Source organism: Miscanthus floridulus, chromosome 19 (assembly GCF_019320115.1).
Source record: "Miscanthus floridulus cultivar M001 chromosome 19, ASM1932011v1, whole genome shotgun sequence".
NCBI lineage: Eukaryota > Viridiplantae > Streptophyta > Magnoliopsida > Poales > Poaceae > Miscanthus > Miscanthus floridulus.
In genome coordinates this window covers 16,210,414-16,281,781 of record NC_089598.1, presented here as the reverse complement: position 1 = coordinate 16,281,781, position 71,368 = coordinate 16,210,414, and the positions used below count along the sequence as shown (strand labels likewise).

Sequence of the window (71,368 nt, the reverse complement as noted above, 5' to 3'; positions counted from 1 at the left end):
AGGTGGGGTGACAGATTCTCTCGCTCCCACTGGCCCCACGGATGGGCCGATGGTTTGGCCCACCTCCACCAATCTCACGAACTTGCTTCCCTCCTATGGAATGGGAAGGGTCCCTGCATGGGTCGGTGGGTGTCTGTCAGCATATCCTCATCCGCCAGGACATCCCAATCCACTCCGGCGGCTACCTCGTTGTCGTTGTCGTCGTCATCACTGTCTGTCTCCTCTCCTCGATCATGCGCTTGCCGCTTTTGAAGGGACCTGATTTCCACAAAGGGAAATCCACAGAGTTGAAGTATAATAAGACCATTGTAGATCATATTACCCAAATTTCTAGTCGAATACCACATCCATACAACGATAATATCAGAGTACAAATAGTGTGGAATTACATAATTTATTACAACGCCGCATTGGCGGAATCAAAAGTAGCATTCATTCAGAATAGCTTGAAGATAAGATCGCCAAACTCGAGCGTAGGAACGAATCCCTCAACCGTCAAACTCCTCGGAGCTATACTCATCAGCAGAACCTGTGTGCCAAAATTTATCAGTACGATTTGTACTGGCCACTCCCACCCTATGAGCATTGCTTTGTGGAAATTGGATGCAAGTGGGATATAATCAAAAGGAACCTATAAGGCTAGGGTTTCCTATGTTTTAGCATATTAAGTATATAATAATAGTTGGTCAAGTTTTAACACCATTCCCACACTCATTCCACCCTATTTCCGTCCAGAGCCAGGTTTCGATCCTGAGATCGATATACCACCATCACCATACCATCACTCAGTTGATAGGCCAACTCCCTCTCAGCACTGTCTCAAGGCCCATAGCCCCTGGCTACGACCGACTCTCTCTCTCGGGGAAAGAAGAGAAGGACTTATCTCACTATCTAGTTTAAGTGAAACCCAGGAAAGGTCCATAGCTGACAAGTCGGCACATGTATCGATCGATCAACCATACACTCTGCAGAGGTTTTACATAACCACAAGATCTGCCTTCTTCGCTGACCGTCCTCAACTGGGCTGATTCCAGCCGCTTGCTAGCCTAGGATAATGCCACTCTACCATTCAGACCTGGTACACCCCAAGTCTAGTCTGGGGTGGCTGAAACTATGAGTCATGAGATGGGTCCACAAGGTCTCCATGAAGTCTTAGAAGGGTGTGGGGGAATCCTTTGCGCCCCATACCTCCTTACACTATCTGCTATCAACCTAGCAGTAGTGGCAAATATCCTACCAAGTAGTCCGGCCGTCCCGCACCATATAGGGCGAGTGGTACGTAAGGCTTCCTGGTGAATCTGAGTACTAGTAAGTCCTTAGGGATGACCAAGCCAGAATGTCTTCATCAGGGTTTCCATTTACCATGCCACCACAGCACCTCCATCCCGGGCTCCTCCCATCACAGGTTCACACTCAGGACCACCTTATATACCATTTACCCACCACAGGTAACCAATCCAGGGGTGCCCAGGTAGCACCACACGGCAAGACTTGCCCAAGGCTCGTCATATACTCCAACTTGGTCGACACAACCATCACCCTCCATACACCCAAGTCACACACGCAGCACTCTCCCCATAGCCCAAATAACACCAGTTTCCACCACGCATTAATATAGTATAAGCGTAGTAGAAGTATAAGCAATGAAATATAGCAGTAAGCGTGTGTCTAGCCTAATAGCAGGGTATGCAGGGGTAAGGTTGCGTCAAGGTAAAGGCCATCAAGTAAGCATACTACCATGCAAGTCCTATCTTAGTATGATTATAACAGTAAAGTAAAGCAATAGTAGTTCTATATTAGCCATGCGTAATAGGTGCTACGAGATTGGGTGGGATGTGGCACCTTCAGTGTAGTCTTCTCCGTACTCCTCATGGTACTCACGATCCTCGTCCATCTAGTTCTCCTCCGAGTCTGCATACGATCGAATTATAGTCGCGTTAGCGACGTCTATAGAATAGCACAAAAAGCAATGAGAATTCGAAAAGAGCCAAATGCACTCAAACATGGGTTCATTGCGTAGAGCTCGATTTTAGATGAATTTTGGTCCTAGTCTTGTATTTTTCTGAGTTTGTATGAATTAGTTATGAATTTCTGAAGTTTCAATCATTTCTGGAAAATGGGAAAAGGCTGAATTGATATCGTGCTGACACGTGTCATGCTACTATTGGTCCATGTGGCATGCTGATGTCAGCATGACGTCAGCTTGTCGTCATCGTCTTAGTTCTGGTACTGACAGGTGGGGTCCCGCTTGGCGGTGTCACTAACATGTGGCCCCAGTCAATAGTCAACGTTGACCGGTCAATGGTCAATACAGGCTGGGTCCAAACTAGGCCAGTTGGGCCTAGATACGGGCTAGGCTTTGGCCCGCCACGTGGTGCATGCTGGTGCGGCCACATCGTCATACTAGGCCACTAACGGGCCATGATCCATGGGTGCAGGTGAGGCGTTGTTCAGGGTGAACCCGCCTGCGTTGGTCCATAGACTGCAGAGCCAATCTATGAAGGACTTGGTCCACTTACTCCTTCCCAGGGTTTTGTTCACGTGCACGACATGGTTGTGGTCGGAGCTCGGCGGAGCTGCTCGGGATGTGGTCGGCACGGTCGTGGTCGGAGCTCCACGGAGCTGCTCGGGATGTGGTCAGTGAGGTCATGGTCGGTGCTTGGCAGAGCTGCTCGGGACATGGTCGACATGGTCGGTGAGGGGAAAAATCCCCTTTCCCTTCCCCGACGGGGCTCCCACCGGCGGTGAGGTCACCGACGAGCACCCACGGCAGCGCTAGCGTCCGATTAGGGTAGGCAATAGTTTCCCCATGCCTCGGTGAGTGCAGCGGTGGGGTCAAGGTGGCAGCTGGGGCTTCATAGGGTCCCAGCCACGGTGAACGGCGGCGTGGGTTTGTCGGTGTGCATGGACAAGGCTGCAGTGGTAGCGAGAGCCTAGTTGGAGGAGCGTGTGAGCTCCACGGTGCTTCTACGGCCATGGTGGGCATGTTGACGGAGCCCCTGGTGCTCCCAGTGGCTCTGGCCATGGTGGTGGGGGCAAAACAGAGGCGGTGGCACTCCAATGAGGTGCGATGCGGCAACGCAGGGCTCCGGTGGGCTTCTTCTTCAGCTAAGGTGAGCGCGGTGTGTCTCTCGTCATGGCGGAACCAGTCGGGTGTCAACATTGCCTTTACCAAGACATAGAAGACGCGGTGGTTTTGCCATGGTTGTGCTCTCGGCCATGGTGAGCGTGTCCGTGCATGTGCGCTCCTGCTCTGATGTACAACGTCATGGCTAGGGTCCTCCTTTTGGCTGATGGCAGCACGCACAGTGCGTCCTGGGTCTCGACAAGCATGGCCATGGCGGTCTCCCTAGCTAACCAGTTGGCCAAGGTCAGAGCTCAAAGCTTCAGCAAGGTTTCGATCATGGCGGTGCACGTTCCATTTGGCTAGGGAGGTGGTCTCAGCAAGATAGCTCACCGTAGGGTTCATGGCGGTAGGATGGCGGTGTGGTGGTGAGGCGAGGCCATGATGAGGTGATGCAGTGCCGTGCCAAGTAGCTACGTTGCTGTAGCCAATCGGGGCGGTGGTCCTGGCTCCGGCGAGGTCCTCCCCACAGTGGCTTCCTTCTCCTCCTTGCTTCTCCCTCCTCCCTCTCTCTTGGCTTGACACAGCGGGGTGCTGTGCCACCAACGGCGGCGGTGAATGGCTGAGGGTTAGGGCTCACGGACGTTGGCTTTTATAGTTGAGCTCCAAGGGCTCCAATGGCGGATGGCGATCGGGCGGTGGTGATACGTGCGGCGCATCCGACGGCTTGCGTGCGGTAGCGTAGGCGCGGCGCAAGGGGGGAACAAGGTCATGCGATTTGCATGACCCTGGGCCCACGCCTGCCACACTAGTCGGCCCCCGGTCGTGTGGTGGAGAATGCTTGGGCGAGGGGAAGAAGACGCTACTGTACTGGGCGGATGACAAAGGGGGCCTGTTTGTCAGGTTGTCCTGATGCGGCGGTGGCGTGCAGTGCATGATAGCTGACAAGCGGGGTTGGCTAGTCAGCGGCTGTGCGCGTGCGGGCAGCGATGCTGGGCTGGCTTCGTGGGCTACGCGCGTGAAAGGGTAGGCGATGCTGGTTCGCAAGGCCGAGCAGGCCTGGCTGCTGCTGCTCCCTCTTCTTTCCTTTCTCTTTTATTTGTTGCCAATTTGGTTAGGGTTTATCATAAATATTAAGTAAGTTAGTTAAACATCACATAAGGCAAAAGAATCCAAATCACATGTGGGTCTAAGAATGCATGCATGATTTATTTATTTAGGAATTTAATTACACATGTGGCATAAAACCAAACTATGCTTATGATTTTTAACCTAGTTGGGTCACATCCAATCCAAAACTAGGGTTGGGCTTCTACATGTGTCACTCAACATCACATAAGGCTAACACAAAAATTTTGTGATTTTTGGCGTGTGGATTTTTGGGTTGTTACAGTCCTACCCCTTAACAGAATCTCGTCCCCAAGATTAAAGCGTAATGTACTCTTCAAAGAGGTAAGGGTATCATAGCCGGAGGTCAAACTCTTTCTCCCATGTTGCTTCTCTCTCAGTGTGATTGCTCCATTGGATCTTGCCCATAAGAATAGTTTTGCTTTGGGTCTCTTTGGTATCTCTACCCAGAATTCTGATAGGATGTTCTTTATACTCAAGTGTATCTTGAATGTCAAGTGTATCAGTTGGAACTACTTCGTTGGGCACTCTCAAACACTTGCGTAGCTGTGAGACATGGAATACCGGATGTACACCCACCAATTCCTCAGGTAGCTCAAGTTTGTAGGCGAGCTATCCAATCCTTTTGCGGATCTTGTATGGCCCAACAAATCTAGGGGCTAGCTTTCCTTTCACATGGAATCTGATAGTTCCATGTAGCGGGGATACCTTGAGATAGACGAAGTCTCCCACATTGAACTCAAGTTCTCTTCTTCTTTTGTCAGCATAGCTCTTGTATCGACTTTGGGCAATTCTCAAATTCTCCTTTACTTGGGCAACTCCTTCTTTGGCATCTTGAATCTTAGCAGAATCAAAGAACGATCTTTCACCCGGTTGAGACCACATCAAAGGTGTCTTACAAGGCCTGCCATACAGAGCTTCAAATGGCGACATCTTGATGCTGGCTTGGTAGCTGTTGTTGTAAGAGAACTCTGCATAGGGTAGGCATTTCTCCCAATCAGAGCCATAATTCAGTATACTAGCATAAAGCATGTCTTCTAAGATCTGGTTTACTCGTTCAGTCTGTCCATCGGTCTGTGGGTGGTAAGCGGTACTGAAATCAAGTTTGGTTCCAATAGACTTGTGCAGGGCTTCCCAGAATCGGGACACAAACTAAGGACCACGATCAGATACAATACTAGAGGGACCTCCATGCAGTCTGAGAATATGCTCAACATATAGATCTGCTAATTTTTCGGCATCGGTCTTGGTCTTAACAGGTACAAAGTGAGCAATCTTGGTCAAACGATCAACAATCACCTAGATGGAATCAATGCCTTTCTATGAACGGGGCAATCCAACTATGAAATCCATGGATATGCTCTCCTATTTCCCCTCAGGAATGTCAAGAGGCTTCAGTAATCCTGCAGGCCTTTGATGTTCTGCCTTGACTCTATTATAGGTGTCACATCGCGCCACATGTCCCGCAATGTCTGTCTTCATGCCTTTCCACCAAAAGTGTTTCTTCAAGTCTTGATACATCTTTGAACCCCTAGGGTGAATACAGTACTTGGAATTGTGAGCTTCTGACAGAATTTCCTCTCGTAGTGCTGGATCAGATGGAACACAGATTCTGTTCTTGAACCAGATGGTTCCTTGTTCATCTTCCTGGTGGTTGGTCTTGTAGCCTAGTTTCATCAGACCACAGAGATATTCGATCTCTTCGCAACTTTTTTGAGCTTGACGAATGTGATCTATGAGATCATACTGTATGCGGAGCTCATTCAATAAGTCATGCGGTAGTATCTCAAGTTGGAAATCTTCAATCTCTTCCTTGAGCTCAGGTCGTACAGACTCAGTGATCAAAGTGTGACAGTAACTCTTGCGACTAAGAGCATCTGCGACTACATTAGCTTTTCCTAGATGATAGTGAATTTCCAAGTCATAGTCCTTGATCAACTCTAGCCATCGGCGTTGCCTCATATTTAGATCTTCCAGAGTGAAAAAGTACTTCAAGCTCTTGTGATCCGTATAGATATCATACTTATTGTTTATCAAGTAGTGTCTCCAGATCTTCAAGGCATGCACCACTGCTACTAACTCAAGATCATGGGTTGGGTAACGGTTCTCGTGTTCTTTCAACTGTCGAAATGCATATGCTATCACTCTTCCATCTTGCATCAGTACACAACCAAGTCCTTAACGGGATGCATCACAATAGACCACGAAATCTTCGCTGATATCAGGCAATGCTAGTATAGGAGTTGTGGTAAGCTTATGTTTCAATTCCTGGAAGCTTTGTTCACACGTGGGTGTCCATTCAAACTCCTTAGTCTTTTTTAGAAGGTTGGTCATTGGACGGGCTATCTTGAAGAAGTTTTCAATAAATCGGTGATAATATCCAGCCAATCCCAAGAAACTTTTGACTTCTGTCACATTACGGGGTTGATCCCACTCTTTCACAGCTTCAATCTTGGCTGGGTCAACTACGACACCTTCAGCTGATAGTACATGGCCTAGGAAGGCAACTTTCTATAGCCAAAATTCGCATTTGCTGAACTTTACGTAGAGCTGATGTTGGGCTAGTTTCTCAAGCACTGTTCTCAGATGATGTTCGTGTTCTTCAGTGGTGGGTGAATAGACAAGGATGTCATCAATGAATACTACCATGAACTTATCCAGTTCATTCATGAAAACCTTATTCATCATGTTCATGAAGTATGTAGGAGCATTCATGAGTCCAAAGGACACCACGGTGAACTCAAACTGCCCATACCTAGTCACAAAAGTTATCTTCGAGATGTCACTCTCTTGAATCTTCATCTGATGATAGCTAGATCTGAGATCAATCTTGGAGAAATACTTGGCACCTCGAAGCTGATCAAGCAGATCATCGATTCTTGGCAGAGGGTACTTATTCTTGATGGTGACTGTGTTCAAGTTCTAGTAATCAATGCACATTCTCATTGAGCCATCCTTCTTCTTAACAAACAGAACAGGGGATCCCCAAGGTGAAGCACTGGGTCTGATATATCCCTTCGAGATGAGCTCATCAAGCTGTTTCTTGAGCTCAGCTAGTTCATCAACTGACATGCGATAGGGTCTCTTGGCAATAGGTCCTGTTCCCGACAAAAGATCAATGATGAACTCTACATCATGGTCTGGTGGCACACCCAGTAATTCTTCAGGGAATACATCGGGATAGTCTCTGACCACAGGCACATCATGAACTATCTTCTCCTCTTTTTGTGATTCTGAACTGGCTTTAAGGGCACATAGGATAGAAGTGGACTTTCTAGACTGAGGTTCACATCTAATAACTTGGCCCGATGGGTGGGTCACTTGGACGTATCTAGGTGAACATGATATGATACCTCAGTGAATGGTCAGCCAATCCATACCTAAGATAACATCTAGGCTAGTGGAAGGTAATAGGGTTAGGTCAGCTTTAAAGGTAAGACCCTCAATGGTAAGACTCACTCCCTTATAGATGTGGGTGCACTTTAGGTCTCCTAAAGGGGAACTGGTGATGATAGGCTTCCCACGTGGGGTTATAGGCAGGTCATGCTCTCATGCAAACTTGGATGATATGTAAGAACAAGTTGCTCCAGAGTCAAATAGAACTGATGCAGTATTACCGTTAACTAAAAACATACCGTACACAACGTCAGGGGCAGCCTATGCTTCCTTGGCGTCCAGATGGTTGAGACACCCACGGGTAGCAGATCCCTTGAACTGAGACTTCTGAGCGGTAGAGTTCTGAGGGCACTCAGCGGCTTTGTGACCCAATTGGCCACAAGCGAAGCAGGTGAAAGGCGCTCCGCCTGTAGGGGTTGGCGTGGGTGCCTTCCAGTTTCTAGTGCTTGGTGTAGAGCGGTTCTGTGCTGGGTGTTCATTCACAGAGCGGAAACGGTTGAAACGGTCCTAAGTGTTGTGGTCCTGAGCATAATGGTCCTGGGTGTAATGATCCTAAGCAGGGTGGGAGTATTTGGTGGTGTAGCCTCCACTACCCCTACTCGATCTAGGGTTGTCATCCCTGTCATGGCGAGAGCATTCCCTGGATGGTGCATCTCTGCAGAATCTCTTGCGATCACGTCCATGGAAGGACTCCTCAGGCTTATGCTTCCTCTCCCTATACTCCTCTCTAGCTTCAGCATGGTCCTTCTCAATCTGGATGCAGTGATCCACTAGCGCACGCAGCATGCTACTCTCAATACCGCCAAACTTCAGCTTGATGTGCGGGTTAAGTCCCTTGCGGTAATAGTACAGCTTCTCCTTCTCAGAGTTCACAACATAGGAAGGTGCATGGCATAGAAGATTGGTGAAATGAGTAGTGTACTCAGTCACCCTATCCTTTCCCATCTTGATATTGCAAAACTCCTCGGCTTTGGCCTCCATGATACCCTTGGGAATGTGATGCTCAGTGAATGCTTCGGCGAACTCTTCCCACAAGATGTTGGTAGGGTCCTCATGGGAATCACTGAAACTGTCCCACCAGGCATGTGCTGCACCTATGAGCTGGTGTGTGGCAGCTCCAACACACTCATCGTCGGTGAAAGTGGTGAGGTCAAGCTTCTTCTCCATCTCCTTGAGCCAGTCATCGGCCACAAGTGGGTCAGGGTCGGTGCCATCATAGGTAGGTGGCCTTAGCTTCAGAAATCCTTCTAGCTTCCTTTGGAAGTCATTCTGCTGGCCTCCCTAGCGATGGCTTGCTCCATTAACAAGAGCTGTAAGAAGTTGAGTCTGTTGTGCCATCACCTCTGCCAAGTTCGGTGGTGGTGGTGGCGGAAGGTTCTCCTCAGGCGGTGGGGTATTCTCTAGGTTGAAGGGTATCCCTCCACGTCCACGGCCACAGCCACAGCCATGGTTGTTGCCACCATGCCCCCCATTTGGTTCAACTGGTTCGAGGGTGGGCGCACGTCCATGGTTCATTAGGCGATTAGATCGGCGGTTCGGCATCTGCAACACGAATCATAGGAATTTTAGTGTTTGTGCAATAAGTGCTTATAATTTAGTATGATTACATGATTTTGATGATTTAAAGAAAAACCTTTATTCTATCCAACAATCATTACAAGGAAGCAATAAGGTCCATAAAATGCAATAAGATCCAAAACATTCATTACATGGGTTTTATTACATAGCATCATCTCCAGTAGCTACACTTAAAGACTTGCGGGAATCGTACTACGCATAGTGTCTCATATTACATCTCATAAGGGGTACATCATGGGGTACAACTTATGGAAGCCACTGACATGACTCATGACCATGCAGGGTCATCTACTCTAACTCATACACCGCAGCTAGGATACAACTGTTCTCGATCTCGATCTCCTCGTCAGACTTGTGAAGTCGAGACACGTACTTCAAGGCCTCGGCAAGCTCCTCAGTAGGCTTGGCTCTAGGTAGGGTAGGGTAGGTGTCTAGGTTGAGGCGAGTCAGTGCTAACTCAAACTCCTCTATCCTAGGCTTTGTCTTGCTACGAATCTCCTTGGGTAGCTGATCCCACATACCCTTCATCTCCCTGAGGCGCTTCTTATTAGACTTCTGCCAAGCCTGCCAGGTCCTCTCACACTTGTCCTATAGGTACTTGTTCTGCCAGAGTGCCTCGATCAGGTGACCCTGGTTGTGAACGGCCTTCTTCCTGAACTCCTCTAGATCCTGAGTCATGGTCTTGTTCTGAGATTGGATTTTCAGCATATCAATTCCATTGGACCTCTCTATGTCTCCTCTGTGGTTGAACCCGGCCTTCTTATCATCCAACTCTCTCTGTAACTCCAAGACCTTGCTGTCGAGGTAGTAGTTCCTGTTGCCTAGGTTAGTGGCTTTGTCCTGTAAGTCTGCGACCTTAGTTCTGTGGACTTCTTCACGACGGTTGAGCTCATCCTGTAGCTTGGCAACTATCTCAAGCAGACTAGCTCGCTCCTGTGCTCCCTGCGAGTCTCGCTCCTAGTACTCCCACAGAAGGGCCTAGTCCTGACGTCTCCTCTACTCTAGCTAGGTCACATACCTGTCCTGCTCTAGTAGGTGGACAGCCGAGACACGAAGGCATATGTACTCCTCGGCAAAGATAACTCTGCCGGCTGCGAAACTCTGCTCACTCAGGGTAAGGCTGAGGTTGAGGGCCTAGGGAAGTAGACGGAACTCTGTCATCTTCAAATGCTCATAGTGGTCCCTCATCACTCTGTGAAGTGTCTTGTGTGAGATAGCTTGCAGTCCCTCCTCGACTGTGTCCTCTATAGTCAACTCGGTGAAAGCTGGGACAGAAGGTAAGGTAGTGCTAGCTGGGAACTCGACTGAGGTGACAATTGGTCCTTCGATTCCTCCTTCCTGAGCTGGCTTCCTAGTGCAGGTGACCTTGACAAGCTCGTTAGGGACTCCTAACGTGACGAGAACTCGGTAGAGGGTTTGTGCAAAACCCCCGAGCTCACGTAGGTCGAAGGTAAGCTTGGCGTGGTCCAGAGGTAACAGTCCTAGAGGTGGCCAGTCGACGTTCGTTGCCATCTGCATGTTTTAAGGAACATGTGTTAGCAGGTCAATAATAGAGAAGCCTTGCATAAAAGTAAATGCAGGGTCGGTATATAACTAAAAGAAGGGTTGTTCACGTCCTATTCTATCATCCATTTCTAAGGGTTTCGTCCTATGGTCAAGTATGGCTCTGATACCAACTGAAGCAACCTGATTTCCACGAAGGGAAATCCATAGAGTCGAAGTGTAATAAGACTGTTGTAGATCATATTACCCAAATTTCTAGTCGAATACCACATCCATACAACGATAATATCAGAGTACAAATAGTGTGGAATTACATAATTTATTACAACGCCGCATTGGCGGAATCAAAAGTAGCATTCATTCAGAACAGCTTGAAGATAAGATCACCAAACTCGAGCGTAGGAACGAATCCCTCAACCGTCAAACTCCTTGGAGCTATACTCATCAGCAGAACCTGTGTGCCAAAATTTATCAGTACGATTTATACTGGCCACTCCCACCCTATGAGCATTGCTTTGTGGAAATTGGATGCAAGTGGGATATAATAAAAAGGAACCTATAAGGCTGGGGTTTCCTATGTTTTAGCATATTAAGTATATAATAATAGTTGGTCAAGTTTTAACACCATTCCCACACTCATTCCACCCTATTTCCGTCCAGAGCCAGGTTTCGATCCGGAGATCGATATACCACCATCACCATACCATCACTCAGTTGACAGGCCAACTCCCTCTCGGCACTATCTCAAGGCCCGTAGCCCCTGGCTACGACTGACTCTCTCTCCCGAGGAAAGAATAGAAGGACTCATCTCACTATCTAGTTTAAGCGAAACCCAGGAAAGGTCCATAGCCGACAAGTCGGCACATGTATCAATCGATCAACCATACACTCTGCAGAGGTTTTACATAACCACAAGATCTGCCTTCTTCGCTGACCGTCGTCAACTGGGCTGATTCCAGCCGCTTGCTAGCCTAGGATAATGCCACTCTACCATTCAGCCCTGGTACACCCCAAGTCTAGTCTGGGGTGGCTAAAACTATGAGTCATGAGATGGGTCCACAAGGTCTCCATGAAGTCTCGGAAGGGTGTGGGGGAATCCTCCGCGCCCCGTACCTCCTTACACTGTCCGCTATCAACCTAGCAGTAGTGGCAAATATCCTACCAAGTAGTCCGGCCGTCCCGCACCATATAGGGCGAGTGGTACGTAAGGCTTCCTGGTGAATCTGAGTACTAGTAAGTCCTTAGGGATGACCAAGCCAGAATGTCTTCATTAGGGTTTCCATTTACCGTGCCACCACAGCACCTCCATCCCGGGCTCCTCCCATCATAGGTTCACACCTAGGACCACCTTATATACCATTTACCCACCACAGGTAACCAATCCAAGGGTGCCCAGGTAGCACCACACGGCAAGACTTGCCCAAGGCTTGTCGTATACTCCAACTTGGTCGACACAACCATCACCCTCCACACACCCAAGTCACACACACAGCACTCTCCCCATAGCCCAAATAACACCAGTTTCCACCACGCATTAATGTAGTATAAGCATAGTAGAAGTATAAGCAATGAAATATAGCAGTAAGCGTGTGTCTAGCCTAATAGCAGGGTATGCAGCGGTAAGGTTGCGTCAAGGTAAAGGCCATCAAGTAAGCATACTACCATGCAAGTCCTATCTTAGTATGATTATAACAGTAAAGTAAAGCAATAGCAGTTCTATATTAGCCATGCGTAATAGGTGCTACGAGATTGGGTGGGATGTGGCACCTTTAGTGTAGTCGTCTTCGTACTCCTCACGATACTAACGATCCTCGTCCGTCTGGTTCTCCTCCGAGTCTGCATACGATCGAATTATAGTCACGTTAGCGACGTCTATAGAATAGCACAAAAAGCAATGAGAATTCGAAAAGAGCCAAATGCACTCAAACATGGGTTCATTGCGTAGAGCTCGATTTTAGATGAATTTTGGTCCTGGTCTTGTATTTTTCTGAGTTTGTATGAATTAGTTTTGAATTTCTGAAGTTTCAATCATTTTTGGAAAATGGGAAACGGCTGAATTGATATCGTGCTGACACGTGTCACGCTCCTGTTGGTCCATGTGGCATGCTGATGTGAGCATGACGTCGGCTTGTCGTCGTCGTCTTGGTTCTAGTACTGATAGGTGGGGTCCCGCATGGCGGTGTCACTGACATGTGGCCCCAGTCAACGGTCAACGTTGACCGGTCAATGGTCAATATAGGCCGGGTCCAAACTGGGCTGGTTGGGCCTGGATATGGGCTGGGCTTTGGCCTGCCATGTGGCGCGCGCTGGTGCGGCCACGTCGTCATACTAGGCCACTAACAGGCCATGATCCATGGGTGCAGGTGAGGCGTTGTTCAGGGTGAACCCGCCTGCGTTGGTCCATAGACCGCAGAGTCGGTCTATGAAGGACTTGGTCCACTTACTCCTTCCCAGGGTTTTGTTCACGTGCACGATGTGGTTGTGGTCGGAGCTCAGTGGAGCTGCTCAGGATGTGGTCGGCACGGTCGTGGTCGGAGCTCGACGGAGCTGCTTGGGACGTGGTCGGTGAGGTCATGGTCGATGCTCGGTGGAGCAACTCGGGACATGGTCGACGTGGTCGACGAGGGGGAAATCCCCTTTCCCTTCCTCGACAGGGCTCCCGCCGGCGGTGAGGTCACCGGCGAGCACCCACGGCAGCGCTAGCATCCGATTAGGGTAGTCAATAGTTTCCCCATGCCTCAGTGAGTGCAGCGGTGGGGTCAAGGTGGTGGCTGGGGCTTCATAGGGTCCCGGCCATGGTGAACGGTGGCATGGGTTCATCGGTGTGCATGGACAGGGCTGCAGTGGTAGCGAGAGCCTAGTTGGAGGAGCATGTGAGCTCCACGGTGCTTCTACTGCCATGGTGGGCATGTTGACGGAGCTCCTGGTGCTCCCAGTGGCTCTGGCCACGGTGGTGGGGGCAAAATAGAGGCGGTGGCGCTCCGATGAGGTGCGGTGCGGCAACGCAGGGCTCCGGTGGGCTTCTTCTTTGGCTAAGGTGAGCGCGGTGTGTCTCTCGTCATGGTGGAACCAGTCAGGTGTCAACGTTGCCTTTACCGCGACATAGAAGACGCGGTGGTTTCGCCATGGTTGTGCTCTCGGCCACGGTGAGCGTGTCCGTGCATGTGCGCACCTGCTCCAATGTACAACGTCATGGCTGGGGTCCTCCTTTTGGCTGATGGCAGCACGCACGACGCATCCTGGGTCTCGGCAAGCGTGGCCATGGCGGTCTCCCTAGCTAACCAGTTGGGCTAGGCCGGAGCTCAAAGCTTCAGCAAGGTTTCGATCATGGCAGTGCACGTTCCATTTGGCTAGGGAGGTGGTCTCAGCAAGATAGCTCACCGTAGGGTTCATGGAAGTAGGATGGCGGTGCGGTGGCGAGGCGAGGCCGTGATGAGGCGATGCAGTGCTGTGCCGAGCAGCTACATCGCTGTAGCCGATCGGGGCGGTGCTCCTAGCTCCGGCGAGGTCCTTCCCGCAGTGGCTTCCTTCTCCTCCTTGCTTCTCCCTCCTCCCTCTCTCTCGGCTTGACGCGGTGGGGTGCTATGCCACCAGCAGCGGCAGCGGACGGCTGAGGGTTAGGGCTCACGGATGTTGGCTTTTATAGTCGAGCTCCAAGGGCTCCAATGGCGGACAGTGATCGGGCGGTGGTGATACGTGCGGCACATTCGACGGCTTGCATGCGGTAGCGTAGGCGTGGCGCAAGGGGGGAACAAGGTCATGCGATTTGCATGACCCTGGGCCCACGCCTGCCACACTGGTCGGCCCCCGATCGCGTGGTGGAGAATGCGTGGGCGAGGGGAAGAAGACGCTACTGTACTAGGCGGCTGACAGAGGGGGCCCATTTGTCAGCTTGTCCTGATGCGGCGGCGGCGTGTAGTGCATGATAGCTGACAAGTGGGGTCGGCTTGTCAGCCGTTGTGCACGTGCGGGCGACGATGCTGGGCCAGCTTCGTGGGCTACGCGCGTGAAAGGGCAGGCGAGGCTGGTTCGCAAGGCCGAGTAGGCCTGGCTGCTGCTGCTCCCTCTTCTTTCCTTTCCCTTTTATTTGTTGCCAATTTGGTTAGGGTTTATCATAAATATTAAGTAAGTTAGTTAAACATCACATAAGGCAAAAGAATCCAAATCACATGTGGGTCTAAGGATGCATGCATGATTTATTTATTTAGGAATTTAATTACACATGTGGCATAAAACCAAACTATGCTTATGATTTTTAACCTAGTTGGGTCACATCCAATCCAAAACTAGGGTTGGGCTTCTACATGTGTCACTCAACATCACATAAGGCTAACACAAAAATTTTGTAGTTGTGATTTTTGGTGTGTGGATTTTTGGGTTGTTACATGTCGGATACCGTGAGAAGGGGTACCCTAAGCAAAATCCAAAAAACGACTGCTTAGACTTCGTAAAGATCAAAACCAGCTAAACGCTGTTGGCCTCGGCCGATTCTCCGACTCGCCCGAGGCTCCAAGGGCCTCGGCCGATTCTCCGACTCGCCCGAGGCTCCAAGGGCCTCGGCCGATTCCCCGACTCGCCCGAGGCCCATCGCCGTAGGCCTCGGCCGATTCTCCGATTCGCCCGAGGCCCCCTCGCTACCGACCCCGAGCGATTCCCCGCCAAAGGCCACGGCCGGGCCACCGACCCTCCGTCTCGCGCAAGGCAGGCTCGGCAGCACTCCGCCGCCTCTTCCTTCTCCCGTCCCTCTGACAAAACGTCGTGTCACATCAGCTCAGCCGACTGTTGCCTCTGGCGACAACCGCACGCCCGGCACCGTACAGCAGAATGGCCGATGGGACAGGAGGCAGGACTGGGCAGGGGTTACCCGCCACTGTACTAACCACCGTGACGCCCATGCCTCACTATGCTGCCAACTCCTGCACCGAGGACAATGCAGCGTGGGGAGCCACATCTGGGCTACTGTAGCCTCGGAATCGGTACCCAAGGCCAATAACTCCCCCCAAGAACCTCGACAGTTTGCTTCACGGGCTCGGTAGCCTAAGGGTCCATGACCACCGAGCCCCCCGCGATGGCTCGGCCTCGGCATAGCCGCTGCCCCCTACGACGTCATTACACGGCAACCCGCACGTCGCCCGCCATGTCCTGCATCAAGCCGTACTGGAGCCCCACGACGCACAAGACCGAGTACGACCCGCATATCACTTCCGCACGTCCTGTCGAGGCGCTCAACCACTCCAACAAATCACACGGCGGCGCAGTGCAGCGACGTGGCAGACCAGACGTCCGTCACGTCAGCACCCTGCCATCCACGACGGGACTGTGCAAGGGTTACCGGCTACTGTGCTGCCTAAACTCCTGCACCAAGGACGGACACGACGTGGGGAGTCAGAACCGGGTTCCTGTGACCTCGGGGCCAGCGAACCGACCGCTCCGCCCCGCTCGAGACCCCCGATGAGCCTCGGATTCCGCCTCGCCCGAGACTCCCGGTAGGGCCTCGGGCGAACTGGCCATGCTCCGCCTCGCCCGAGGCTGGGCTCGTCCCGCAATCTCGTCACCTCCACCTCAAAAGTCACTCCGGCAGGCTATCGCATCCAATTAATGCACCCAGCTGCCCACACTACGGAAGTCACGATCGGCAGCATGCCGCGGCAGGACAACGGTCAAATCGCCTTTTTACCATCCCTTACTGACGATACAGGGCACCGTATCCTGTAGACGCGTGTTCGGCACTGTTCCGCCCAAATCAACTATCGGCGATGGCCGCCCAGACCTCACATTGCCACCCGCTAAAGGCCTCGGCACAGCAGGCCTCGGCACAGTGGGTCTCGGCCTCAGCGCGACAGGTCTCGACGCAGCCTACTACAGCAGCCACCAGGCCTCGGCATTTCACCAAGTCAACAAAAGTACAAGAGCGCAGCATGTCGTCAGCCTTGAAGACCATACCGACTAGACATCGACTGGAACTCCCACGACGCCATACTGCTTCAGGGAGCGGAATACGTCAGCAAATAGTAGCCTTCTCATGTACCTCTCGCTTCCTCCTTGTAACTATAAAAGGAGGTAGCCAGGGCCATTTCTAGGGGGCGGGAGGAAAAACACACCGATAGAATCACGCACTTCCACGCTGCTTGGGAGCAACGTCCCAAGCCGTTCGCACCACCCTCGCCGAGACCTGGGGCTAGCTCCCTCTCTCACTCAGCTTGTAACCCCCTACCACGAGCACTCCGGTGCAAGGAATACAAGATCAATCTCTCAGACTGGACGTAGGGCCTCGACTGCCCGAACCAGTATAAACCTTGTGTCTCTTTGCATCACCATCCGGGATTAGGGACACGCAGTACAAATTCACTCGTTGGTTGAGGGACCCCCGGTTCCAAAACACCGACAGTTGGCGCGCCAGGTAGGGGCCGCTGCGTGTCAGCTTCGTCATCCTAGCAAGTTCCGGATGGCAGACCACATACGACCATTGCGCCTCGGCACCATAGTTTGGTTCGGGAGCCTAGAGTTCATGTCTCTAGGGCATGAGTACGACATGGTGCTCCTCGCTCCTCGAACCCCACCGTCCGACGACGAAGTCACGCCCCGGCAGCCCAGGCGTAGGCGGCGTCCGGGCGGCCGCTCTCGCCACGCTCGCCGGGCACGGCGCGAGCAAGGCCACCCCGACGCTACGCGAGCCCGGGGCAGCACGACACTCCCCGCCGATATCCTGCGACCAGCTGTTGGTACGGGGTCCCTGACTGGGGACCTGTCTGACCTGAGCCTGGACAAAGGAAAATCGCCAGGGGCTTACGACGATGCCCAGTCATCTAACCCCGCTCCGCCACTCCCTGAAGAACCGACCCCGGCGGGGCAGAATCTGGAGACGGCCCCGTTCCCATACCCCTTTGGGTTAAGAAATGCCGCCACCTCCTACGCCTACGCTTACGCTGCCGCTCACGAGCACCCCTCGGAACGCCGCCAGCGCTTCGCTCTCGACCTAAGCACCCACTCCGACCCCTCGGACGAGGACGAGGCGTGGCCCGGGGTGGATTTCTCCGAACTCCACAACCCTGGGGCTTTACGCCAATTCTTGGCCGCAAGCGACTACTGCCTCGGCTATTCCGACTCCGACGACGAAGGGACTTACGATCCATCCCGTGAGTGCTTCCACGTCGGGCTTGGGATGCCAACGGTGGGCGAAGAGGAAGAAGGGACAGGCACTCGTTCACCGCCCCGGGCGGGGACGGGTGGTGCCACGCCTCCTCGTCTCGCAGCCCCGGCAGCACGGAACGAGAATCTCGTCCACGGGGGGCATCGTCGCCCAGACCTGGAGCAGCTCCGCGAGCTTCAGGCCAAGGTCGAACAGGACCGACTCCTTCTGCAACAGCTCCGGGACACTCTCGAGCAGGAGCAGCGAGGGCGCGGTGAGGGCAGAGGAGCCCGAGCGCGGGCCCGCGACGTTCATCACCGCATCAACGACAACGAGGGCGGAGAGCCACCCCCAATCTTTAACCGCGCTAGCCAGAATGTCGCAGCTGCTGCGATGCTGATCCGAGCGATGCCCGAGCCCTCCACCACCGAAGGGCGACGGGTCCACGGAGAGCTCCACGACCTCCTCGAGACCGCAGCAGTACAGCAGGCCGAAAGTTCCGCCTCCCGCCGGCGCGGAGGCACTTCGGAGCAACCCACGGCACGACCTCGCCAAGGTCAGGATGCCTCGGTCCGTCCCGAGCCCGCTCGCGCGCCGACGGTCAACAGGGCCCCCTCGGTGCGCGACCAACCTGGACACCAACGCGAGGTACAAGGCGACCACGAGGTAGTTGGCAGGCGACGGCGCCACGACGACGGAGCCGCCCGAGGCTACCACCCGCACCGAGGCGGTCGCTACGACAGTGGTGAGGACCGCAGCCCCTCCCCTGAGCCGCCAGGACCTCGGGTCTTCAGCAGGGCCATCCGCGTTGCTCCTTTCCCCGCCCGGTTCCGACAGCCAGCCAACCTCACCAAGTATAGCGGCGAGACGAACCCTGAGCTTTGGCTAGCCGATTATCGCCTGGCTTGTCAGCTGGGTGGCGCGGACGATGATCTGCTCATCATCCGCAATCTCCCTTTGCTCTTGACGGACTCGGCGCGAGCCTGGCTTGAGCATCTCCCCCCCTCGCAAATCCACGACTGGCGCGACTTGGTTAGGATCTTCGTCGGGAACTTCCAGGGCACTTACGTGCGCCCTGGGAATTCCTGGGATCTCAAGAACTGCCGCCAGAAGCCGGACGAGTCTCTCCGAGACTTCATCCGGCGCTTCTCCAAACAGTGCACCGAGCTACCCAGCGTCGGTGACTCGGAGATCGTCCAGGCTTTCCTCTCCGGCACCACTTGTCGGGACTTGGTCCGAGAGTTAGGGCGCAACGTCCCGCGCTCTGCCGCCGCGCTCCTCGACATCGCCACCAACTTCGCCTCGGGCGAAGAGGCGGTGGGGGCCATCTTCCCCAACAACGACGCCAAGGGGAAGCAAAAGGACGAGGCCCCCGAGGCCTCGCCCACCCGCGTCCCTAAGAGAAAGAAGAAGGGCCGCCCGGGGAAGCAGGAGGTCCTCGAGGCCGTTCACGTCGCCACAACAGATCACAGGAATCCCCGAGGCCCCCGCGGCCCCGAGCTATTTGATGACATGCTAAAAAAGCCCTGTCCTTACCATCAAGGCCCGGTGAAGCATGCCCTCGAGGAATGCACCATGCTCCGGCGTTACTACGCCAGGCTCGGGCTCCCCGACGACGATGAGGCCAGGAAAAGGGGCGCCGGCGAAAGGGACGGTGATAAAGATGATGGGTTTCCCGAGGTACGCAACGCTTTCATGATCTTTGGCGGACCCTCGGCATGCCTCACGGCGCGCCAGCGAAAGAGGGAATGCCGGGAGGTCTTCTCGGTCAGGGTAGCCACCCCCCGGTACCTCGATTGGTCTCGGGAAGCAATCACCTTTGACCGAGATGACCACCCTGATTACGTTCCAAACCCCGGGCAGTACCCACTAGTCGTCGACCCGATCATCGGCAACACCCGGCTCACCAAAGTGCTCATGGACGGAGGCAGCGGCCTCAACATCCTCTACGTCAACACTCTGGAGCTCCTGGAGCTCGACCGATCACGGCTCCAAGGCGGTTCCGCGCCCTTCCACGGCATCGTACCAGGAAAGCGCACGCGACCCCTCGGACGCATCGATTTACCCGTCTGTTTCGGCACTCCCTCCAACTACCGCAAGGAGGTCCTCACCTTCGAAGTGGTAGAATTCAAGGGGGCATACCACGCCATCTTGGGGCGCCCGTGCTACGCCAAGTTCATGGCGATCCCCAACTACACCTACCTCAAGCTCAAGATGCCAGGCCCCAACGGCGTCATCACCATCGAGTCCACGTACGAACATGCATACGACTGCGACGTCGAGTGCATCGAGTACGCCGAGGCCATCGTGGAGGCCGAGACCCTCATCGCCGATCTCGTCCAGCTTGGTGGCGAGGTTCCCGACGCCAAGCGGCGCGCCGGGGCCTTCGAGCCCGCGGAGGCTGTCAAGCACGTCCCCGTCGACCCCGCCGTCCCCGACGGCCGAGGACTGAAGATCAGCGCCACCCTCGACAGCAAATAGGAGGCCGTGCTCGTCGACTTTCTCCGTGCGAACGTCGATATGTTCGCATGGAGTCCCTCGGACATGCCAGGCATACCAAGGGAGGTCGCCGAGCACGCCTTAGATATCCGGCCAGGCTCCAGGCCGGCAAAGCAGCGCCTGCGCCGGTTTGACGAGGACAAGCGCAGGGCCATCGGCGAAGAAGTACAGAAGCTCGTGGCAGCCGGGTTCATCAAGGAAGTATCCCATCCAGAGTGGTTGGCTAACCCTGTTCTAGTCAGGAAGAAAAGTGGCAAGTGGAGGATGTGCGTGGACTACACTGGTCTAAATAAAGCATGCCCGAAAGTCCCATTCCCACTACCACGAATTGACCAAATCGTCGACTCCACTGCAGGATGCGAAACCCTCTCCTTCCTTGACGCGTATTCCGGTTACCACCAAATCAAGATGAAAGAGTCCGACCAGCTCGCGACCTCTTTCATCACTCCATTCGGCATGTACTGCTACGTAACCATGCCGTTTGGCCTCAGAAACGCAGGGGCCACTTACCAACGGTGCATGATCCAAGTCTTTGGCGAACATATCGGACGAACCGTTGAGGCCTATGTGGATGACATCGTAGTCAAGTCCAGGAAGGCCGGCGATCTCGTTGACGACCTGGAGGTTGCCTTCACATGTCTCAGAAAGAAGGACATCAAGCTCAACCCCGAGAAGTGTGTCTTTGGGGTCCCCCGAGGCATGCTCTTAGGATTCATAGTCTCGGAACGTGGGATCGAGGCCAACCCGGAGAAGGTCTCGGCTGTGACCAACATGGGCCCGATCTGAGACCTCAAAGGCGTGCAGAGGGTCATGGGATGCCTTGCGGCCCTGAGCCGCTTCATCTCCCACCTCGGCGAAAAAGGCCTGCCCCTGTACCGCCTTTTGAGAAAGGCCGAGCGCTTTTCTTGGACCGCCGAGGCCGAGGAAGCCCTCGCCAGGCTCAAAGCACTGCTCACCAACCCCCCCGTCCTGGTTCCGCCCACCGAGGGCGAACGCCTCTTACTCTACGTCGCCGCGACGACCCAAGTGGTCAGCGCGGCCGTAGTCGTCGAGAGGCAGGAGAAGGGACACGCTCTGCCCATCCAGCGACCTGTCTACTTCATCAGCGAAGTGCTCTCCGAGACTAAGACACGTTACCCGCACATCCAGAAGTTAGTTTACGCCATAGTCTTGGCTCGACGCAAGCTGCGTCACTACTTCGAGTCCCACCCGGTGACTGTGGTGTCGTCTTTTCCTCTGGGAGAGATAATCCAAAACCGGGAGGCCTCGGGTAGAATAGCCAAATGGGCTGTCGAACTCATGGGGGAGACCTTGTCTTTCGCGCCTCGGAAAGCGATCAAATCACAGGTCCTGGCCGACTTTGTAGCCGAGTGGACCGACACACAGCTGCCACCCGTTCAAATCCAATCAGAATGCTGGACCATGTACTTCGACGGGTCTCTGATGAAGACTGGGGCCGGCGCGGGCCTGCTCCTGGTCTCGCCCCTCGGAATACACATGCGCTACATGATCCGGCTTCACTTCGCCGCCTCCAACAATGTCGCCGAATACGAGGCCCTCGTCAACGGCCTGCAAATCGCCATCGAACTTGGAGTACGACGTCTCGACGTACGGGGTGATTCGCAGCTCGTCGTCGATCAGGTGATGAAAGAGTCAAGCTGCCACGACCCCAAAATGAAGGCGTACTGCGCGATGGTACGTCGTCTGGAGAACAAGTTCGACGGTCTCGAACTCAACCACGTTGCACGAAAGTTCAACGAGGCCGCGGACGAACTGGCAAAGATGGCGTCGGCACGGACCCCGGCCCCTCCGAACGTCTTCGCCAGAGACCTCCACCAGCCGTCCGTCGACTACGCCTCGGCGACGGAAGAGGACCCATCGACCGAGCCCACCGCAGGGCTCGAGGCCCCCTCTGCCGTCGAGACCCCGCCAGCCGAGCCCGAGGCGATGGCGATTGACGAAGAGCCTCCCAAGACCGACCAAGGAACGGACTGGCGAGTCCCTCTCCTTGATCGCCTCGTCCGAGGAGAGCTTCCTGCTGACAGAACCGAAGCCCGACGGCTTGCGCGACGCGCCAAGACTTACGTCCTCTGCGACGGCGAGTTATATAGGCGCAGCCCATCTGGTATTCTCCAACGATGCATCACCACCGAGACTGGCCAATCCTTACTTCAGGACTTACACGCGGGAGTCTGCGGGCACCACGCGGCGCCTCGGGCGCTCGTAGGTAACGCCTTCCGCCAAGGTTTCTATTGGCCAACGGCGGTGGCCGACGCCACAAAGCTAGTACGCACCTGCGAGGGATGCCAGTACTATGCTCGACAGACGCACCTCCCGGCCCAAGCCCTCCAAACCATCCCCATCACATGGCCATTCGCTGTGTGGGGACTGGACATGGTTGGGCCTCTGCAGAAGGCACCCGGGGGCTATACCCATCTGCTGGTAGCTATCGACAAATTCTCTAAATGGATCGAGGCTCGTCCGATCGCTCAGATCAAATCCGAGCAAGCGGTGCTATTCTTTACGGATATCATCCACAGGTTCGGGGTTCCGACTCGTCCCCCGAACAACCGCCGTCGCCGGGCCATTAGCGGCAACACCCTCCGGCGGTGAAAGGCCGCCACGACCACGGCCGCCGAAAGGCCGCAGTCACGCAGCTTCCCCAAGGCCCTCAAGAGCGGTTCCAGCCTAGGCTGGTCGACCTTGATGACGCCGTACCCCCATTTCTCCGGTTGACTCTCTACAACCCGCCCGGTATAAGGGGGAAGTCCTCCGCCGTCGTTGCGGAGGTAGAACCAGCCGTCATACCAACGACGGTTGGACGTCGACAGCTGGGCCGGGATGTAGAGGGACTGCCGGTCTTGGCGCACGTGGAGGGTGCAGCCGCCGGCCCTCTGCGCCTTCCGAGCCCCCCTCGTTCCCCCCGGCTTGGAGGTGAACGTCGCTCGGAACAAATGGAGCCACAACTCCCAGTGGGGAGCGATCCCTAGATACCCCTCGCAGACAGCGACGAAGATGGCCGCCTGCGCGATGGAGTTGGGGCTGAAATTGTGCAGCTCCACGCCATAGTAGTGCGGGAGTGCCCGCATGAAGCTATCCGCCGGCGACCCGAAGCCTCGCTCGTGGAAGACGACGAAGCTCACCACGTAACCGTCGCGCGGCCTCGGCTCTGACTCGTCCCCCGGAGCAATCCACTCCGGCTCGTCGGGGTCGGTGATCGAGCGAAGAAGACCGGCCTCCACGAGCGACTGCAGCTTCTCCTCGGTGACGTCGGACCGCTCCCAGGGATCCGCCGGGAGGATGACGGGACCACCAGCCATTGCGCGGCGGAGGACGCTGCTACAGCGGTAATCTCTCCCCCTCTCTCTTTCGATCTCTCGCCCTCGCACTTCTCTTCCCCGGCGCTCTATGCTCTCAGCGACGGCACGGAGGCAGCAAAGGCGAACGCGGAAAAGGTAAGGAGGGAGAGGGCGAGGCTGTTTGTGTATTTATGCAGGGACGAATCGAAACCACCGGGCGACGAAATCGGGGAAGTTTCCCCCAGGAAATCCGGTGCGGTTATCCAGATCCGGTCTTACCGCCCACTCCCTCCTCATTAATTGTGCGTGCAGTTACGTCCCGTCGACTGACGCCACGTCACGCCCAACCGCAGCAGCTACAGGCGCCGTCCCACCTCCCCGAAAAAGCTGCCTCAAAAGGCGCGCCTGCCGTTGCTAACCGCAGGGAGAGAGGTAACCCCCACCCGATTCCTTTCAGGCAAAGGGACCAGGCACCGAGCCCGTTACGGTCCAGGGGTTCGAAGGCTGGGCCCTCAGGGGTTTCGACAGCCGCCCCAGGACAACAGAGTCAGGGGCGACTACGGGCGAGCCTATACGAGGCCGAGGCCCAAGCAAGCGAAACGCTTGGGATGCCCTGTGTCGTGTCCAAGACCGGCAGGGAAGTCTCCGAATGGGATCCCACCGTAGGGAGGCACCGAGCCACCGAGGCCCAGCGAACGGCCTCGGCACCCACTAGAGAAACCCTCCGGTACTCTTGGAGCGCGTCTCCGGACCGCTAGCCGACCCCCAGCGAACGGGGTACGGGCCTCCACTCGGACTTACCCGATAACAGCTCACCGGAAATGCCGTCGCTCGCGCCCACCGAGGGTAGCGTGGCATCTTCCACCCCTCCTTCCGAGCGAAAAGGAAGCGCGAGGGTCGAACAAAAAGTCAGGAGAATCCCTGACGGCCCTCTCGCTCCGCGCAGAGGCTAAGGGACTCTTCCTGCGAAACGTTGCCACGTCCCAGCGACCTGGGCTCGCACACGAGGGGACTCGGCAACACAAACCCTCCTTCCGAGCGAAAAGGAAGCGCGAGGGTCGAACAAAAAGTCAGGAGAATCCCTGACGGCCCTCTTGCTCCGTGTGGAGGCTAAGGGACTCTTCCTGCGACACATTGCCGAATCCCAGCGACTTGGGCTCGCACACGAGGGGGCTCGGCAATACAAACCCTCCTTCCAAGCGAAAAGGAAGCGCGAGGGTCGTTCAAAAAGCCGGAAGAACTCCTGACGGCCCTCTTGCTCCGTGCAGAGGCTAGGGAGCTCCTTCTGCAAAAAGACGCCGAGACCCCGCGACCTAAGCTCGCACCCGAGGGGGGCTCGGCAGTCAGACCCTCACACGCGAGGGGCGAACCAAAAGCCAGGGGACCTCTGACCGCTCTCTCGCTCCGCGCGAGAGACTCGGGGGCCCTCCTGCAACTTTGCCGAGACCCAGCAGCTCAGGCTCGCACACGAGTGGGCTCGGCAAACAGCCCCCCCCCGTCCGAGCGAAAAGGACGGGCGGGGGACGGGCAAAAAAGACGGAAGGACCCCTGACTGCCCTCTCGCTCCGTGCGGAGGCTCGGGGGCTCTTCCTGCACCCGAGATAAAGACAAGCGACCCAAGCCCGTTACGGTCCAGGGGTTCGAAGGCTGGGCCCCCAGGGGTTTCGACAGCCGCCCCAGGACAATAGAGTCAGGGGCGACTACGGGCGAGCCTATGCGAGGCCGAGGCCCAAGCAAGCGAGACGCTTGGGATGCCCTGTGTCGTGTCCGAGACCGGCAGGGAAGTCTCCGAATGGGATCCCACCGTAGGGAGGCACCGAGCCACCGAGGCCCAGCGAACGGCCTCGGCACCCACTAGAGAAACCCTCCGGTACTCTTGGAGCGCGTCTCAGGACCGCTAGCCGACCCCCAGCGAACGGGGTACGGGCCTCCACTCGGACTTACCCGATAACAGCTCACCGGAAATGCCGTCGCTCGCGCCCACCGAGGGTAGCGTGGTATCTTCCACCCCTCCTTCTGAGCGAAAAGGAAGCGCGAGGGTCGAACAAAAAGTCAGGAGAATCCCTGACGGCCCTCTTGCTCCGCACAGAGGCTAAGGGACTCTTCCTGCGACACTTTGCCGAGACCCAGCGGCTCAGACTCGCACACGAGGGGTCTCGGCAAAACAAACCCTCCTTCCGAGCGAAAAGGAAGCGCGAGGGTCGAATAAAAAGTCGGGTGAACCCCTGACGGCCCTCTCGCTCCAGGCGGAGGCTAAGGGGCTCTTCCCGCAGCATCGTCGAGGCCCTGCGATCCGAACTCGCACCCACGGGCCCAGCAAACACAATGTAACTCCCCACTCGAAAGAGAGAAAAGCCCCTGGAGAAGTGAAATCACTCCTCCAGGGCCTCGGGGGCTACACCCGGCGGGTGCGCTCGCGCGCACCCACCGAAACCCCGAAAACAAAACAACATCCCGACAGGAACTATGAAGAGCCAATTCTCGTCAGAACCTCAGGGGGAGTGCCTCCACTCCCCCCAAGGCTCGGGGGCTACTGTCGGATACCGTGAGAAGGGGTACCCTAAGCAAAATCCAAAAAACGACTGCTTAGACTTCGTAAAGATCGAAACCAGCTAAACGCTGTTGGCCTCGGCCGATTCTCCGACTCGCCCGAGGCTCCAAGGGCCTCGGCCGATTCTCCGACTCGCCCGAGGCTCCAAGGGCCTCGGCCGATTCCCCGACTCGCCCGAGGCCCATCACCGCAGGCCTCGGCCGATTCTCCGATTCGCCCGAGGCCCCCTCGCTACCGACCCCGAGCGATTCCCCGCCAAAGGCCACGGCCGGGCCACCGACCCTCCGTCTCGCGCAAGGCAGGCTCGGCAGCACTCCGCCGCCTCTTCCTTCTCCCGTCCCTCTGACAAAACGTCGTGTCACATCAGCTCAGCCGACTGTTGCCTCTGGCGACAACCGCACGCCCGGCACCGTACAGCAGAATGGCCGATGGGACAGGAGGCAGGACTGGGCAGGGGTTACCCGCCACTGTACTAACCACCGTGACGCCCATGCCTCACTATGCTGCCAACTCCTGCACCGAGGACAATGCAGCGTGGGGAGCCACATCTGGGCTACTGTAGCCTCGGAATCGGTACCCAAGGCCAATAACTCCCCCCAAGAACCTCGACAGTTTGCTTCACGGGCTCGGCAGCCTGAGGGTCCATGACCACCGAGCCCCCCGCGATGGCTCGGCCTCGGCATAGCCGCTGCCCCCTACGACGTCATTACACGGCAACCCGCACGTCGCCCGCCATGTCCTGCATCAAGCCGTACTGGAGCCCCACGACGCACAAGACCGAGTACGACCCGCATATCACTTCCGCACGTCCTGTCGAGGCGCTCAACCACTCCAACAAATCACACGGCGGCGCAGTGCAGCGACGTGGCAGACCAGACGTCCGTCACGTCAGCACCCTGCCATCCACGACGGGACTGTGCAAGGGTTACCGGCTACTGTGCTGCCTAAACTCCTGCACCAAGGACGGACACGACGTGGGGAGTCAGAACCGGGTTCCTGTGACCTCGGGGCCAGCGAACCGACCGCTCCGCCCCGCTCGAGACCCCCGATGAGCCTCGGATTCCGCCTCGCCCGAGACTCCCGGTAGGGCCTCGGGCGAACTGGCCATGCTCCGCCTCGCCCGAGGCTGGGCTCGTCCCGCAATCTCGTCACCTCCACCTCAAAAGTCACTCCGGCAGGCTATCGCATCCAATTAATGCACCCAGCTGCCCGCACTACGGAAGTCACGATCGGCAGCATGCCGCGGCAGGACAACGGTCAAATCGCCTTTTTACCATCCCTTACTGACGATACAGGGCACCGTATCCTGTAGACGCGTGTTCGGCACTGTTCCGCCCAAATCAACTATCGGCGATGGCCGCCCAGACCTCACATTGCCACCCGCTAAAGGCCTCGGCACAGCAGGCCTCGGCACAGTGGGTCTCGGCCTCAGCGCGACAGGTCTCGACGCAGCCTACTACAGCAGCCACCAGGCCTCGGCATTTCACCAAGTCAACAAAAGTACAAGAGCGCAGCATGTCGTCAGCCTTGAAGACCATACCGACTAGACATCGACTGGAACTCCCACGACGCCATACTGCTTCAGGGAGCGGAATACGTCAGCAAATAGTAGCCTTCTCATGTACCTCTCGCTTCCTCCTTGTAACTATAAAAGGAGGTAGCCAGGGCCATTTCTAGGGGGCGGGAGGAAAAACACACCGATAGAATCACGCACTTCCACGCTGCTTGGGAGCAACGTCCCAAGCCGTTCGCACCACCCTCGCCGAGACCTGGGGCTAGCTCCCTCTCTCACTCAGCTTGTAACCCCCTACCACGAGCACTCCGGTGCAAGGAATACAAGATCAATCTCTCAGACTGGACGTAGGGCCTCGACTGCCCGAACCAGTATAAACCTTGTGTCTCTTTGCATCACCATCCGGGATTAGGGACACGCAGTACAAATTCACTCGTTGGTTGAGGGACCCCCGGTTCCAAAACACCGACATTACAGCTTTCGTAACAGCTTCTTCTTCCTGAGCTCCCTCATCTTTTTGTCCCACTCGGCCGTGATACGGTTCGCTTTCGCCAGGGTCCGATCCTTCTGCAATGGAGCCAGGCTATCCTTGAAGAATAGTCCCCCCGGCTAGTCCCGCCATCCCCAGGGTCAGCTTCAAGGGGTCAGAAATTCAAGTGAAAAAGGAGTACGGAGAAAGAAAACTTACGAAGTCAATAAACCTTGGTTCTGACCACATTGGGGGATGTCCCAGCACCGAGAACATGAAATCAAGGACGATGCCAGCGATGTCCTTCGAAGGCTCCATCACCTCCTTGATGCGCTGTGCTACCTCGGACGGAGGCAGCGCCTCATCGATAAGCACCGTCCCTTCGGACGGCGCTCCGGGCACCATCTGGTGCAGGGGAAGCATGCGCGCCATCAGTGGCGCCACCCTCCTCGCATGGTAGGCACCGATGATCCCTAAACCCTTCACGCCCCTGTTCTTCAAAGTCTAGAGGGCAGCGAGAAGGTCGTCGATGTTCTTCCTCTCCTTGATCGGGATGCCCCACCTCCACGCCCCCGGGGCCTCCTTGATGATGCACCTAGAGAAGACTGGCAAGGGGGCGACGTCGTCATCCTTGACATAGAACCATTGTGAATGCCACCCCTTGTTGGAGGTGGACAGACGCATTAATGGGTACGCATCTGCCCTGTTGTTGCGGAGGTGAATGCCGGCGCATCCCACCGGCGTGGGCAGCTCCTGCTTCCCGACCTGCCTCTTCAGAAGGTTGACGGCGAAGATATGCCACCATAGGTTGAAGTGGGGATCAATCCCCAAGAACCCCTCACATAAGGCGACGAACGCCGCAATGTGCTAGATCCCATTGGGGGTAAGGTGTTGTAGCTCCACCAGGTAGTAATCCAATAGCCCCCGAAGGAATGGGTGAGCAGGTATGGCGACTCCCCGCTCATGGAAGTGAGCGAAGGACACGACATACCCTTCGGGTGGCAATGACTCATCCTCATCACCGGGCAGCCGCCACTCCTCGGCGGCAGTCAGCGAGCGAAGGAGGCCACGATGAACAAGGCCCTCCAGGCGCTGAGGGGTGATGCTGGATCTGCCCCATGGCTCCATTGAAACGATTGGGAGGGGGGTGGGCGCGAGTTCAACGGTGGCTACGATGCGGATGCGAGCTTGACGCGGCCGCGATGCGAGTACGGAAGGCTCTGGCGATTGGCGGCGGAGGTTGACGATGCGAAGGCAAAAAGGCGAAGTACATAACCCTAGGGGCAAACCCTATGGTTTTATAGGGGCAATGGATGCGAGAAGGGCAACCGTCCGCCTCGATCTTCGAGCCTGCCATGACACACCGCCGTGTCACACCATGGGATACGCGCCAGCGATCCCTATCCCTTCCCACCAAAATCGCGTCGGACGGTTCGTCTTCCCGAGCGGATCGAACTCTTTTCCCATAGAGGGGACATGGGTTAGAAGATTTCCCCTTCGGCCTGTATGGGCCCAGAAAGCCCAAGGGTCGGCCCAACAGTCTCGATGGCCATCCCAACGAGGGACAGGACCACAAGCGACTAAGACGTAGGTACGCGAGCATCAGTAGGGCCTCGTTCCACGGTCGAGCCCCAGCCAGGCAGACCCTGGACAAAATCCCCACGAATGGGATACCAGGGTTCCCTTGAAACTTTCCAGTTGACAAAAACCAAATCTCATAGCCTTACCAATGAAGGGTCTGAAATTACCCCCCGGGCGATTCTATCTGAATCGTCCAGGGGCTCGGGGGCTACTGTTGGGGACCTAATACCAGGGTACCCAATGAGGTGGGACTAATGACCATTGAATGTTGACACTTCTAGTCAGGCAAAGAGGACTACTACGCTTCTTGCCCAAACGACGGAAGACTGGTTCCGCCTCGCCCGACGTCTGAGAGCAGGCTCCGCCTCGCCCGACCCCTGAGGGGTGGGCTCCGCCTCGCCCAACCTCCAAGGGTGGGCTCCAGCTCGCCCGACCCCCGAGGGCCGGCTCCTCCTCGCCCGACGTCCAAGGGCGGGCTCCGCCTTGCCCGATGGCTAAGGGCTGGCTTCGCCTCGCTCGACGATCGCACCCTACTCCTTCATGAGGACGAGCACAGGATACGACAGGACATTTGAGTCAACCATGATATCGAGGGCCATGCCCTGTGCGCCTGCGGGAAGGTACCGTCAGGATACAATGGGACGGGCGCTTTAGGTCCTTTCCAACGTAACAGTGCCTAAATAGTGTTGTAGGTGCCGACTTTTGTCCCACAGTGTAGTAGGCGCCGCCTTCAGTCCTCGGGCGCGGATACTAACACAGACATACGACAACCATTACGGTCCAAGACAGAAATCACATCATCCACAGTGACGGACGTATGGTCACTTCCCCTGTTACTCCCCGAGGGTTCACAACGTGGCTCTCCGGCACGCCGCACCATCCATCGGCGTAGGATGGGACGCACCCACTTACTAAATAAGGCCAGGGCATGGCCTACGAAGATCAGCGAACACGCCACCTCTGACACGGTCTGCCATGTTAAGCAGGGTAGGCACAGGGAAAAAGGAAGACCCGACTCCCTCGAAGGACCTTCGATACCTTTGGTATTTTTCTCTTTCTCCGATCTGTAACCCCTGCTCCCCCCTTGGTCTATAAAAGGGAGGGCAGGGTCCCCCACCAAAGGGACTGACTCTGGACGGATAAGTTTAACACACACGACACTTCACACATGACTGAGCAGCGACTTTTTCGATCATTCCGTCAGAGACTTGAGACTCGTCCCTCTCTCGACCGTTTGTACCTCCTACTACGAACCATTTTCGGTACTAATAACACGAGCAGCAGCAGACTAGACGTAAGGACGTTCAGCCCGAACCAGTATAAACCTCGTGTCTTTTAGTGCACCATCTAGGTCTAACGCGCAACAATCATAAATTTAGTAGCCGGTGTTTGTTCGAAACACCGACAATATAGTAGTGCACTGTGCTCAAGTTTTCTCCTGAGTTGTAAATGGCAGCCATCTTAAAATATATGAAACATTTTGTTTGCAGGGTTATCTGGACTTCAACTAAAAAGGTTATTCTTTATGAAATGATGTCTCTGAAGGGAAACGAGAAAAATATCCATCTTAAAACACCAAGCAGAGTGAAAAATAATTCATGTTTGACCAAGTATCTGGTGAACAATATTCACATTTATGGTTTTAAATTAATTTATTATGAAAATATATTTCGTAATTAATTTAATAATATTTATTTGGTATCATAAACATGGATATTTTTTCATCTATAATTGGTCAACTTAAGGTACTAAAACGTGATACTGTGCTAGAATTGCATTCTTTTAGGGACGAAAGTAGTACTAGTTAAACTTTAATTAAGTCTACAAAAATTAATAAGATTTAACTATTCAAATAAATCTGTTATTAAAATATATTCAATGACTTTTGTAATGATATTAATTATATATCATAAATATTAATATTAATACATCATTTAGTTAAAGTTAAAATATTTAACTTTTATGGAGTTGAGAATGACACTGTCTACGAGAGAAAGAGAGTACCAATCTTCTCCGCCCATGCAAGGCCGCAAGGCGCCTCAGCATCATGTTCAGCGTTTTCTCTCACGATAAATCAACTTTAACCAGTTTATCAGCCGCAGAATTCATCGGGCTAGCAGCCGGCTGGTATCTAGTAGTACTACTCTAGTAGAGTAGTAGACGACAAAAGTCCTACCTCAAGCTGGTCTACTTCGAAGCACAAATTATGCGTGCCTATATTTTTTTACATTTAATAGTGCAAATGCTGGAAGTGCACGTACTACGCGTCACTAACATCTGAAGCGCCGGCATGCAGCTAATAATCCACCAGACCACCACAGTATACAAAACGCATGGTCTTTTTTTTATACTATTAACTCGCAATTAACTACGAGTTCATGATCGCATGTGATGATGTGATTAGAGTCCAACATATATATGCTCAAATATTAGACGTAGTAGCATGCATGCACGTACCTAATTATAATTAATTAACCCTCACATTTGGTCTATGTCACCCGCATGCATCCCGCGTGTTCGGCTGACATTAATGGGGCACTGTAGCAGTTGGGTTTTACTGTAGCGGTTGGAAAATAGTGGGAGAAAACGCCGTTTCGGCTGGAAAACAAGTGCATCCATGCATGCAACCCGCCGCTCGCTCTCGGAGGACACGGCAGATGCCTCTGCCTGCCTGACACAAGCACGCAGACGCAGCAGTAGGGATACGCGAAAAAAGCGGAAACACAACAAACTCCGTCTGGCGCTCACATCGCTCGTCTAGCCTGCAGGTGCGCGGGGTAGTAGCGCCACGCCGGCTAGCCAGCCAGAAAAATAAAATCCTGGAGTGGAGAGGCTAGTGGGCAGTGGTCATCCAAAACCCCCGATCGATGAGCCTGTTCGGCAGGGCTAAAAAATAAATCAAAATACTGTTCTAGCTGATTATTGTGAGAGAAAAATATTATTCTATTTGAAAACACTGTTCACGTGAACAGTTGTTTCGCGAGTGGGCTGGCCAGCCAGCCATCTAGCCACCCGCCAGCCGAACACCCTCAATGTCTCGTCAGGGACTGGCTCATTCCCAAAACCGCCAGTGGCAGGCCCAAGATTTTGAACTTGGGTATTCAAAATTGTGAAGACGAATCAATTTTTTTTTACAATGTAAAATCCAATGATGGATCGAGAATTTTGTAGGTATGCAATAGTAAAATTTTCATACGTAAGTTGGTAAAATCAATTTAGCAACTCAGTAAGCAATAGTAAAATTTGATGTGAAATTTGGTATTTTAAATCAAGTACAAACAAACCCAAGTTTGTGTTGTATATGTACCAAAAAATTAGCGTGAATTTTGTTGTCGTCGCCTCGTGCCAACGTGCCTCGCCACTACCCGAGTCCGTTGCTTTGCCACCGCCATCGGTAGGCGCTAGGGTTTGGGGTTGGGGAAGAAAACAGGAGAGAAAAGGAGCGCCTGAGCGAGCACGAGCAAGTGATGTGCCGATGTCTCTGATTTGTGGAGTTGCGATGCGCCTGTGTGCTGCCGGCAGGGGTGTTAGGCCACAGGCTTCTGGGCCTATTTGGGCCATCGAGTGGGGTGGAAAAGCAGTAGTAGAATACAAGTTTTTGGCTGAATTCTTGACATGATATTTATTTTGGATTTATTTTCTTTTTTTCCTACACCTATATATATATATATATATATATATATATATATATATACACACACTATATATATAGGCCCGCCCCTGAAAACCCAGAAGTCTTCTCATAGCCCCTGCTAGGCGAGTAGAGAGCAGTCGATCAGGGCACCCGCAACAGTAAGAGGCAGTTGCTAGCTCTATGCCAACTTCTCCAATAGTGCTAGCTTTTAACAATGACTCATAGTATAATTAGACTCATATGACACTCTCACATGTTTTTATAATGTGTGTATGAGCCTAGCTCTTGATTAAGAGCTAGTTTTTCTCTCTTCTATTGAAATATGAAAAAGATGCTTAGAGCTAGCTTATGAGTCACCCATTGCTAGTGCCCTCAGTGCGCTCCTGCCGCAGCGTCGGCCGCCTAGACCGCTGGAGATCTAGGGGGTGATTGGTTGCTCTGGAGTTGGTGATCTGGGATGGGGGGATTGTGCAGGCTGTTCCCAGCCATGATGGAAGCATGCAAGTGGTTGTGTTTGGTTGCCACTTTGTACATGATACTGGATGACGTACATCTTGTTTGGTTCCCCGCTTGCATCGTTTTGGTGCATGAACTGGTGATTCCAGTTCTTCTTTGGTTACCGCATGGCACCTGGTCCGATTACCCACGAATGAGATTGGTGACCTTACCACTGTTTGTAGCACAACTAGAAAAAGCACATTGCAGCCTCAGATAAAATTGCCTAGTCATTGCACTCGACCTTGGAGCATCAGTGAAAATAAAAACAACACAACAGTTCAAGCCCCTAGGTGTTTATCCCAAAGTTCTGCAGTACCTCATAAGGTCAAGAACATCAGTCGAATACATGGCAATTGGGAGTCATCACATGCATTTCTTCCCACTGAAAACGATGAAGAAGAGGAGCAACACCAACACAATATACTGAACAATTCAAAGAGCAAATAACCAAGATGTTTTGTTAACGACCGGTGCAGGAGCCTTCACATGAACTTTTCCATCTTCACAACCCTTGAACTCCATGTATGATGCTACTGCCTCTTCTTCGGTAGGGAAGCTCTTATAGCAGCAATTTTTAAAACCAGTTACCTAGGCATTGCATACACCCTAGGCTCCCTGCCGCAGTACACAACATACCAAGCTATTCCCCCTTTGAAACAACAAAGACAAACGCGTATAAGATGGTTTTCAAATGAAACAACATACCAACAATCAAATCAAAGTTCTAGTACCCTTAGTCTTTCTTACAACTAGAAACAACAATAAATCACTACTATTGACATCACAGGGTAAAGATACCGAGGCCTCATCTTATTGCAATGTTTCTTTAATGGACAAACACTCAATCATAGCCTTGCAACAAAAGACAATGACAGCCATGAAGCCTTGTGATACCCATTCCCAGCCATCAGCTCAAGGCTACTCAAGTGTTGCTTGGAAATGGATGTGTCACATGGGCTCAATGATAGTCATCAAAAACATCAACTAGACACAGCAACAATAGTACAACCACCTCATAGTTGTGTAATCAGATTGCATCATTGGCCAAATAAAACTAGCAAATGAATTTCATAGCTCAGGTGGTGGCCAAATAAACCAGAAAAGATGATAGCACATAGAGAAGTCAAATAATATTGCAAATAAGACTTAGTCCTGATGAATATGCAAATGTTTTGGTGCTGTTGTTCATCTGAGCACCATCAGATCCATCAGAGCTCTCAACCATACACATCACATAGCCTTATAGCTAATCAAATCCATCACCATACCTCCTATGCTATACAAAAATTCCAGCAGCCTATCAATGTCATCAGGCTCCACCAACAGTTTAGGTTAGTGCTACAACCCCCAAAAAAGAAACCACAGCATAAGATAGTTAGCATGGCACATTTGCAAAAGTAGGAAGGCTAGCTGATATGCATCTATGCAAAGCCGGATGCGCTCAGGTATGTGCTGAGCCACAGGATCCTGTGGGCCTCAGTCATCTAGACAAAGCAAAGCCCTTCTGCTTTGTTCCTGAGTAGATAGACCAAAGCATACATGAGTGCTAGCTGTGTGTATCTAGGGCAACTCATGACACAGCCATACAGATCCTCATGGACCTCATTATGCTGGGGGGCTTTGAGGGCTTCACCAACTGACCTAACAGCCTCAGTCATCCCAACCATGAGGTCTACCTCCTCTTGACAAAGCTTCCTCCTCTTCCCTCCTTGTCCTTGTCATCTGAACCTTTAGAGCTCTCCACACTAGGCTCTGGGCCCTTACTAGGTTCAGCCTCAACACCACCTGACTTAGTTATGTCATCCCTACCATCTAAACCACCCAGCCCAAGGTCAGTTGGTGTACCTAAAGGCTCATTGGATCCCATTGCAAACCTACCTATAGCCTGGCTACCACCAAATATAGCCTCCATCTGAACATAGTTCTTAATATGTGCGTTCAAGAATTTTGCATCACCTGGGTGATCCTAGGTAGTCAAACAGGTACAAACTATTAGTTATAGGAAGGACAAGTTATGAAGGGAATGCATATCAGCAGGGCTTAGCCAAGTTGGTCCTAACCTTGGTGTGACCATTGAGGTGCTCATCATCAAGAACTATCATGTGGTGCTCCTCACTCCAAAGAGTTCCACTTAAATCCTTTAGCCTAACAATCTTAACCCACCTCTACCTCCATTTGCGCAAGTGGCTATAAATCTACTGGGTGCTCACATTCACCCCAGCAAATTCAGACACCATGCTAGCAACCTGCCTCACATGAACCTCCTTGAACCCCTTGTCAGTTTTGACCCCTTGCCCAACCAGATCATGGAACCTCCTTAGCATGACCTAGACTGAACAGGGGTCCAGTGCATAGGGCCATTAGGCAAAGGTGCTGCTGGATTATCATCAGCATGGCCAGCAAGTGCCCCACCCTGATTCCCCACCACATTGTCAACAACATGAGCAGCAGGCACCCACCCTGATTCCTCACCACATTGTTAACAAGAACAGCATTGTGCTCAACATGGTCCATTTCCTATCGACAGCCAACATATGATTGAACAAAGGAAGCATACAAAGCCAACAATAAACCAGATAACATATGAAAAGTGCATACAGACATCATAGCGAAGTGCCTTAGGTCTCAGTTGTTATTACAAGTTCTCATCAAAGCTACTAATCAGTACACAAATACCACAAGTGGCAGCAAATTCAGACAAATGTTTTACACTCTAGAAGAGCACCTATTTTGCTACATCTAGGCAGCCCATGCATCCCTCTGTTTTGCCCAGGTTCCATTGTCAGGAACATGATCTGGCTGTGAGGCATTGTCATTGGTGTTGGATGTCCATGTAGATTCAGCAGGCACATGTTCATCCAGGCCATGCTTGAGGGTCCAATTGTGAAGAATACAGCATGCCAGAACAAGCTTTACTTGGGTGTTTGTATGGGTGGAAGGGTTTGTTGTTCAGGATCCTGAACTTATTTTTCAAAGCACCAAAAGCCCTCTCTACTGTAACTCTAAGAGAGGAGTGCCTTAGGTTGAAGAGCTCCCTTTGGTTTTGTGGTCTGTTTGAACCAAACTCCCTAAGTGATACCTTGTGGCACGATATGGTTGCAGGAACCTAGGCCTCACTGCATATCCAGCATCAACGAGATATAATTTTCCTAAAAGTTGGACAAAGGGACATTTTCAGTATTTTTCTTTCCCAAATTATAACTAGACAGGCTTAGTGTTCATGGTAGGATACCTGGTGGGACTCTAAGTCCATCAGCTCTTTCTAGAGCATCAGACAAAATTAGAGCATCATGTGCAGATCCCTCCCAACCAGCAAGAACATAGGTAAATCTGAGGTCAAAGTCCACTGCTGCCAAGACATTTTGAGTAATGGTGTGCAAGGCAGGTTGCATCTTCACAGGCCCTCTAGCTAACATATGTGTCCCATCAGTAGCTCATATGCAATCCTAGATCAAGAAAATAATGTTGGTAGTGAAAAAATAGGCACCAACATATGGCCTAAGTAATGAAGTTAAATGAATTGGGCACCAACATTGAAGTAAGGGTACCACCTTCTGCTCCCAAGGATCCTAGGATGGACACTAGTAGCAGGGAGAACAATCATCTCATTCCTCAATTCACCTACTGCATACAAGACCCTCTGGAAGAACCTACTGATTATCTCTCCTGACCTTCTAAATGTCAGGTCCACAACCCTAAACCTCTCAATGTGACCAAGTGCTACTTGTTCCTCAATAGATGCATGGATGATGTCAGTAACCAAGCCTCTAGTTCAAAATAGGTCACATAATTGGAAAAATGGGGCCCTCTTCATTCTAAGCAGGTTTACACAATGCACATCATCAGATTCATAAATGTATTTGAGGTTGCTAATCCTTTGTTGGTCCCTATCTACCACTGATCGGGCTTCTTCAGCTCTTCTTCTAAACCACATGAAAAACCACGCAGCGACTGCCACTACGATGGCAGTGGTAGCACGGCACCTAGCTTGCAAATCCATGGCTACCAACAGGAAATAGTGGAAATTAGAAAGAGATGATGCACTGTGGGTGTACTGATTAGCAAGCAAAAATTGCAGACCGACAATCTTAAGCAAGGCATGGCCGCCACACCAAAAGGTGCCCCTCCAATGCCTACAAATCTAACATCATTGACCTAGGCACTTCGCTCAGTTCGAATCAAAATGGTTGCTCTAACATCATGTGCAAGATCTAAAGCAAGACCACATATGTACAGTTAAAAAAAGGAGTGCATCGCACAGATCCAATGACGTAAGAAGAGGATAACAAGTATACAGATGTAAATCAGCAATACCATCGCACAGATCTGAGTACATAACATCAAGAACCCTAAAGTTCTTGGGTGCACGGCAAACAAAATCTACAAAGAATCAACAAAATCATCGCACAGGAGAGCAGGGGAGGGTGGCGCAGGTGAGATATACCGTCGGACCACCGGAGGACCAGCACGGAGTCAGTGGAGGAGGTCGACTTGGTCGATGAACCGAGGTCGACGGGGATGAAGAGGAGAGGGCGCACCAAAGCTAAGGACTAAGGAGAGGTGAGGAAATGGGGGCGGTAACCCTAGCCACACACCCGCACGCGCCTTTTATCGCTAGGATGGCGTCATCTCCCGCACTCCCCGAAACCCTTCCCGCCAAGCACCGCGTCGTCCCAGCTCACAAGGGAAGCAGAAAATTGGGAAGATGGAGGCGTGCAGGATGGCGGAGGGGAAAAGTATGAAGGGGAGCAGGCATATGGTGCGAGCCGGGATACCAATCACACCCTCGCTGCACCAACTCATGCCGGATGGGCCTTAGGACTGCCCTGTGGGGGCAACCAATCACCCCCCCCCTATAGTACGCGACGAGTTCTGTCGGTACGGTCTCCTCCTGGCGTAGTCCGGCCGCCCGTGTCACTAAGATCGAGGCGAGGAGAGAAATCATTGGCCTACCCCCACTACCGCGCCGCTCTCTGGCTCTGCATCCAAAAGCTTACCGGTGCGGGCTCCGACGCCAATCCACACAACCAATGTTTTCAAGGTGGTAAGGCGAGGCGTGGCAACTAACTACCGCCTTACGCTTAAGAAAAATTTAAAACAGCAGCTCAGAGCAGTAGATGGTGAAGAGAAAAAAAGGAAAAAGAAAGGAGGAGGAGTAAGAAGTGGTCTGGCCCAACCCATCAGGCAGCCCATGTGCACCTAACCCTCCAAGTATGTCTTCATCTCTCTGCTCCCAAATTCCTAATCCTCTCTAGACTCCAGCGCCACCACAACTCTCCTTCTGACTTCTAACTTCGGCCTCCACTCCTCTCTCTGTCTCATCCCTCCCTCTCTCTTCCAGATGCGGGCGCAGCTGCATGGCTTCCTGAGAGGGAAGAGAGCATGGCTGCATGGCTCGGCTACGGACGGTCGAGCGGCAACTTCCCCCGGCACCAGCAGCGAGGGTGAAGGCGGCAGCGCGGGTGAGCTACGACTTCCTCTTCCTCTCCTGCTCACTAGGGTGCCACACGCCTGCTCTCTCTGCGCTCTGTTTCTCCCGCGTGCCATCTCTCTCTCTCTCTCTCTCTCTCTGCATGTGCCTATTTCTTTCGTGCGCTCACGCTCTCTCTTTCCTTTTTTCGCGCCGATTCTCCCGCGTTTTCCCACTGCCGAGAGCAGAGGCTTCCTCATATGGCGCCCGCCATGTGCGATTTGGCGTGATTTGGACGCCAAAGCGATGTTTTTTGGATGCCTCGACAGCAAGGCGGACGCCACACGAATCTAAGGCAAGTCGTCTGCTAAGGCGTCGTGCCTGCAATGCCTTGGCGCTTAAGCGATGCCTAAGCGACGCCTTAAAAACATTGTACACAACTCCTCACGCTGTCTGTCGTAACCAGGTACGTGCCAGATTTCTCACCTTTTCTCTCGCACTTGTTTTGGCAATGAAGTGCTACTGACCGGTGGTGAATTGTGTTTGGCTAGGAGGACCGGTACTGGTGGTGGGCAGTGTTTGCGATGAGGCAGTATTAATTCATCACCACTATCCCTGGATTTACCATGTGCAACCTCTTGCATGAACAGGGTATTATAGATCATATGCTTCTCGTGGATCTACACTCAGAATATGCTTTATTACTTATTCTAACTTATTTGCTTTATGTCTGGTTATGAAATTTTCGCATGCAAGTATATTAAGATCAGGTTGTTATGGGTAATCAAATTTCAACTGTCAATTTGAAAAGGGTGCCCAAATGTATGCATATAGATGGTACCAGTTGTTGATGATACCAGTTGTCGATGAATTGGTAACGGAGAACTACCACCAAGAGACAACCCTATGCTAGTCACAAAGGTGTATCCCTTTTCCACATAACATTGCTGCTTGTTGGCTAGTCACAACGAAGAATTGCTGCTTGCTTATTTCACAACCCAAAAGAAAATTAAAATAGTATATCATCATTAATTTTCTTCTAAAGTTAGCCATGGCATGGACTTTGGTTCCTAATAGAAACAATAGTTTAAATGTGTGTACTAAGAAATAACTGTGTTAGTGGCATTTGTGTTGTCTAGTTCATGAATATTTGGAGAAGAATTTCATAACAATGGAATCTATTATAAAAGTAATTGGAAGATAGATTGCAGCTTATGTTTTTATAAACTAAATTTATAGGAATTTATACCTTACTAAAACATTGTTATACAGTCGAGAGGGCATATATATTATGGCAACATATCCATATCATGGGCTCACTAGTTAGCCGATGCTCTTCGTCACTATCCTTAATAGCGTTGCTTTAAACTATCAAACTTATAGGGCAATAGTTTCATGTCTAGCTCCTCAACTGGCCCAAGGTGATCGCCAAGGTCCTGCATAAAACAATGATTTTCAACTTTGTTTCTTTTGCCATCTCCTGAGTTTTGCAACGTCGTAAACGCTAGCATTCGTGATCTACTCCATCACATCGTCACTGCTTCTGTGGACCATGCCCATCATCAACTACAGATGACTCCCTACTACATAAGACTTCCTGCTAAATCGCAAGGCAGTCATATAATGCTAATTCATTTCCTTCAGGCCTTGCTTGTTCCGACAAGTTCCAATGGAATGACGGCCAATTTGAAAACCGCAGAAATTGCAAACTAAATATATGTTAATTATAAATCTATTGATACTCAAATCAAGTGACAATGTTTTTTTTTGTTAAAAATGTGTAGCTTCATAATTTGTAATTATTCCTTTTTGTATATACATATACACTTGTCTACAAAAAAATATACACGTATATGTCTGAGTATTGATCTAACTTGTGGTATGTTTGCACAGAATCCAATGTTTACATTAGAGCAATTGAAACATCAAACATCTGTACCCGTGGTGACAATTGATATATCCAAGCTATTACCCTGTTTAAAACTCAATGTTTTCACGTAAAGATTACTAAAAGGCTAAGAGGGAGGCTACTCAATGTATCCAAGGCAGAAAGCTCATCCTATCACAAAAGAACTCATTGGCGTGCATAGGTCTTCGTGGCTTTCTTGATTCAAATGATCGTCGCTCAGTGTGCTTTGAGATGAATTCTCTCTACAGGATAATTGTGGAAGGGAGATTCTATGATCTAAGGAAGTTAAAGGAAGACGGGTCCAGAGACGATCTCATGTTAACTAATTCTCTTTATAGGTGGTTATGAAATTTTTACATGCAGGTATATTAGATTAGGCTGTTATGGGCAATCAGATTTCAACTGCCAATTTGAAAAAGGTGCCCAAATGTATGCATATTCATGGTGTTATGTGCTTGAATTCTAGAAAGAGTAGGACTAAATGAAGTTGATGCCCTTAGCAACATGAACATCTATATTTTTACTTTGTGCTGTGAATATGCCACAAACCTCGAAAAGAAGAAGAACGTCTTCCTTTAGTATGAGATGCCCAGAAAGATTAGATAAAGTTGAAAAAAACCTGAAGCACAACCAAGTTAAAAGAACTGAGATGTAAACTCAGGCACACAACTAATAGCAGCTTACTTCCATTAAAATCAACAGACAGGTTTGCAATTTTGTAAATCTGCTCAAATACCTGATTGTGACCTGGTGCTGTCCAGCTGGATTTCCTTTGAAATGAAAACTTGACAACCTCATAAACCTGCATATCATAAAAAGCTTATAGATTACTGAAACAGACTGAGGTCATCCTTATGGTAGGCAGGATAGATACAGGTGTTCCATTTAGAAGTGTAAGTCAACAAACCTATTAGCAAGCTTGAACCAATTCAAGAAAAGTTTAGGTTGTTTGTACACAAAAGAATCTTCACTTGTTTCCTTCACCTCTTGGTTAGCAGAGGTCAACATTTGATCATTCTGTAACAGTCCAATAACTATTTCACCAAGGGCAGAAAGGATACTAGCATTTTCGAACTTCTCTGACAAATGCTCAAGGTTGGCTTGGAACAATGCCATGTTTTCGTCAATAGTGCAAACCAAGTATTTGTAAAAACCATCAAAGAAAACCTTGGAAGAAAACTTCGAATTACAGGAGTTTGTAGAGAGGGATCTATAAACTTCAATTGTTGATTCCATCTCCAGGTCTTGCAGGACAGAAACATTTGACTCAGAGCTGTTTTCAGCATTCAAAAGAATGGATATCCCCTTGGGGTATAAAAAATAAAGGATTGGATAACAGAAGAACTGATGGAGAACATCATGGTAACTTAATCCAGAATTGGTTTCCAAATAAGAGATAATTTGACTGTTCAATTGTTTTGCAAACGAGTTCCAAACCATCAACCATTTTAATCTTTCCCTATTACATGTCGGGCGCCCGATCTGCATATACATAAAAGAGACAGCAATACGAAAACTCTCCAGGACATCTGATGAAGCCAGAATTAAAACCAACTTCTCTGCATCTCTACGAGACAGCTCTCCAGTATACTGAGATATCATGGACAGAGACAGTGCAGCCACATAAACTGCTGGAGAAACCATCTCCATGTAAGAGAGTGATCTGATTCTTGGTAAAGACACCTTTGGACTGTATTCTGCATGTTGGTTCTCCTTTATGTGCTCGATGTCTAGGCATACCTCAATGTTTTCAGACGCTAACAGAGAATGATCTAGTTCGTCCACAATAACTTTCACAAACCGAAGACCAAATTCCAGTAATGTTGCACACTTGTTAACACTATTCTTTCTTATATGATCCAGCAACAACTTCTTTGCAAACATGCACACATTAGTAATGCATTCGCTGACTTGTTCATAAGCATGCTGCTCTCTAAGTTCGATTTGAATACCTTGAAGAAGAAATCTGAAAATCTCTGTTGCAGAATCCATAACAATCACCAGTGTTTCAGGAATCATGTCCTGGAATAGTTCTGGCTTAAGAATTATGCCAAGAATATCAAGCTGGAAATGAAAGCATCTAATATCCCATGGTAACCATTTGATATGTTGAACACCCAATAAGGCCTTGATATGCATGCACGATTGAGCTAGCAAGTTCTGATTCACTGGAGCACACAAATCCTCTCTGCCCCTATTTTTGGATGAAACAAAATCATGAAAAAGATTCAAGCAAAATGACCACAGCGGCTTGTTCTGATCATTGATCCCAAAAGAGAAAACTATTTTGAGTATTGGCCCAAAAGCAGCCTCCAGAATGGGTAAATGATTGATCAGATTACCAAGTCTATGTAGAAGGTAATGCCATGTACTCAAACAAGAAAGGCCAAGTACAATATTGCGACTTCTTGATAGAACTCGACATAAAGGCACCATAATTAATCTTATCCTTTTCACCTGTGCACTTGCCTGTTCAATGGGTTTTAATGGGGGAATCACAGTTTGTTGGACCACAATCTTGGTTGCCTGAGAAGGAAAAAATGCATCCACCAATTTTTTCCAGGAAACCTGTAAATATGTAAAGATTATCATAATGTAATACAGACATTCATAATACTAGAAAATAAATTGTAGTCCGGAAAAAGGATAAATAGTTTAACTCACCATTGTAGCAACCTGAACTTGTGGGTTTAGATCAGTAAACATCTGCTCAGGAACCTTTAGGAGTTTATTAAGCAGCGGTCTATTGTTCACTGCATCTGGACCAAGCAAAGATATGATCCATCCCCATGACTTCACAGTTTGAACTTTCTTCGAAGGATCATCAAGCATATTTACCATGCAGGAGAGTAACTTCTGCTCAAGGTCTGAAGCAACAGCCTATACAGCATGCATCAAAATAAATTGGGAAACAATCGATAGATAAGCTCATTGAGGATAGGAAAGCAGATCACCACAGCAAGTAAAATATGCGGAAAATATGCAAAGTTGCAGGAGAAACACTGAACCATTTAATAAGCCAACTCCAGGAAATAGTAAACACACAGAAAAAGATTCAGATATCAAATGCAACACAAAAATTGGTATAACCAAAAACCTGCATCACGTGCACGTTTGCCTATATTAATCTATTAATAATTCAAGAGTTAAATACACCGGCGGCCCTTAAACTTGTAGCTCTGTACCACTTAGGTCCACGAACTCTTAAAATCGAAATCTAACTCCCTTTACTTGTTAAGTCGTGCACTGCAGGTCCATACCCCCTCATGTGGCTGCTGACTAGGATAAAAATTTATGAAAAACACCTCCAGCAATGCCCAGCTTATCCTCCGAGTCCCGGACTCCCGGTTCACCTGCTCCAGCTGTGACGTGATCTCCTGCGCGTTGAAGGGGCTCTGGCACTTCTCCACGAACACATGCAGGGCGCTCACAGCGTCAGCCACGCGGTCGTCGTATGCCAGCATGTTGGTCACCCTGGCCAGCGCATACGCCGCGGAGCGGAGGCAGTCCTTGTACAGCGCCGTGCAACTCATCACCAGGCGGTCCGCCGGCGTCCCTCACGCCCCGTAGCTAAGGTTGAACGCGTGCAGCCTCGCTGATCTCCTGGCGGCAGTCAGCGCGACGATGATGAGCTCCCGGATCGTCGTGGCGCGCTGCAACTCCGGTTGCTGGACTCTCGAGCAGGGAGACTCAGAGGCGCTGGTTGGACGTCCTGCCGCAGGTCTGGGCGACCAGGGACGTTATTCGATGCTCATTATTCGAGTGAAAATTTTCATGATGGAAAACCTGTTAGTTTTAGTAGATGAATGATCAGTCTTTGGAGAAGGCGGAGGCTGGCATCATACGCGCCAAGCTGGACGCGGACTCCACGTGGCCTATCCTACGAGGTGGCGGCGTCGGTCGCGTCCTACGTCCGCGCGCGCGGGGCCTACTCTCGTTCGGTGCGCGGCGGCCGCCGCAGCAGGCGCGTCAGGGCAGGCTGTACAACTCGGGCGTGGCCACGGACATGGCCGCCTCGACGGTGACGGCGGTGGTGGCCGCCAAGGATGAGGCGCGGTAGGAGGCGGCCCGCGACCCGCGGTCGCCGTGCGAGTGGTTCTTCTGCGACGAGGCGGACGCGCGGACCCGGTGCCTTGGCATCCAAGGCTCCGACTCGCTGGCGTCGTTGCAGGCCAACCTCCTGTTCGAGCCCACCGAGTTCGAGGGCACGGGGGTGCTGGTGCACCGGGCATATCTACGAGGCGGCCAAGGGCATCTACGAGCAGGTGATGCCGGAGATCGAGGCTCACGGGCCACTCGCTCGACGGCAGCCTCGCGGTGCTCGTCAGCCTGATGCTGCTGGCGCGCGGCGTGGTGACGGCCGACGCGCTACACCCGGTGGTCACGTTCGGGGCGCCCTCCATGTTCTCCGGCAGGAGCCGCGTCTGGACGTCGCGAGGCGCACGTCCGGTCCGTGGCCATGCACCGCGACGTGCACAGGGCCTTCTCGTGCCGCTACCCGGGCCACGCCATCGCGTTGCGCCTCAATGGCGTGCTCCGCAGTCCGCACTCACCCGTGCCTCAACACGCACAAGGTGCTGTACACGCCCATGGGCGCGAGGTACATCCTGCAGCCCGACAGCGGCTTGTCGCCGCGGCACCCGTTCCTCCCCGAGGGCGCGGCGTTGTTCCGGCTGGACTCGGAGGATAAGCTAGGCATTGCTGGAGGTGTTTTTTATAAATTTTATCCTAGTCAGCACCCACATGAAGAGGTATGGACCTGCAGTGCACGACTTAACAAGTTTAGGGAGTTAGATTTCGATTTTGAGAGTTCGTGGACCTAAGTGGTACAGAGCTACAAGTTTAAGGGCCGCCGGTGTATTTAACTCATAATTCAACGGGGAGCAACCAAGCATCCAAGTTGTGCTCCAGGAAGCCGCTGACCAGGGCCATTTGTGGATCCTGGCAGGAGCAAGGCACTGGCTGAGTTGCTTCAATGAGTATAGTTGTTGTGGAGGGTGTTTTCCTTGCTTCTAGGGCACGCGTGTCATAAAAAACTAACCCCAGCAGTGGAATCAGCATGTTCTTGTGACCGCACCTTTGTACCTATTGATACAATGACATGCAGCTCTCCTGCATGTCACAGAAAGAATTAATAGTTTCCAGTTTTTGCTGGTACATGGATTCTGTAACCTGAACTGAAAGTAACAGAACTGCAGGACATTTCAATAGTAGCAGGAAGCCAGGAAGTGTTATGAAGCCTCTAGACCTATCATTTCAGATTTGATTTTAAGTGTTTTAATAATGTTATACTATTGATAGAGAATTAGTTTGCTGATATGCTACTCACTTCAACAAAAGCTCACACTGCAGTTACTGTTGTGTGACAAGGAGTACATCCGTATGTCACCAATATGTAAAACTAATGCAATTCAGCTAAATTGCCTTGGCATTCCAGTCACAAAAAAAAATGTATTGAATCATTGCTTGTCCACATGAACCTACCCTCAAGATTTATCATAATAAGTCACCCAATCTACTTGAACCTTTGGGTGCACCGTTATAATGCACCCAGATAGTTAAGTTGGATTAAAATGCTCTATCAGAAGATAGTCCATTTAGAAAAACAAATAATACACCACAATGTGCATATGTGGCATGAATTTGCAAGCAACAGATTCACAGTTTTTAATGAATTAACAGAAATATTCATATGAGTTGCTTCTAATACTAAAGCAACATCTAATTATATCTTCTAGTAATTAACAGTGATCTTTTAATTACCTTGGAAAGAAGAGGCTGAGGTGGTAGAATAAGACATGACACCTTAATAAGGCATCTTTCTGCCATGTCCCTTTCTGTCTTGTCAGCACTTAAGAGTCTTCGGTACACTGGTGGAACCCACAAGCATGATTGGTCCCTCATTCTTTTGGGACTTTGGTCAGCAAGCTTCATGCCTACAGCAGAAATTTTTAAAAGCACTATTCCAAGTTACATTATAATAATGATAGATGATAAAGGGAGAGAAAAAAATTCATGATAGCCTACAGCAGAAGTTATTAAAAGCACTATTCCAAGTTACATTATAATATGATAGATGATAAAGGAAGAGAAAAAAGGAGCAAAGTATGCTAATAAGAGTTTTGCATGATTTGAGGCAAATTCCTGTGAATTAGAAGCATTGTGAAAGCATATTGTTATTTTGTAATGAACACCACTAAGCAAGTAGGCTGTAGTTACATGATCAATTCGGTTGCAGCCTGTACATTGAAATTCCTAAAAAACACAGAAAAAAAAAAGCAATGAAATGCAACATAGTTTAGGTGTGCAGAACAACCTGAGCTGCCTCAAATGTTGTGGACAAGGAACCAAATGGATTGTCGAGGGCATGAACAATAGCAATAAGCATTGGATCTGCTCTATCCTCTATAATCAAGGGCTCCAATTGTTGAACCGAGAAGCACCAGACACCCAAATTACAAGCCGACTGTAGTAAAAGAATTAACAGGAGAAAATGGGAATCAAATACTAAAAGATCAAATACGCATTCTGCACGCAAAATTTAGCATCTTAAGCTGTTGAGAAGGAAAAAATGGTCAGCCAGATCAACCTTCATCCGAGTATTCATGATTATCTGTACCAAGGTATCCAATGCCAATTGGGCCATCTGTGCTGTAAAATAAGAAAATATATTTTTAGCTGTGTTATTTGAAATAATGTCGATAGCATGTCATGTATAAAAAACTGAGCAGGACAGTGTCAACTTAGATTTTCAGAAGGATGAACCCAAGGGATTAATGAGATTGGTAGTAAAAGTGATAAGAGTCGGAAAACAGTACAAATAACATTCAAAATGGAAGGAGCTCTGATTAATTGCCAGGCAACAGTAGAAAGTAAATGTTTTTTTGAGCTAAAAATGTCAAACATGCCGGTGGAGTTCAGATTCAAACCAATGCAAAAGGTTTAAGTTTTGATCTTACGGCACACCGTTGGAGGGTAATATACTTCATAACGAAAAGCAATGTAACCTTATTAACAGAAGAGGCTGAATCCCACCATGTACAATTCTTTCTCATTAACTATGCAGAACCAAATTGATTCACTAATCAAGATCTTGTTCAACCAACACTGGATATTTAACTGAAGAAATGCGAGCACAGAGAGCCACTATTAGTAGTACCTGAAATGGTGGAGACGAGGACGGGGTGGTAGAGCGTGAAGCCGAGGCACTTGAGCGCAGAAACGGCGACAGCCTCGTCATCGGCGGCCGCGTCGAGGAGGAGGAGCGGGAGGAGGGTGGAAGGCAACTCCGCGGCGAGGTCGGCGGCGGCGGAGGGGTCGGCGGCGCAGCCGCGCTGCAGGTGGAGCAACCGCGCGTACGCGGCGGCGCGGTCGGGCTCCGCGGCAATCTCCGCCACCTGCGGCTCCACCGGCGGCGGCTCCATAAAGGTGGGAGACCTAGGGTTTTGTTTTTGGCGCGAAGGGGAAGTGACGGCGTTCGCGCGCGCCGGGCGTTTCGGGAGTGGAGCAAATGATACATGACATTAGGGTTTGATTTGTTTTCGGGAACGGAAATGCTGGCATCCGACCGTCCGGCCTGTTTCCTTTCCCTTTATTCTTTCACCGTTTCTTATCTTAAAATAAAAAGACGGTGACATTTCCGACTAGCAGGGGTGTCGTGGCATTCTCTATCACTCGCCCACCGCTCCTCTTCCCTAGCAGCGACCACCTCCGCTACCTCCATCTCGGGGCTCTCACTCGCCGCGACGCCAAGCTGCACCGCTGGAGTCGTGCCTGCCGACCGCCCTTGCCCTCATCGCTGGAGCCGGCACCGGCGTCCTCCTCGTCACCTCCTCCTACGGCCGTACCGTACTTCGTGCTCGCATCGAGGCTCCGCGCGCCCCCATGCCCCAGTGGAAGAAGCTCGCAACAGCTAAGCCGGTAGTGCTCTTAGCTCCACCACCTCCCAACCCCGATCTGCCCATCGATGCGGTTATCGAGTCCCTCGACGTGTCTGACATGGTGGCCGCCTTCCACTAGAGTTTCACGCCTGACATGTTGCAAGCGTATGTTTGAAGTGATTCAGATAATCCAGAGGTATGTTTGCAAGTATTTCATATGGATGTTATAAAAGTAGATCATGATGTTGCATATGTTAAGTGTTCCAGAGACATGTTGCAAGTTTTTCAGAGGCATGTTGCAAGCGTTTGTTCAAAATGTTTCATCTGTATGTTGCAAGCGTTTTTATATGGATGTTGCATATGTTTCACACATATGTTGCAAGAGTATGTTCGAAATGTTTCAGTCTTATATTGCAATAAGTGTTTTATCTAGATGTTGCATATATTTCACACACATGTTGCAAGTGTATGTTCTAAATGTTTCATCTGCTTCAGACATATGTTGCATTCAAGTGTTTCATGTTGCAAGTGTTTCGTGTTTCAGAGGTATGTTCAGAGAGTCGTTGGGGCACGGCCCGGGGGCCGTGGGAAGGGGCGCGGCCAGCAGGGCTGGCGGATGGGGCGTGCGGCATCCTTGTGGACGGGACGTGCTCATCCTCATCCCGGCTCCCTGGTTTCGCCCGCATGGAGAGAGAGGAGAGGTTCAGGGAGAAGGAGCGGCGGGCGCGGGGCGGGGCGGGGTGAGGCAGACGGGGGCGGGGTACGCGTGCGAGGCGGGACGAGGAAAGACTGGATACGGTGAGAGGGCAGCGTGTTTCTGATGGGGCGTTCTGATAGGTCGTTCGGTACGGTTCCATAAAATCCTATCTCATCGGACGTCTGGACGCCAGCAATTCCGTTTCAGAAAAGAAAAGCGTTGATTAGTCCATGATTAGCCATGTACTGTAGCACTATGTGAGCTAATCATGCCCTAGTTAGGGTTAATAGATTCGTTTTCTCAATTAGTCACCACTTATACGATTAGTTTTAAAATTAGTTCACGTCTAGTTCTTCTAGTTAGCATCCCAAATATAGTGCTATTTTTTAGCAGCCGGAATCAAACAGCCCCTACACAAACACGCTACACCACATCGTATTTGAGGCACTAGCCCGAATATTCACCGGGCAGCTAGCCGAACCAGCTGTTCGACTGATAGTTTTGATAAGCCGGCAGATGCTAATTTATTGTGAGAGAAAAACACTATATCATGGCTGATAAGTTAGGCTGATAAGTTCAAGCGAACAGGGATTAGCCTAGTGGTGATTAAAATTAACGTGGTGATTAAGTTTGTGTTACTATCGGTGTAATTAAGAGATCCAGTCTACAATACAACAGTCTCGAGATGTTAATGCACAAGAATTAGCTCAACTGTTTCGAGATGTTAATGCACACAAGAATTAGCCACTTGCGTTGCGTGAGTGAACAGTCAACAATAACAAAAGAAAAAAATAGTTTCATAGCATCTAAGATAACGAGATTCAGAAAATACCACTCAAAGATCACAGTGAAATACCACTGGAAAAACGGTTTGATCTAACGACCTGAGTCCACCGTTGACCGTTCCTCCTCGCTTCTTCCCACGTGGAAATCCCATCACCTTCCTCTTCCTCAGCTCTGCCGTTGGTGGATCCACGCAGGATGGAGTCCTGGCGGATCAGCACAGCCTCTGGCGGGTGGTCAGGCTGAGCTGGGTGGCGGCGCGATGGCCTAGCCGTCCGCGTCCAGCGTGCCGCCTCGCTCGCCGTCAGGTTCTGCGCCGCCGCGTCTGCGCTCAGAACGTCCTCGATGCGGGACATGACGCTATAGGCCAGGCTCTCCAGCACGCGCGAGTAGCTCTCCAGGAGGGCGTACCCGACGTTCTGCAGCAGGGAATGGATCGGATGGATGTGATCAATGCCTCTTAATTAATATATACATAATGAATGATGAATTGTTTGTTTGCCTTTGACAGCGACTCAATGTAGATCTCCATCTTCACGAGCACCTGCGCGTTGATGGCCATGGCCGCCTTGAGCACCTGGTTGACGCAATCCTTCTGGTACTGCAGCCACTTGCGGGTCACGTCCGACACCGACAGTCCCTCCGATGGCACCTTCACCGTCGGCATCCACCACTTGTTGTGGTCGGTGACGGAGAGCAGCTATCCCACGCCTCCCTCTTCCAGCGCTCCTCGGTGTCGGGCGCCATGGGTAGCTTGCGATGCTCGCCGAAGACGGACGCCGCGAGGTTGGTGACGGCTTTGGACAGCGCGAGCGCGAGCGCGAGCGCGGACGCCACGCCCTTGCCGGTGCCGGACATGTCCTCGCCCAGCAGGACCTTGGCGAACTTCTCCTTCGTCACGTGCTGACGCTTGGGATTTGTTTTTTTTTTTCCTTCAGACAGACGGGGATCAACGAAGCTGACACTGTTACCTTCAAACACGACGGGACGTTACTTTCACATAACAGTTTCATCTTTTAATGCTAGTTCGTTCGGTGATATTTTTCGAATCTCATGATCTTTGTACGGTACGAAACCAATTTTTCCAAACAAAATTGAAGTGTAGTAACCCGTGAATGAGTACTAGTCCAGAAGGGTTTGGCTCTATCTGTAGGGCTTTGATAGATTAACGCCCTGTTCGCTTGGCTTATAAGCCGTATTTTTTCAACCAACGGATAATATTTTTCTCTCACAACAAATCAACCAACAGTACTTTCAGTCATGTCTTATCAGCTAAGTGAACAGGGCGTAAGCGCTTATCCGAATTTAGGCAACTAATTGTTAGCTGCTAGCTAGAGAAAGTCAGTTAATAGCATTTTATTAGTGGAGCTATTAGTTAACCTACTAGTAAGCTCGTTTTGGACCCTCCAACTAATAGCTCGTTATGGTGTTTAGATCCATGCACTAGAGCTAAGTTTAGCAGGTAATTTTGCATCTTCCAGTAACTTGTGAGCTCATTAGATACAAATAGACCCTTAACAATTTCCGTGCTTAAGCATCTCCGTACGAAACTGAGATCCTCTGGACCTAATGGGCGGAGCTAGATAATAACAAAGATGTTCCAGATTAACATGGGCTACAGGGATGTGTAATGACCTGACAAAACTGAGATGACATTGAACATGGTAATTTTGCATCTTCCAGTACTCGATCATAATGTCATATAAATTAAAGTAATGGCCAGGCTACTAAAAACTCCGGTAATAACAATTTCGAACAATGATGATCATCACTGTTTTCAGGTGACAAGCATAGCAATCAACTCCACCATGACAGCTGGGCAGCTTCTGCTTAGATGCTTGAAGCTATCGGTGGCCACGGCGCGGCTGTCCTCAGATTCGCAGGAGCGCTGAGAAAATCGAAGCATGCCTTCTTCAGCCTGCGGCAGTTGTGTTGCTCAGCTAGCGTCAGTATGGTGGCTGCTGTTCCCACATCAATGTACCCACACAATTTGTCTTCGCAGATCAACTTCAGCCTCTCCAAGTTGTATCTATCAGCTGCAACAAGCAGGTGCTGGGACATGATGTCGTCGTCCTCTTCCTCTTCAGCTTCTTCTCGCTCTTCCGGCCCTTCTTCCCCTTGTCCTCTTTCCTCTGTCTTGGGCAATGAGTCAGTGTACACAAAGTGGAGCAGAGCCTTGAACACCTGAGCCTCCATGTCGTCTACACGGACAACGCCTGTCGTGTTGTTGCTCTCCTTCATTGTGCCAAGAAGCTCTGCGCTGAAGACTGGTGACCGGGCGGCGAGCACGCACCGGTGTGCCGCGAACGTCTGGCCACCAACATCGAAGACCACGTCGGCGCCCTTCTCGCTCAGGAGGAGGTCGCCAAGATTCCGATGCAGGTCAGATGGGGGCACGGAGACGAACCTGGTTAGAGTTGTTGGAGTTGGAGGGGCTCCCACGGCCGTCTCTACCTTGGCGCCGAACTCGTTGATAACGACAATGTTGCACCGGACGGTGAAAGAATCGTCTTTGAGGTGCTCCGATTTCTCAAGCTCTTTCCTCTTGATGAACTTTGGGTATCCCCAGCCCTCATTGCTCGCAAAGCTAGACACCGCTTCTAGTGTCACCGGTTTCTTCTCCACGTTGTCGACAAAACAGAACTGGAACTGCGCCTTCACCGAATCGGCGACACTATCGTCGAGATGAAGGAAAAACGAGACGAATCCTTCGTACCCCGGTTTGGCTCCGTTGGGGAAGAAGCGGGTGCGCCAGCGGTGGCCACCGACGATCAAAGGATCAGAGTTGAAAGAATCTCCAGTGGGTGTACCCTTGGTGAGTGAGTAGCCGTCGATCTTGAGGTCGGTGACGATGGAGGTGGCAGATCGTAACAGCTCGCACCTGCAGCTGCAACCACAGTGCGTGCCATGGGATACCTAGCCCTTCTCTCTTGCCGGCGATGTAGGGTTTTGCACGGGACGAGCCGCCGCGGAATTGCGGGAGACCCAAAGACCGGAAGAGTAGAATACGGGGAAGGCGAGGAGTCGCGCTGGCTTTCTCCAGAAGAAGACTCGGCCTCCCCCTGATGGGCCGTCGAGATTGGGCCAATAAGAGCACATGTGCAGCACTAGGCTTGGGCTCTTCACGGTTCCGGGCCTTCCATCACTCTCTATCAAACAGGGCCTCAGGCCGTACTACGAAATCTGGATACGGGCATCAGACACGTTTGGGCTGACCTGGATACGGCCCATGAAAGAAAAGCAGCCCAACTTACCTCCCACGCGTGACCTATTCCCTTCCAGGTGCGCCCGACACGCCCCGACGCGAGTGGCGAGTGTCGAACGGCGGCCGGCGGCAGGACAGCGAGCGGCCGGCGGCGATCCTCCCAGCTCCTGGCGCCCTATTGCTGCACCTCTGCGCCCCTGCTCGGAGCATCCCTGGCCTGGGCGGCTTACTGTCGAATCGGCCGACAGCTGGGCAGCGAGCGGCCAGCGGCGACGTAGTCCGGCGGCGTCCCCTCCCTGCTCCCGGCGGCCCTTCCCCCTACAGCAGAAGCTCTGCGCCCCTGCTCCAAGCATACCTGGGCCGCTCACCGTCGAATCGGCCGGGTTTCTCCATCCCAGCAGGATTCAATCTAGTCAGTTCCTCGATCCTCGTCTCCTCCGGTCTTCCCTATGCTCAGTCTCACTCTAACCACGTCCGGTGCCCGACTGCCCATGTGTTCAATAGTTTTGTTCATTATGTATCCATGTGCTTTGATCTAAAATTTTGTTATGTTATGTACTATTGCTATGCATGCGAACTCAATTATGTATAATGTATACCTGTGGATGTGACCTTATTAAGTTGTGAACTTAAATTATGTGTTATGCCATATGTCACTTGGCTATGACCTTATTAAGCCGTGCACTCAATTTAGTATACTGTGGCTGTGGTTTCATATTAAATCATGTGTAGTTATTATATTAAAAAAAACATCCTAGGCGAATTCTCGTGTCACTATTTTATAGAGAATAGCGTATCTGATACCGTATCCGTATCTGGGCAACATAGATCAAGTCATCATTGTTGAATCTGTGTTTGCATCAGACCAGTGTCTGAATTTACCCATGATTTGTTTTATAGTATATATACCACTACCACGATCCCAAAAAGAACATCACTCTATCTTTGTTCTAAGTCAAACTATTTTAAGTTTGAGCAAGCTTGTAGAGAAGATTATCAACATTTACGATACCAAATAGGTACATCAGGAAACTATATTTCATGATGAATCTAAAGACGCTTGTTTAGTGATATAAATATTGATATTCTTTTATATAAATTGTCCAACCTGAGATTGTTTGATTTAGGACAAAATGTCATTCTCTTTGGGACAGAGGAGTACTAATTTATTGCGCCTAACATTCTGTGTATATGTTTACGTGTTTGTGTACAGACTGCCAAGTTTTTCTTTTCCTATTTCTGTTCTTTCCATGTTTATTACTTGTTAGAAACTTATTTGCCTAGTGTTTAATGCGTTGAAAATTAAAGGCAATTTTCCTCACTGGAAAGGAAGGACAATCAGAGCCAGAACTTTCTTCATAAACCTGAATAAAGGACATGCAATGTATGTTATCTCCCCTTCTCATCTTATTTGCATCTTAGGCATTTATATCACTTCACAACCAGAATACACAATGTCATTAATGCTTATATATGTTCAGTAAGGAATACAGACAGGGCGTCACGTAGCTCAGGTCGTCGCAATAATGTTGTTTCATGGATCTCTGAAGTTAAAGACACATCTAATGTGGCCGTAAGAAAGAAAAGGGGGAGAAGAGCACCTCCATCTGCTAAAAGGTTGCGTGATAAAAGGGTGAATAAGGCGATTGAAAGTGATGGTGCTGTTGACAGTGACAGTGATGATACAGATGGACAGGTTGGCAAAAGTCAGCCTAGTGCACACATTGAGGAACAGGAAGGCCCATCCTCAGCTTCAGAAGAACAGGACCATTCAACAAACTCTAAGGACATGCTCCAAAAAGCTAGCTCTCAAAACACAAAGAAGGTTTCTAGAAGCTCAACAAGCAGCAAGCAAGGTGCATCTCATTTGGAACAGGAAGGTGCAAATGAAGATGGGTCTCATGTGCAAGTGGCTGCTGTGTACAAGGATATTGATAATGAAAGAAGCTCTCAAGAGATAAGGGATGATGTGAGTTTCTTGCTCTTTGTTCTGGTGTTTTTCGTTTTATCTATGATTACATATATTGCCTATATGAAGAATGCCAATCTTTATTATTGAGAAGTTAATATGCATCTTGAAGTGATTTATTTGCATTTATGCGAACATATGATGCATCGGAAATTGAACCCTCAGTTTGTATTAACCAGAGTCTATATCCAGCAGGTATCCAATGCACAAGTAGATACAACTTCATCTAATGATAAAAGTTCAGAAGAAGTTGAAGATGTGAGTGAGAACCTTAAATTTCTGTTTTTTTTATGGTTTGATCGACCTCAAATGGTTGTATTTCGATTGGGTTGCCTTTTTCTTCTTTGATTGGATAATGCCCAAGTTTTGAATCGCCTGAAGTGTGTAACCTGTTTCAAAACATATAGGTGAAGGTGTGTGACATATGTGGAGATGTTGGTGAGGAGGAGAAGCTCGCTGTCTGTAGCAGATGCAATGATGGCGCAGAGCACACGTAAGGCTTCTTCGCTGCATTACTTTCTTTTTTTCTGTAATAATGTTCAGTTGCATTTGATGGATTGCATACACTAAAGTTGCCCATTTACTGTTTTATGGTTTTTAATTGCTGACTGCAAGGCTCGTGGCACAATTAGCGTGCCAGAACACTAATAAGTCTACACATTTATTATCTTTGTCTATACACTTCCTGTTGGGGAGAAAACTGGTCTTTTGAGCACTTGTTTCCATTATGTCTTCCTAGAGATTGCATGCGCGTATGAGTATGTTTTAATATCTCTTTGCTTTAGGTATTGCATGCGGGTAATGACGGCAGAGGTTCCAGATAGTGAGTGGCTGTGCGAAGACTGCCAAACTGCGGTAGAATCTGAAAAGGAGAATAGACTAGAAAAATCTCAGGTGAAGGTTGGCACTTCGAAAGAGCTGTCCTTTGAAGGGGAGATTAACAAACCTCCCATTGCTGCAAAGAGCAGAAATTCTTCAGACTGTAAATTGAAGGTTGAGAATGTAGAAAACAAAGAGTCAGATACCACAAATGAGGGGAATGATACGGTTGAAACCAGGACGGAAGAAGATGCTGCGATGACATCCTCAATTAGAGATACTATTCCTGAAACTGGTGGCTTGTACACGGGGGCTGACTCCAGAAAGAGAATGCAACCATCACACGAGATATTCATGTTTGATGCTGACAAAGGAAAGCAACCTAGCCATCAAGTGGCAACTTCATTGGCGTTTAATGCTCTGAAGAATCAGGCACCACAGCCTCGTGGTAAATTGTTAATCTATTTTTTCATATTTAAACTCTCTACACAAAATCCTTAATGTTCAATTTATGGTACTTTTAGGGCTTGCCCTGGTGGCATGCAATCAAATGAAACCATACTAAGCAAGGTTTAATGCAGGCCAACTTTCCAAATCCACTTCTTTCAACAACTCAAAGGTTCCGAAAGTGAAACAACTATTGAATGAAGTTCCTCAGAAGCCAAAATTTTTGAAGGAATCTTGGTCTTCTATCGTTAAAAAGGAAGGGCCAATCAGCATGACTACTAAGTCAGCGACCTTCAAAAAGCCTAAGCCTTGCGAGCCAGCAAACAAGGCAAAGTCTTCCGTCTTGCCATCTGCAGAGGAGCCAAGGGTGACGAATCAGTTGGTGAGCTACAACGTAACAAATGGTCAGTGCTCTTCAATATTGGGGCCTCCCTCTGCCACAGCATCAATGGTTGCTCCTGTTCTTTTAAAAACTGATACCACAGCTCAGCCCCTCTCTACAAGAAATAACACGGGTGACTCAAATAATTTAGGTGCTGTTCATGTACAGGGTGGTAAAAATTCAACAACAACAACAACAACAAAGCCTGTGAGTCCCAAACAAGTTGGTGTAGGTTAGAGTTGAAACCCACCAAGAGCCCCTAGTCATGGTTCAGGCACATCAATAGCCACTTTCTAAGCACTCCTATTCAAACAGAGATCTCTAGGTATATCCCAAGCTTTCAAATATCTTTTTATTGCCTCCCCCCATATCAATTTCGGTCTACCTCTACATCTCCTCACATTATTAGCTTGGCTTAGGACTCCACAATGTACTGGTGCCTCTGATGGTCTCCTTTGGACATGGCCAAACCACCTCAGCCGATGTTGGACAAGCTTTTCTTCAATTGGTGCTACCTCCTAGGTGGTCACGTATATCATCGTTCCTAACTCGGTCCATTTTTGTGTGACCACAAATCCATCGCAACATACGCATTTCTGCAACACACAGTTGTTGAACATGACAAATCTTTGTAGGCCAACATTCTGCTCCATACAACATAGCCGGTCTAATCGCCGTTCTATAAAACTTGCCTTTTAGCTTTTGTGGTACCCTCTTGTCACAAAGAACGTCAGAAGCTTGTCGCCACTTGATCCACCCTGCTTTGATTCTATGTCTAACGTCTGCATCAATATCTCCATCTCTCTGTAACATCGATCCTAGATAACGAAAGGTATCCTTCTTAGGCACTACTTGACCTTCCAAAGTATCCTTCTTAGGCACTACTTGACCTTCCAAACTCACATCTCCCTCCTCCTGTGCAGCTCCGCCAAAGTCACCCCCTTCCCCTTGCATGTTATTTTCCTTATTTGACATAGTTCATATATTCTGATTGCATGCATTTTATTGTAGAGTAACTCTAATTTGTTTGTTCAGGAAACAGTGAGCTAAAGAAGCCTCCTTTAGCAAAAGTGCCGGGAAGTACGATGCTATCTAATGCTGAAAGATCCTCATGTGGGATTCTTGGTTCCGGTGCTCATAGAAAAGTGATTCAGAATTCAGATTCTTCACATCAGGAGACTAAAATAAAGGACCCAACTGGCTTCAGACAGGGTGCTTCTAGCAGCAATCGGAATGTGAATAAGCCTTCATTATCAACTCAAGCTAATGAGCAGGATATGAGATATATTTTATCCATCCCTGGGAGCGGAGTAGATTATAGCAAGCTGAAGTTGAAAGATAATCATCCATCTCTATCTGCCACACCAGGAATCTCTTCTGATAATGGTTGCATTATGCCAAATGATCATAGGGATGAACCTGCTCAAGGGGTTTCAGCTGGTGATGAACCATTGTTTTCAACTGTCCCTGAGCTGGACTGGATATGGCAGTATGAGTATTCTTTCCTTTCCATCCCATATGTGAAATTATTTACTTTACATTTTAAATGACTTAATAGTAATAAGTTACTAGACATTCCATTGCCAGTCTACCATCAATTATGAAGCCACTTTATAGATAATGCTTTCACATGTTTTGTGTGTTGTGTTATGTGATGTTATATGTGTGCTTTTTGGTTCATCCCATTTTTTTAAATCTGATTATCACTCAGCCTGTATTATTTGCTAGCAATTATAATATTTCCTCGATGTGTTTATTATATGCATTTTAAACTTTTTTTTATTTCAACAGAGGTGGTTTTGAGCTGCAGAGGACTGGAAGATCACCGGAGCTGTGTGATGGTTTCCAAGCCCACTTATCATGTTCTGCTGCACAGTTAGTGTTGGACGTAGTTAAGAAATTCCCTTCTAAAGTCCAGCTTGAGGAAGTTCCTCGGCAGAATTCATGGCTGACACAATTTCAGGAAAATGATCCAACTTATGACAACATAGGTCTTTTTTTCTTTGCTAGAGATGTTCAGAGGTGTGTTGTTTGCAGTTTTTCCCCTGATTCATATTTGTTTCATTCATATGTTGTTTTGAATTTGAAATTCTAACACTTCTATCTTTTGCAACTATGAAAAACACTACAGTAAATTAGTTGAAAATATGCTGAAGAATGATTTAGTTCTAAGAGGAAGTGTTGGTACTGTTGAGTTGCTTATACTCCCGTCCAATATCTTGTCAAAGAACTTTCAAAGTAAGAACCCTTCAGCTAGTTAAAGTGTCATATTATCTCAGGATAGGTTTCAATTTGATTGATCACATTCTTATTCTGTCTCAGGGTGGAATATGTTCTACTTTCTTTGGGGTCTATTCAGAGTTGGCAAAAAAGATTCCTCTAACCTCCCATCTTATGTATCCACAAGTAGACTAGAACGAAACTTTAATGATGACCCCTGGGCCATGGATTGGAGTACGACTGCTTTGTCATCTACTCATTCATTCTCACAAAACAGGAGTGGTTTTGGCGAAATTTTGGTGAAGTCAACTAATTTTGCACCGAGTTTGGAAGCCAGTCATGAGGTGTGTTTGAATGGAGAGAACTTTTTGAATCAACCTGTATGTGGAAGAGGTCTAGATGATCACCTAGATTCAGATACAGAAACAAGTTCAACAATTAGCAATGGTGGTATGGGTCCCTCTTCCATGTCTATGCAAAGAAAACATCAGGTGAATCTTTATTTCTCATTTTGTGTAGCGCTTGCTTTTTAAACATTTTCTCTGCATTAGTTGTGTTTAAGTTACCATTTTTTCCTCACATATGTAGGAGAGCTGCATATCAGTGCATTAAGAGAAAAGCGTAGAATAACACATGCCACACTACCTTACACCTTTAGTAAGTTAAATACGTGGCACTCAAACATTAAGTTGACCATAGATAAAGTTTATGTTACCATGAGCTTTCTAGAAAATTCCCTAGTCACTGATTCAGCTTATGGCCAACCTGCCAATATGTGAAATTTCCCTACACAACTTGAGAGTTTCAGATGCCAGCTTGACAACTGGCATTCTGCCACCTTGTTTTACATGATCATTTAGATGATGTCGCATATCAGTATCTGAATGTAACATTTTGTTAGGGATGTGCAGAAACTTGATTATCCAGAACACAAAGATAAAATGAGGGACACCTTTGGTGATAATGTTAGTGAAAGAGATTTTGATGTGAACGCGGTGCCAGTTACTTGTTCTGTCTCCTTAACCCATATTCAGGAAGGTAACTAACATTGTTCCCAATCATATTAGTAAGTAGGAGTTAATTATTTATCACCCATGTTTTTGTAATTTTTTTTACTTGTTTGATTAAAGAACCTGGCATGGTGAGCACAACCATCAACCTTAACGATGCAGACAACCTCATGGATATAGACCATAACGATGCTGACAACCTCATGGATATAGACCATGTTAATACCTGTGAGGTTAGCGCAGGTGCACTGGATTGTTCACATGCATCAGGTGGTGCAGATAAAAGAAGTTTTCGGATGGCCAATGCAGCTGATGAAGTACCCGAGCATAAGAAAATTAAATTGGATATGTCTATGAACTCTGGTTTATACGAGAATGCCTACAATGGAAGGTTATCATCTAAGGTGCATTCCCTTTCAGCTTCCTTTGTGAATGATGGCACTAGCAATAAACCGATGGCTGGAAGCTCAAGCAGTGGTGGGAAGTGCGTGTTTCCATTTGATCTAAATGCAGAGGATGATGCAGTATCAGAGAACATCGTAAATCACTACTAGAAGCCCAACAATTGCTGATCGTTTTTAAACCGTTGGCCATCTTATGTGTAAGGTCCGGCAACAAAATAGCCAAGGGTATGCCTACAATGCAGTGTTTGTTCTTATATGTTACAAAAAGCAGTTGAATCCAGAGTATTTATTTTGGAGTATACAATGCATAGTAGGGCAAGAAGTGCCTGATTGACTCATAAGTTATCAGGGTTGGAGTCGGCTTTGCTTTCCTGATCTGGAGACTCCATTGCTAAAAACACAAAGGTGAAATCAGAAAGGATATCAAAAGAAGAAAAGGTTGCACTATGTATGTGGAAATGACAGAAATAAGATATTTCATTGCACCCGGATCAAGCAGCAGGACCAAAGGAAAAAGGTTTTGCCATGCGAAAAGATGGTGAAAATGTTTTTTGCAATTAAATAAACTCACAGCCAGCGTAAATAATACGATCTCTTAACTAACTACACAATATTAATGAACTTATATCTGTGTGCTATACAAAGCTGGTCAGGCCAATATGTTTACTTATTTAGCTTTGGCAATCAAGCTTCTTCAAACATTAAGGGGCTTTCGCTTTCATGCCCTCGTGTACAAAGCTGGTCAGGCCAATATGTTTACTTATTTAGCTTTGGCAATCAAGCTTCTTCAAACACTAAGGGGCTTTCGCTTTCATGCCCTCGTTTTGAAGGTAAATTGTGATTTTGTCCTATTTTTTTAAGGAGTAAATGAATTTCACTGGTGGTCCTCGAATCTGTCTCGAGTTCTTATGGACGTCTTGATACTTCTAAATTGTATATTCATCTTCTTATACTTTTTTCGAGTTCTTATTCAGGTCCCAGTACCTTTAAGCTACGCATTTAGCTTTCTAAACTTATCCTAAATTCTCTGTTCTAATATTTTTAAAAGACACACTCAGCTCCCTAGACTTTAATGTACTGTCCCAGTCCATCCCCTTCCCTTACACTGGCATGTGCCCACCACACTCATGCCACACTCATGCGGCCATATCGTGTTGCACCACGTTTGCCCACCACACTCATAACACACGAGGATGAGATGTGCGGCGGGAGCTCGAGTGGGATATGCATACCTAGTTTCCTATGACCTACTACGCCGCTTGGTCGCCCTTGTCGTGCTTGCTCTATTGCACGTCTTAGTTGAGCCTTCCCTGCCGCGGTCTTACTTGATTCTGCTTGACTCGTTGCTGCTCCACCTCACCATGTCCTCTTCCCCCGTCGACTGGGAACTCATGCTCATTCTCGCTATCTTCTCGCACTTAGTTCCTTACTCTCTTAGTGTAACACCCTAAAAATTGCTCTTTTTGAAATAGGGTTAAAAAGATTTAATTTTGGATTTTTGTGCTCATTAAAACATAGGAAATAAAAAATTTCATGAAATTAAAAGTTATTATAAGGTTTAGAAACATGATTGTGCATACATGCCCTTGTATTTGATTTATTGAGTTGAATGGTTGAATTCAAAATTCAAAATGAATTCAAATTCACTTTTGAAATGCTTTTGAAATTAGCTTTGAAATAAAAGAAAAGAAAACTTTAAAAATAAAAGAGTTTAAAAAGTTGTAAAGAAATTATTTTTGAAAACTTACCAAAATTGCTTATTTTTATTTGAATTGAAAAGAGTATTTTAAACCATATTCAAACTTGTTTTGGTTTATATTTGGAATTGGTTTTGAAATAAGAAAAACAAAAAGGAAAAACTCTCCTACTTCTCTTCCTCCCACGCAGGCCTGCTTCTCTTCCTCCCGCGCAGGCCCACTCCTTTTTCCTTCTGTCCGCTGAGGCTTCGGCCCACGCCAGCGCGCAAGCCCAGCTCTTCCTCCCCGCGTTTGACCCAGCAGCGGAAGTCGCCAGCACGCCTCCTCTTCCTATGTCATCGACCGCTCAGGCCCGCCTATCAGTCGCTTCTTCTACCTCGCCGTCGTCTCTGACATGGACTCCATCGCCGCAGAGTTTGTGTCTGCCCTGCCTTGCTCGGTTGCAATGCTCCCCACGCCAGGCCGTCCCATATAAGCCAAGCCGTTGAAAGGTCATAATGGCTAGAGGGGGGTGAATAGCCTAATAAAAATTTCTACAACAACACTTAGCAAACCGGTTAGACAATTATGAGGCGAAGCAAGTGTTGTGCTAGCATACTAAAAATACAAGCCACCTACTACAATTCTAGTTGATATAGTTTCTATTCACACAATAGCTATGTCACTACACTAAGTTAGTGTACTCTCAAAGGCTAACTAAAGAGCCACACTAATCAAACTAACAAGCTCTCACAACTAGCTACACTAAAAAGCTTGACAACTAGTTTGCGGTAATATAAATAGAGTGGGCAAGAAGGTTATACTGCCGTGTCGAGATAGGAGCTAATCAATCACAAGAATGAATAACAACGAAGACCAATCACCTCGGAATCAAATAATAACACAATGATTTTTTACCGAGGTTCACTTGCTTGCCGGCAAGCTAGTCCTCGTGGCGATTCACTCATTTGGAGGTTCACACGCTAATTGGCATCACACGTCAAACCCTCAATAGGGTGCCGCACAACCAACACAAGATGAGGATCACAACAAGCCACGAGCAATCTACTAGAGTACCTTTTGGCTCTCCGCCGGGGAAAGGTCAAGAACCCCTCACAATCACCACGATCGGAGCCAGAGACAATCACCAACCTTCACTCAATGATCCTCACTGCTCTAAGCCATCTAGGTGGCGGCAACCACCAAGAGTAACAAGTGAATCCCGTAGCGAAACACGAACATCAAGTGCCTCTAGATGCAAACACTCAAGCAATGCACTTGGATTCTCTCCCAATCTCACAAAGACGATGAATCAATGATGGAGATGAGTGGGAGGGCTTTGGCTAAGCTCACAAGGTTGCTATGTCAATGCAAATGGCCAAGAGAATGAGCTTAAGCCGACCATGGGGCTTAAATAGAAGCCCCCACGAAATAGAGCCGTTGTACCCCTTCACTGGGCACAACACGGGGTGACCGGACGCTCCAGTCATATCGACCGGATACTGGACCTCAGCGTCCGATCACGCGATGCGTGCCACGTGTCCCCTCTCTTCAAATGTTGATCGCCCGATCTCAACGGTCAAGTGATGACCGGACGCAACGGCTCAAAGTGACCGGACGCTGAACCCTAACGTCCGATCGTTTCCAGTAAGCATCCAGAGACAACTTTTCACGACCGGACGCATCCGGTCATGCTCGACCGGACACACTCAACATCCGGTCACTCAGCGACTCCTCTGTCTACTGCCATATCAGTAGGACCGAACGCACCCTGTCAGCGTCCGGTCACTTATAGTGACCTCCGTCTTTTCTGTCTAGGACATCGGTGGCACCGTCGGACTATCCGCACTCTACGGGTGGACACTCCACCGGTGAAGTTCCTATCCCTTGCTCAAATGTGTCAACCACCAAGTGTATCACCTTGTGCACATATGTTAGCATATTTTCGCAAACATTTTCAAGGGTGTTAGCACTCCACTAGATCCTAAATGCATATGCAATGAGTTAGATCATCTAGTGGCACTTTGATAACCGCATTTTGATACGAGTTTCACCCCTCTTAATAGTATGGCTATCAAACCTAAATTTGATCACACTTTCTAAGTGTCTTGATTACCAAAATAAAATAGCTCCTACCATTTATACCTTTGCCTTGAGCCTTTTGTTTTTCTCTTTCTTCTTTTCAAGTCCAAGCACTTGAACATCACCATGGCATCATCATCATCATGTCATGATCTTCATTTGCTTCACCACTTGGAATGTGCTATCTATCTCATGATCACTTGATAAACTAGGTTAGCACTTAGGGTTTCATCAATTTACCAAAACCAAACTAGAGCTTTCAATCTCCCCCTTTTTGATAATTGATGACAACCCTTTCACAAAGATATGAATTAAAATTCAATTGAATTCATGTTGCTTGCCCAAGCATTTTTATTATTTGTAAAATGATATGAACAAGTTTCATGAACCCTAAATGGTAGCAATTGCTCCCCCTACATATGTGCTAAGAGTTTGGATTGTAGCTTGCACATATGCTTAGAAAATATAGGAGACAATGTCTACCAAATGATGCTAAGGTATAAGAGATGGACCTTTGAAGCGTGATACTAATCGAAGTGCACCATTATACCATCCTTAGCACCATGGTTAGCTTGATACCACTTGGAAACACTTGGAAATGACATCACTAGATAACCTATGCATGTTAGATTTTCATTTCATCATTCAAACCTATAACTAGCATACACCACACAAACATGAATATTTAAATTTAAAACTTATGCCATGCAAGCAAACATATGAAATGCACATTCAAATGCACCATACAAGTTCATGAGCTTGCTCCCCCTACTTGTGTGCTTAAAATTTTAATTGATCCCTTTTCTTTGTCATATTTCTCCCCTTATGTCAAGTTCTCCCCCTATCACTAGTATATTTATTTCTCTCCCCTTTGTGTTGTCTTTTTACTATCTTTGTGCACTATTTCTCTCCCTTTATCATCAATGACCACAAAGGTTCAAAATGTAGATAGGTTGATATTATCAATGTCAATCAATAGGGTGAGGATCATTTTCCTAAATTTGGTCCAATCTAGATCATTTGCCAAAGATTTTTAACTCGGTTTGATCTAAGGACAAGCTTCTTCACACCTCCAAATAAGGGTTATCTTATACCGTATTGAGTTAAACACTTAGAGCTCATTTACTAGATCAAACACTAGGTTTATAAGCCCACAAATATGTTATATGCTACCACTAGATCAAAATAAGCATAGAAGCAATAGTGGTACCATACAATCATTAAATTTATCTGATTTTCATGAATGAGCCTATTAAATGTGAAAGATGTCTAGATGCACTAAACATGTCCTTAGTAAGGATGTATGTCATGCCAATCAACTTTTACCTTGGATTGCTCAAAGGAGAGGCATGTCATATAAGTGGAGGGTGCATCAACACATATTTGAGAAATCCAATATGTTCAACTCATTCCTTAGCTTGTAAAATCTTTTCTCATCCAATGGCTTGGTGAATATATCGGCAAGTTGATCTTCGGTGCCTACACTCTCAATATAAATATCCCCTTTTTGTTGGTGATCTCTTATGAAATAATAGCGAACATCAATGTGCTTTGTTCTTGCATATTGAACCGGATTGTTTGTCAACTTGATTGCACTCTCATTGTCACATAGCAATGACACTTTCTTGAACTTGATTCCAAAGTCACTCAAAGTGGCCTTCATCCAAAGTATTTATGCACAACAACTATCGGCGGATATGTATTTGGCTTCGGTGGTTGATAATGCAATACTATTTTGCTTCTTTGATGACCATGAGATAAGTGATCTTCCCAATAATTAATATTTGCCCGATGTGCTCTTTCTTTCAACCTTACATCCCACATAATCTGAGTCAGAGTAACCAACTAGCTCAAACTTTGCTCCTTTAAGATACCACAAACCAACATTTGGTGTATGCTTTAAGTATCTCAATATTCTCTTTGTAGCCTTCAAATAACTTTCTCTTGGTGAGGTTTGAAATCTTGAACACATGCATACACTAAACATGACATCTGGCCTTGATGAGGTCACATAGAGTAGGCTTCCAATCATAGATCGATACAACTTTTGATCCACCATATTTCCACTTGTATCACTATCCAAGTTGCCATTGGTTCCTATTGGTGTGCTAATGGCCTTGCTATCACTCATGCCAAACTTCTTGATCATGTCCTTGATATACTTGCCTTGACTCATAAATGTACCATTTTTCAATTGCTTGATTTAAAGACCAAGGAAGTAAATTAACTCTCCAATTATAGATATCTCAAACTCATTAGCCATCATCTTTCCAAACTCATCACAAAAGTCTTGATTGGTTGATCCAAATATGATGTCATCAACATAGATTTGCAACATAAATAAATCTTTTCCAATTTTTTTGATGAAAAGAGTGGTGTCAACCTTACCCATCATGAGCTCTTTAGAGAGTAGAAAGTCCCTCAATCTCTCATACCATGCTCTAGGTGCTTGCTTCAAACCATACAATGCCTTCTTCAACTTGTACACATGGTCGGACTTCTTATTATCTTCAAAACCGGGAGGTTACTCAACATATAATTCTTTATTGATGTAACCATTGAGAAATGCACTCTTGACATCCATTTGATAGAGTTTGATGTTGTGGGCACAAGCATAGGCTAGCAAGATTCTAATTGCTTCTAATCTAGCAACGGAGGCATATGTTTCTCCAAAGTCAAGACCTTCAACTTGTGTATAGCCTTGTGCTACCAATCTTGCTTTATTCCTTACTACTATCCCATTTTGATCTTTCTTGTTTCTAAAGACCCATTTGGTTCCAATCACATTATGTCCCTTTGGTCTCTCTACTAATTCACACACTTGATTTCTTGTGAAGTTATTCAATTCTTCATGCATAGCATTCACCCAATCAACATCCTTCAATGCTTTATCTATCTTCTTTGGTTCAATAGATGACATAAATGAGAAATGCTCACAAAATAAAGCCAATCTAGATCTTGTTTGTACACCTCTAGAAATATCACTAATTATAGTGTCCAATAGATGATCCCTTGCAATATTGGTTGGTTAGAGGATTGGAACTTGATTTCTTGCACTTGCTTGATCATTGGGTTGAGATGATGTACTAGCCACTTGATCTTGTTCATTATTATGAGAGCCACTTGTACTAACTTGATTTGTATCATCTTGCACAATTGAGTTGGAGAGCACTTGCACTTGATCATCTTTATCATTATTCACTTATATAGGCCTTAATTCACCAACATCCATATTCTTCATGGTATTTGAAAGTTGAATGCCTCTAACATCTTTCAAGTTCTCATTCTCTACTTGTGAACCCTTGGTTTTATCAAATTCAACATCATGAACTTCCTCAAGAGTACCACTATCTAAATTCCAAACTCTATATGCTTTGCTTATAGTGGAATAATCAAGTAGAAATCCTTCATCATATTTCTTGTCAAACTTGCCCAATCTAGTACCTTTCTTCAAGATATAGTATTTACAACCAAAGACAAAAAAAAATATGCAATATTGAGCTTTCTACCATTCAAGAGCTCATATGGTGTCTTCTCTTTCAATGGGTGACAATAGAGGCGATTGCCACAATAGCAAGCCGTGTTGATAGCTTCGGCCCAAAAAATTGACTCACATTGTACTCACTAAGCATAGACCTTGCCATATCAATGAGTGTTCTATTTTTCCTCTCAACAAGGCCATTTGATTATGGAGTGTACTTGGCCAAGAATTGATGTCTAATTCTAAATTTATCACACAACTCATCAATTCTAGTGTTCTTGAACTCACTACCATTGTCACTTCTAACTCTCTTGATGGTTGTTTCAAACTCATTGTGAATGCCCTTGATAAATGATATGAATATTGCAAACACATCACTCTTGTCCACTAGAAAGAATACCCATGTGTATCTAGTGTAATCATCTACTATCACAAAGCCATATTTGTTACCACCAATGCTAATGTATTGTGTTGGCCCAAATAAATTCATGTGCAATAACTCAAATGCTTTACTAGTGCTCATCATGCTTTTCTTGGGATAGGTGTTTCCAACTTGTTTTTTGGCTTGACAAGAGCTACAAAGTTTATCCTTTTTAAACACAACATCTTTCAAGCCTCTAATCAAGTCATGCTTAACCAATCTATTCAATTGTTTTATTCCAACATGACCAAACCTTCTATGCCATAACCAACCCATGCTAGACTTAGTGAACAAGCATATAGATAATCTAGCTTCATTAGCATTGAAATCAACCAAGTATAGATTCTCATATCTAAAGCCTTTGAAGATCAAGTTAGAGCCATCTACACTTATGATCTCTACATCATCTACCCCAAAATATGCATTTAAATCCTAGATCACACAATTGAGCTATGGATAGCAAGTTGAAGTTCAAGCTCTCTACTAGCAACACATTAGAAATACTCATGTCATTGGATATTGCAATCTTACCAAGCCCTTTGATTTTGCCTTTGCCATTGTCACCAAATATGATACTATCATAACCATCATTGTCATTGGTGTTGATCGAGTTGAACATTCTTGCATCACCAATCATGTGTTGAGTGCACCCACTATCAAGAACCCAATGCCTTCCTCCGGCTTTGTAATTAACCTATAAAAGAAGATCAATTTCTTTTAGGTACCCAAACTTGCTTGGATCCTTAAAGGTTAGTCACTAAGCTCTTTGGTACCCAAATGACTTTTTTTCTTTGAGCCCATCCATGGTTTACCAATGAACTTAGCCTTTACACCATTTGTACCCTTAGTAAGCACATAGAAAGAATTAAGCTTAATGGAGGATACATTAGCATTTTTTGTCTTGGTCTTGCACTCATGCTCTTTATGACCAACTTGCTTGCAACTAGTGCAAAACCGACCATTGTTCTTCATAAAACTAGTCTTGTGAGGAGCAAAGGCCACCTTGCCTTTCTTGGGGGTATAGTCCAATCCCTCTTTGTAGAGAGAAGCTCTTTGGCCACCCAAGCACATAAGCAAGCGGTCCTCACCACCATAGGCCTTAGCCAAAGTGTAAGTGAGCTTGTTGACCTCCTTCTTGAGGTTCTCATTCTCAACCATTAGTGAGGTATCACAAGTAAAACCATCACTACTAGATGAGGTGGAAGTAGAAGTACTATAAAAAGGGTTAGTGGGAGCAACAATGGTAGGCATAGATAATGATTCATCAATTATATCATAAGTTAAGCCTACATTGCAAGTTTTAGCATGCTTCTTTTTATCTTGTTCATTAAGCAAAGAGAAATGAGCCTTTTTAAGCTTTTTGTGAGCCTTGCCAAGTTTCTCATGGGCTTCCTCTAGCCTCTCATGAGTTGCTTTGAGCTCAACAAGGGCTTGCTTAAGGGCTTTTATCTCCTTATTCAAGCTCTTGCATTCCCTTCTTTTAATGTCAAAGTGTTCTTTAGCATCTTCTAGCATGTCAAATAATTTATCTTTAGTAGGTTCATCATCATCGCTATCACTATCATTTTCATTTTCATGTTCATCATCACTTCCATCATCATAATTTTGTACCTTAGTGGCCTTAGCCATGAAGCATGATGGAGTGTCAAAGAGAGAAGGCTTCTCATTGATTGTAATGCTTGCAAGTGCATTCTTCTTGGTGGTCTTGTCATCATCACTATCATCATCATCATCACTTGAGGAAGCATCACTATCCCAAGTGACCACATATAAACCACCCATCTTCTTCTTAAAGGTCATCTTGTCCTTCTTCTTGTTTTTCTTGTTGTCATCATCATTATCGCTATTGTATGGATATTGAGCAACAAGATGATCTTTGCTTCCACATTTGAAACACCTTCTTGACTCTTACTTGTTTTTGGATGAAGATTTCTTTCTTCTAGCACGGTACCCTTTCTTTATCATAAACTTGCCAAATTTCTTGACGAAGAGAGCCATCTTCTCATCATCATCATCATCCCATGAGCTATCATCTTCACTTGATGTTTCTTGCTTTGCCTTGCCCTTGGATGATGTGGCCTTGAATGCCACACTCTTCTTCTTCTCATCTTTCTTCTTATCTTTCTTCTCCTTTTTTTCTTCCTTCTCATCACCATCTCTACATGTATCATCGGTCATTATATCTCCCAACACTTAGTTTGGTGTCATGGTGTCCAAACTACTTCTCACTAGAATAGTGACCAATGTGCCAAATCTTGAAGGTAAATATCTCAAGAACTTGTGGGAGAAATCCTTGTCCTTCATCTCTTCTCCAAGTGCTTTAAGATCATTAACAAGCACTTGAAGCTTATGGAACATCTCCGGCATACTCATCCTCCTTCATCTTGAAGCTTGCAAACTTTTCTTTGAGAATGTATGCCTTTGCACCCTTCACGGCTTGAGTGCTCTCAAATGATTCTTCCAACTTCTTACAAGCCTCATGAGCTATCTCAATATTCTTGATTTGCTCAAATGTTCTCTCATCAATTGCATCATGAATGGCACTTAGAACAATGTCATTGTTTTGGAGAAGCACTTCTTCGGTCGCGGTGGGATTCTCTGGATCACCAATTTCAATTTTGGTTTCTACCACCTTCCACACTTTTCTATTGATTGACTTGATATGTATGGTCATCTTTGATTTCCAATACGGATAATTTGTGCCATCAAATTCAGGTGGCTTCTTGGTGTT

At 48.7% G+C, this 71,368-nt stretch overlaps 2 protein-coding genes and 2 pseudogenes across 8 annotated transcripts; 2 read left to right on the top strand and 2 right to left on the bottom strand.

The window, feature by feature from the left end:
- Positions 1-34,073: 34,073 nt before the first annotated feature.
- On the bottom strand, positions 34,074-48,674 carry LOC136525347 (uncharacterized). 4 transcript variants are annotated; one of them, XM_066518347.1, is made up of 11 exons: positions 48,321-48,425; positions 48,169-48,219; positions 47,751-47,812; positions 47,478-47,627; positions 46,925-47,097; positions 43,826-44,041; positions 42,069-43,729; positions 41,898-41,963; positions 41,711-41,780; positions 37,075-37,844; positions 36,411-36,991 (listed from the first exon to the last, which is right to left on the bottom strand). In XM_066518347.1, exons 5-10 carry the CDS (start codon positions 47,093-47,095, stop codon positions 37,800-37,802), a joined length of 2,229 nt encoding a protein of 742 aa, XP_066374444.1. In that variant the 5' UTR covers positions 47,096-47,097; positions 47,478-47,627; positions 47,751-47,812; positions 48,169-48,219; positions 48,321-48,425; the 3' UTR covers positions 36,411-36,991; positions 37,075-37,799. The 4 variants fall into 4 exon arrangements, with proteins under 4 accessions (XP_066374446.1, XP_066374444.1, XP_066374445.1 ...); XM_066518348.1 differs by having other exon boundaries at positions 37,075-37,288; XM_066518349.1 differs by lacking the exons at positions 36,411-36,991; positions 37,075-37,844 and adding an exon at positions 34,074-34,491.
- LOC136528559 (phospholipase A1 PLIP1, chloroplastic-like) lies at positions 44,514-45,984 on the top strand (annotated as a pseudogene).
- A 3,624-nt stretch (positions 48,675-52,298) lies between the features above and the next one.
- LOC136525627 (BTB/POZ and MATH domain-containing protein 1-like) lies at positions 52,299-54,119 on the bottom strand (annotated as a pseudogene).
- Positions 53,803-61,869, top strand: LOC136525346 (ASI1-immunoprecipitated protein 2-like). Of its 4 annotated transcripts, none has more exons than XM_066518344.1 (13): positions 53,803-54,138; positions 55,035-55,110; positions 55,208-55,695; positions 55,891-55,953; positions 56,103-56,188; positions 56,481-56,962; positions 57,096-57,365; positions 58,379-58,832; positions 59,135-59,365; positions 59,475-59,581; positions 59,666-60,054; positions 60,475-60,601; positions 60,694-61,869. In XM_066518344.1, the coding sequence occupies exons 2-13, from the start codon at positions 55,104-55,106 to the stop codon at positions 61,125-61,127; spliced, it is 3,138 nt and encodes a 1,045-aa protein (XP_066374441.1). In that variant the 5' UTR covers positions 53,803-54,138; positions 55,035-55,103; the 3' UTR covers positions 61,128-61,869. The 4 variants fall into 4 exon arrangements, with proteins under 4 accessions (XP_066374441.1, XP_066374442.1, XP_066374439.1 ...); XM_066518345.1 differs by having other exon boundaries at positions 55,888-55,953; positions 60,736-61,869; XM_066518342.1 differs by having other exon boundaries at positions 55,888-55,953.
- The last annotated feature ends 9,499 nt before the right edge of the window (positions 61,870-71,368 follow it).

Excerpts from the sequence above, each read along its gene's own strand:
- LOC136525347 (XM_066518350.1), bottom strand. The coding sequence starts at position 48,585 with ATGGAGCCGCCGCCGGTGGAGCCGCAGGTGGCGGAGATTGCCGCGGAG. Across the intron at positions 47,628-47,750 it reads TCATGAATACTCGGATGAAG|TCGGCTTGTAATTTGGGTGT; the intron begins GTTGATCTGGCT and ends CTTTTACTACAG. Across the intron at positions 41,781-41,897 it reads CAGCACCAGGTCACAATCAG|GTTTTTTTCAACTTTATCTA; the intron begins GTATTTGAGCAG and ends GTTGTGCTTCAG.
- LOC136525346 (XM_066518342.1), top strand. Across the intron at positions 55,954-56,102 it reads GTTCAGAAGAAGTTGAAGAT|GTGAAGGTGTGTGACATATG; the intron begins GTGAGTGAGAAC and ends CAAAACATATAG. Across the intron at positions 56,963-57,095 it reads TCAGGCACCACAGCCTCGTG|GCCAACTTTCCAAATCCACT; the intron begins GTAAATTGTTAA and ends GGTTTAATGCAG.